Below are 72,089 nucleotides of genomic sequence, written 5' to 3' on the forward strand. Positions count from 1 at the left end.
AGGGGTATCAAATTAAAAGTCTAAAAATATAATCTAATTAACAACTAACAGCAGTATGATCAATTTTTCTTGAAATAAAATTGCAATTATTTAATTTTTTTTTAAATTTTAAGGAAGAGAGGTTAATTAATTTCTCCAATTAATCTGTATCTGGATAGATTAATTTCATTTCAGAAATCTACTCATAATTTCTACTATACTCATAATTCTAGTAGATAAAATCTACTCAATTTTATCATTCATACTTCTGTTTCGTTTGATGTAACAAATGTACCAGTTTGAGAAAAACTCACAATAAGCAAAAATAAATAAAATGTAAAATCATTAATTAAAAATTTAATTACGGGACGAAATATGAAAGAAATTAATAGTGCGGAAAGTTGATGCAATTGTTAAATAAATGATATATATTGTTTGATATACTGATTTCTCGTTAGATTCAAATTAATAAAAATATTCGTGCTATTACAAAGAAAATCTTTGTTTCGTAATATTATGTTATTGAATTGATGTATTTAAATCTTTATTAAAAAAACATTCATGACACACTCGATTTAAATTAGAAGCGTTTTTGTATCGATATTCGTACGTAGGTAGTGTTAAAGTACCTGCTCCTGATTTCCAATACTTTAATATAATATTCAAAAGAGAAAATTTCAATTAGCATTTGTAACAGGAATATTTTTTAATTGTGTTGTTTGAAGATAAATATGCTGAAGAGGTAGCGACGGTTTGTGGGGGGGGGGGGGGATCGACTACAGGAATAGATGGAAACAAGTGAAATAAACAAATTACAGATTCTGACAGGTAATTAGAGTTTTAATTATGAAAAGAGAGCTGACAAGCGAGAGGTTGAGTCACTTTAGTTTTGAGCCCTGCCGTACCGTGTTACAGATCTCCTCATACTTCCCCCTCACAGTGTTCTCTTCAACGATCAAAATTAAAGTCTAAACGTTGAAACACCTGTGGGCTTGCCGACAGAACCTTTTGTACAATGTATGTAATTACCAACTACCAATTAAGAAACTGAAACTTATAACAATCATTTAATTTCAAATAAATTTGAACAATTTTTAATCAGTTTCGAAGTATTTAGTATTTATTATTTGTAACTAACAGGATAAAATTAAAACTAGTTTAATTAGATTACAAAATCAATTACAGTAGATAAGGAGCGAATTTACATTGAAATATAAATTTATATTTTATAAAAATATTAATGTCCTCCCAGCTTAGCCTGGATCCATATCAAAATTACCCGAAGAGTTGAAAAAAAAAAATGACGGATTTCATTTGAGATGTTTTTAACAATAATAATAATAAGGTATAAAAAAAATCTAGTATTATTCGATTATATTTTCGTTTTATTTATTTTTTAATTGAGTCTGATTTAATGTGCGAATAATAAAAATTCGACTGGCTATTATTCATATATATAGCAAAGTATCGAAAATGAACAAAGTATAAAACAATTTGTATTAACATTTTTTTATAATGTAAAATTTTTACAGAAATTGTGTTTAGTTAATGTAATTGTTAAACATTCCGATGATTTATCAAAACATCCCTAGAAGTTTCTGACCTCGAGGTATTATGAGAACTAAAACACTATGTTATACGTACGAGATAAATCAAAGAAGAAATTTTTCGTAAATTCTTTTCCGAATGAGATATATGAAAAATTCAGTCTCAAGACAATTAAATTCATACGGTAATCGGATTTTCATTGGAAGTAAACGCCAAACATGGAGAATTTAATATTCCGGGTGACAAGGATGTAAAATCTACTACTATCTTTGTTGTAAATAATAAGTTAAAAATATCCGGAAAAGGGTATACAGAAAAATAAAATGACAATCAATAGGCCTACTTATTTAAAATACGAGTAAACTGATTTTTGTGTTGTTTATAATTAATAAGTAATATAAGTTTATCAAATACCTAACAGTTTACACTTACACTAAACACTTTAATAAATTACCATCTTTTGTAACTAATAAAAGGTACTGAATTAATATAGTAATATTTTTTTATGTTTTAAATTAAATGTTTGCTTCTGCCATAATTAAAAAATGAAATGAGAAAAACTTTTCTAAAAAATGGCGTCAGGAGGACGCCATTTCATATAATTTGTAATATATATAAAATGGCGTCCTCCTGACTACCGTCTCAGGCGTTGCACTTTTTGTACCGAATGACTTTTGTAACCAAACAATTTATTATTCACAACTAGTTTGTTTAGCATAGATCTTAAAATCAAAAACCTAACTATAAAATGAAATAGATCTACAATGATATTTTCATAGTTTAATAAATACAAAAAAAAAAGTCATGGACATCTTTGTTGAAATCTTACTGTGCAGCTAATGCGTTTCAATTGCAAAACCCACAAATAAAAATTGTGTCTGCATATTCTACAACGGAAAAAATAAAACTGTGTTAAATAAAGATATACACGCACTTCAATCACTTATTTAAATGTTTATTGCTGTTCAAATCGAATACGAAAAATTTAATTGTTGGAATCAACTGTATGTATTGCCAACTTTTGAAATAATATATTTCAAACAAATTTAGATAAAATTAATTTTTTATTAGTTTTAAAGATATTTAATAAATTTTTTTACTGAATATTGATTTTATGGATATGTTTTTTAATTGATTTTTCAAATCTTTTTAAAATTATTATTGTTTTTTTTGATATTAAGTTTTTTTGTTTTGTATTATTAAAATTCTTATTTCGTTTAATAGCTAATTAACAAACGCCACATTTTGATATGTTTGTTTTTAATAAACTTCAAGATTCTTATATTTGTATTTAGTCTATTTGGGCTTTATTCACATTCTTTTACTCGGTATCAAATTTTCTACAAGTTTTGTTTAAAACGTTTGTGTTATCACTTTTTAACAAAGTTAATTTACTTCAAAAATAAAATATTGCGTTTTTCGAACTCAATCTTTTGTCTTTTACCTGAGATTACTCAAAAGACTACCAAAAATACTGTTCTGGTACCTATTTTTCTCAATTTTTCAGTTCAGATTTCATATGAAATTAATGAATTTACCCAATAACTTGGGTCTCAAGAAGTCTGGTTTAATTTTTTCGAAGGCGCAGAAATCAGGGCAACATTTTTCGCCAGCCGACGATCGCTAACGAAGCGTTTCCGAATCTACGTTTATATGAACGTCTTTATTTTCACCACTAGCTCATGTCCTGAAATTATTTTACGTTCTTCGTGAATCATTCTGTAAAACTATTATTAGTTTTAATTTTCAATGTTTTATCTTACAATAAATTATGTATTTTAATCTCTCGAGTCTGAAACCTGTATAAGATGGCAATCCTAATTTAAAGCGGATAAAGTGTTTTAAAATCGAATGGTATTCTTCAAAGTTTGGTTTTATTATCTCAAAATGTAAATGAATGGATTGATACGTGAACATTAAAAATCATTTTATTATTGTCTAACTTCAATAGGAAAATATCAAAGATCATCCACTTTATTACAGTTTTGATCCCTAATACAGTGACTGATGTTACGGTGAGCGTTTGCACAAAGATGATTCATTTAACAATGGAATATAGTCCGATTGTAATATAGATAAAAGTGTTGTGGCCCCTTTGTAGATATAATAAATAGATTTTAAACGTCTTTTTATCGACAATGAACAAAATATATTTTTCCTACTCTATTTTCCTTTCTTTTATACTTGGCTCAGGAATAACAATTTGAGTTCCATGATTTTTTAGGCTTACCCTTAAGTAGTGTACAGATGAAATACTTTTATTATTTGTGGATTGTCAATGTCATGCAATTTTTCATATGATACAAAAAGCTCTATTTTTTCGCTTTTCGTTTCACCATTAATACTTTTATAATTTTAGAATTCAAATGTTCTAAAAACAATCATACTGAATGAGAAAATATAAAAAAATTACGTGATGAGCTTCTAGAGTTTAAATTTGAAATTATTTTAAACAGGTGACACAGGGACCTCTCTGAGGTAAATTTTCCAATCCGTTACTTCACTTGACATTAACCTACGCTCGCTAACCTTGACTAATATGTAAAATGACCGTATAAAACACCACCTTAGTGCGTTTTCTCTAATGTTTTATTCATAAATTATTATAAAAGAAGCTATATTAACTAATTTTTATGTGAAAAATTTGTAGGTAAAGATGGGGTACTTTTTCGTAAAATGAAAAAGTACCCCATCTTTACCTACAAAATCTAAATAATCTGCAGCCTCCATGTTTGTCATTCAAAAGTAAAAAATTACATGTGAATTTGTTAAAATATCTTTTTATTTACAGTCGCATCAACAATTAAAGTCATTAATGGCTGGAATGTAACTACAAATGTGCCGGTAAACCTGTAGTCTTGAACAGATTCAGGTCGACTATTCCTAAGAAGTGTAGTTACTTGAACATCAACCACCAAAGAACATCGGTATCCACGATAAATATTTAAATCCGAATAAAAGCGATTCGTCATCGTAAATCATCTGACTACAAAGTCGAAGATTCTTAGGTTGAAATCCTAATAAAGGCTTTCATTCGGATTTGAATACTAGATCGTAAATTTAATTTAATTAAAAATAAAAATAAAAATTATATACAGTTAAATTAAAATTTTCCATTTGAGTTAAATAAAAATAAGTAAATAAAATCAGTTATTGTTACGAGCTGAAATGAAAATTTAATTGGAACTATTTATTAATTCTATTTTATAAAAATCATATGAAAATAAATTAAAATAAGTTTTTAATAAAAAGTATTTCATTCTATTTAACTTAGTAATTAATTTTGTTCTTAACTTCGATATTTTAACAAGTAGGTTATTAACTTTATGATTTATATTATTAACTCGCTTGCTTTACAGAGTATTACCTTCTAGAAGGCAAGTTAACTTTATTTAATATAAAATAAAAATTTGTGTTATTTTAGGGTCATAAAAATATTATTTATATATTTGAAACTTATGAAACGAATTCATTATATGAAAAATATTTATTTTAGTCAATCGAGTGGAGTTAATTACGGAATTACAACCCGTCACATGATTTTATGTTGATTATTGTTCATGATTACAAAAACTTTGTTGGGGAGATTATTCTGTTGCCTATAAAATATTTAGGTGAGATTAAGGAATGACACGTAATATGTGGTATAATACGGTTAGGTCCGAAATAATAACTTTTGTTTCATTAAAATTTTTTTTTTACCTTGCTCCTCGAAAAACGTTTATTGTAAATAAACGATATTGTAAGTAATTTAATGTTAATTAACAGCAGGGATAAATTAATTTGTTGCTTTGTACTACTCGTCTTATCTTTCTTACGGTTGTGATGCATGTTTAGCATAAAAAAACATAAGCATTTGAGTACAAGAAGCACTCACTAGTACGGATTGCTTTCTATAGTATAATGATGTCTGCTAAAAAAACAGTTTCTACGATAAACAGAGTAAAGAAATCACTTTAAAACTCAATATCCTGCATCGGATTTTGATGTTCCGACGTATGATAGTATTTTTGTGACACTGAAGAAGGCAATAGGACTACTTGATTCCTTATTTTCTTTAGTTAATTTAGGATGGAATGATTGTTATCTTAAGTATAGTGACCTAATTTTCCGGAGTGGCTTGTGTCATGCCAGGTCGCGAATAACTTCTAAAGGTTTGCTACTTATCAAATATATGCAGATGTATTATTGGATAACCCAATCTTAAATCAATTTCTGATATATTAAGTATTATGTTTTTTCTTTTATTTATATTTTAATTAATTTCTTTTGCTTACAATTGCACATTTATTTAAATTTCTAAAGTTTAAGTAAATTTAAATAAATGTGCAATTGTAAGCAAAAGAAATTAATTAAAATATAAATAAAAGAAAAAACATAATACTTAATATATCAGAAATTGATTTAAGATTATATATTATTATATATATATATATGTTGTTTAAAAATCTAATGAGATATATAAATTTAATATAAGTATCTATTCAAACTGATACTTATATACTTATCTATTCAGTACTTATATAAGCATCTATTCAAAATGATTTTTAACTTAAAATGTCATGGGTATATGTAAATATAAGTTACGTGAATTAAAAAATTAACGTCTTTTGTTTGGTGATTCACGTTAAATTTGTTCAGATGTATATTTTACTGTTGTTAAATATTTTCCACGTTGTCATATCAGTTAATAAAGAGTGTAACTAATTAGATGTTTAATAAAGAGTGTGACTAATTAGATGTTTTGTCATTGGACGTTTTATTATAACATAGTAGGTTATATTAATTATGTATCTCCAACATAAATAAATTTGATTATTTAAATTCTTTATATCTAAAAAACATGGTAGAAGTAATTATTCTGAATTGTTTTGCAACTATGGGTTACATAGTTCTCTCAAAAGTATTAAAAACTTTCAAAATTAAATTTAAAAAAATTACATGGTCCTAAATATTGTATTCGATTTACATATATACGATTTTAAATATGATATTAAAATGTTAAATTCAATCATTTTCATAATTAAAAAAAAAATAGAATAGAATAATAGAAATTAACTAATTTAAAAAACATTTTAAATTGATTTAACGGGAAAGGTAAATATCATGTAATGAACTGAAAATCATCGAAATCCCAGAACGTGACCGGTAAATGCATTTCGAAATAAGTAGGTTTAGTAAGAGAGAATGGAAAGTAAAAGAGGAAAGTCTTTCTAGATAAAGAAGTTTCTTAAGTCATCAAAGGATTCTGGAGGCTAGGCTTTAAAGGAAGCGGAGAGAATGTGATGCAGAGTAGGAGGGTTTGATGCTTGTCAAGCCCTCGACTTGCGGATTTGTTATTGTTAGGTGGAAGTAAGGAAGGGTTTGTAATCTGAAATATATTACCAGTGATTTATATATATATATATTTATATACAGAAGAAACTTGATAATTCGTCACGTCCAGCACCAATTGGGTGATGAATTATGAAAATTGATGAATTATAGAAAATCCCTAGAAAAATAACTAAAAAAACATGTTGAAATTACTGTTTTCATAATTTTAATTGGGTAACTAATACAATTGAAAAATTGAAAAACTAAATTAAGGTAACTAAATTCAATTGAAAAACTAATACATTTGAGAAAAAAATACAATTGTAGATATAAAACTTTTGAAAGACATTAATGTTTACATACCTTTTACAAAATACTGTAACTGTAACTATAAATTATATAAACATGCAAGTTTTATGTTTGGCTAGATTCAAATCTAGCCAACTACTTTAACAGCAGGTGGTAGGGCATTTATCAAATACTTCTTGAAAGTCAAAATAGATGGCGTCCACCTGGCCTTGAGTTTCAACAGTAGGACCGATTTGATGTAGAAAAAAATTGAGGTTTGAGGCAGTCAAACGGTTCTGCATGAAGCCATGTTGAAAATTGAAGATCTTATACTGAATATTATGGAATATATGAAAGAATACGATTCTTTCGATAGTTCTAGAAAAAGAGAAAAAGGAAAGAAATAGTGCGGAAATTTGTAATACAAGGAACACCAGGCTTGGAAATAGGAGTAACGACCGCCTTCTTCCATAGGTAAGGAAGATACCTGATATCATGCTCTAGCCTTTCATTATGAGGCCAGAATAGGAGTGATTTCACAGCTGATGCCTTTAATGATGATAAGTGGATCAGGTCCAATGGTAGCCTTGTGGTTAAGTACGTTGACGGCAATCAACTCCATATCGACACTTACATGAGGAATATCAAGTTCAGCACAGCTTACAGATCAATTATTTTATAAATTGTCAATCATCATGTTCAAATTTATTACTTTTTTAAATTATATTTATCGTCCCTTCCATATTCCTATAATGACTCCGTACTCCCATAACTTGGCTTCAATATGAAGATGAAGTAAGAGATACTCCAAACGAAATTGCAGAGTTACTAGCCAGTCATTTCGAAGAGGCCAGCAAAGCGGCTAAGTACGATGAATATTTCAGAACACAAAAAAGAGAACTTGAGGGTCTGCTAAATTTCACAGCTGAAATAAATTACTCATATAATGTACCATTCAAAATAAAAGAACTTGTGAAAGAGTTGGAGAAAGCTGGCAATAGAGCTGCTGGTCCGGGTGAAATTCATTATATCATGAGGCAGCTGAATAACACTGCAAAACGAATTTTGTTAGAAATATATAATCAGATATAGCGGGATGGAACGTACCCGCAGCAGTGGAAAAAGCACATATTGTTCCAGTTCCAAAGAACGATAAAAATATGACAGATCCAAATACCTACCGTCCATTTATTTGACGTACGCTATGGGAAAAACTTTTGAAAAAAATGATAAATAATCGACTCGTTTGGATTTTAGAAAAAGAAAATTTTTTATCCTCACATCAAGCAGGTTTTCGACAATACCACTCAACTACTGATCAAATTATCAATTTAGAGAATATAATATACAAGAAAACATTCTTTATTACAAGAAAACATTGTATCGGAATCTTCTTTGACCTGCAGAAGGCATTCGATATGGCCTGGCGATATGGAATAATGATTCAAGTGAATGAATAGGGCATTCGCGGAAATCTGCTAGTACAACTCAGCAACTATTGCACGCGGCCGACTGTCGCCTTAATCCGTTCGGCTACAACAGCTACATTATACCTCAGCAACTACATGAACGACCGTACTTTTCAAGTACGTGTTAACAATTTGTACTCATCAGAAAAAAAAGTTCGGAAAATGCCATACCACAAGGCTCGTCGTACCTTATTCACGATCGGCATTAATAAACTGATGTTAGCCATTCCAGCAGAAATCAGTAAAAGTGTCTATGTTGATGATCTGGCAAAATTGCATATGCCAGCAACACTACAGCTATGGTAAAACATAAATTACAACGTGCGATAAACGTCCTGAATGAAGTTGCGAGGAATAATGGTTTCAAATTTTCACCAGAGAAAACGTGCTGTGTACACTTCTGCAGGAATAGAATTCCTTAACGAAGTCTTGTTTTGACCATCGACGACCATCCAATAGAATACAAGGATAATATACGTTTGTTAGGTCTATTACTAGATTTCTACCTAACATGGAGATTACATATACAGGACTTGAATGATAGATGCAAAAAAGTCCTAAAAATTATTAAATGTTTATCTAACATCAATTGGTGGGGGGTCAGAAAAAAATACAATTGAGGCTATATAAAGCATTGGTTCAATTGAAACTCGACTACGGATGTATTGTGTAATCCACTAGAAAGTACCATTTATTAAAGTCAGACGTAATACATAACAGCGGAATAAGACTTGTACGGAATGCAACTGTAGCATATTGGCGGCCTAGGCCAATGGATGGATCCATCATAAACAGCCAGTCAGCTGATCTTAGCGTGCCTGGAGCCGTCATGACCCCTTCTTCCGGGGGGGACGTCTGTGGAACGCAGACGGAGGCCCGGTAAGAAATGGTGGTCCTCTGATCTTAGCGTGCTGCGCGCAAGAGTGAGGTCCGCGAGGATAAGGTACCAGCGCGGCCCCCTAACGGGGAGCATCGTTAACCACGTGCGCGCTGAGCGTCTTCAGATCTACCGGCGTGCCCGTAATGAATACGTTCACGCCATCAAGGAAGCCAAACTCAATTTTTGGAAGGACTCCATGCGCGAGTTGCAACGCGATCCCTGGCAACTCGCCAAGACTTGATACAAGCCGAAGCCATTGCACGTGTTATTCAGTGTTCGGTGCGGGTTTGGTGGTCGTGACCACACATTAACATCTGTGGCGACCTACCAGGCGTTCCTGGATACTTTGTTTCCAGATGCTCCGGAGGGTGAAGCGGAAATCGGCGTTAGGGCGGGTGAAACACCATTCCCTGGCGTTCGGACCGTGGAACCCGAAGATATAGACCGAGTGGTTTCTCGAATGGCATTGAAGAAAGCACCGGGGATTGACCCGGATATTTTTTACCATCTGCTGCCTGTCATAAGAGAGCCGCTTGGCAGACTGTTCTCGGAGTGCCTAAGCTTGGGCTGCTTTCCGGCTGGCTGGAAGGTGGCTTTGGTGAGGGTGCTCTTAAAACCTGGAAAGGATCCTGGTGAGGTCAGCAGTTATCGGCCCATCAGCCTCTTGCCGGTCCTCGGCAAGTTGCTGATAAGGTTGGTTGTGGAACGGCTCTGGGAAAACATCGATAATAACTGTTTTCTAAATCGAGGCCAATATGGCTTCATGAAAGGGGTTGGCACCGAGGATTGCATCTTAAATGCTCTTGCGGAGATGGAAAGCGCCGACTGCAAATACGTCTTGGCAATTTTTATTGACATAGAGGCAGCATTTCCTTCCTTGTGTTGGAGTTCTGTCTTCTATGAATTGGAACGACGCAATGTTCTCGAAGCTCTGCAGGCCGTGGTAAGAGACTATTTGTCTAACCGCACGGCTCTGTTTAAGGATGCGCACCTAGTTGTGGAAACATTCATCACCAGGGGAAGCCCGCAGGGTTCCGTTCTCGGTCTATTTATTCATTCATAAAGTGTAGGGTAGTTTTTTTTTGAAAACATTAAAAGTAATAAAACTTGCAGAAAGTGATTTGTATGAATTTAAAATTTTTCTATTTTTGTTTTATTGTTAATGCAATATTAGTTACTATTAGTCAGTATATATTTATTCATTATTATTATAAATTTAGTCATTATTTTCGTATTTATAATTTAATTGTCATTAAATCAATTTTGTTTTTTAATTTGCATTACTATTTTTTATGTTATATATATTTATCGTTAAGATTATTATTGTTAATATTCTTCTTCTTTTTATTATTATTACTATTATTTCATTTTTTGTATTTTTAGAGTAAAAATTGTATTTATAAGAAATTTCTACTTTTTTTAATCTCTCAATATTCTTCTCGAAGCGTGAACATACGACAAGATTATTATTAATGATTATTAATATTAATGCATTATTACTATTATTATTATTATTATTATTATTATTGTTGTTGATGTCGGCCTTATTAATTCTGACAACATCATCCCAAGGAACCTGGGAATGAATTTGATTAGACCGAAAAGATGGACAAAGTTGATCGGTAGAACAGTAAAGCACTTTATGGAATATATTTGTCGTCTCTAAAAAGAGGGTATTGATTTTGACGCTTCGTGTAAGTGGCTGCAAGTAGAAAACATATTTGCTAAGGCAGAAGGATGCATGATAGCTATTGAAGACCAGGTGGTCGCTACCAAACATTATATGAAGTATATTTTCAAAGACCCAGATGCGAATTCAGATCTCTGGAGATTACGCAAGGAAGACCACGAAAGCATTGAACACATCATCAGTGTCTCCTCAATGTTAGACCCTACCGAATCCATTCAACAACACAACAATGTTGCCAAGGTGATTTATCAGGGAATATACAAACAAAAGGGTTTAATTAAGAACACTGAACCTTATTACACGTACCAACTACAAGCTGTACATGACGACGAACAATGGAAGGTTTACTGGAACCGCAAACTGAGAACTGACTGGACCATTGCTCACAATCAATCGAATGTTGTTCTAAAGTAGCAAAGAACAGACATTTAATTAGTATCGCCATGCCAGTAGCCGCTAACGTAAAAATAGAACTCAGAGAAAAATAAACAAGAACCTACCTCTGTCTAATGGAATTAAATTTATTCTAGCATCAGAATAAATTAGCTGTCGTGTCCATAGTGATTGTTGCACTAGGAACAATACTTCAATAACTGTATCGAGCTATACCAACTAAGACTCAGTAAGAACATCTACATACAACTAGAAAAAATTGTTATTCTAGAAACGTATAATGTGATGAGGAAAGTTCTTGGCAGCAAAGTCAGTCTTGCAATAGATCGGGCATTGGCTTGGGATCTCTTCCACCTATGGACAATAAAACCAGGCTCCGCCTGAAAAAAATTCGATAATAATAATAAACCAAAAATTATTTTCATTTTTTAGAATTAAAAGAAATGAAACGTGTTAATTTGGATAAGACATAATTTCTTAAATTCATATTTTAACAAGTTACGTAAGAATAATGCGTGTTATCTGTCCAAATTAAACTTAATTCATTTATACATTACAATAATTATTTATTGCTTATTCATTCGAAGTAACTTTACCATTAAAAAATTCCTTACTATTTTATTTTTTGTGTCTTTATTTACTTATTACATATTTTCTATTGATTTATTTGCATAATGTTTTAATATTGTTCTGTTCTGAATTAACATTTAATTTTTTTCTTCAAAAAAACATGCTTTATTAAAATAAATTACAAGATCAAGGAATTTACTTGGACGAAGCCGGGTAAAAAGAGGAAATAATGTGATATAACATTAAAACACGCACAAGCATCTTGTGAGTAGAGAGAGTGAGAGAGAGAGAGAGAGAGAGAGAGAGAGAGAGAGAGATGGAGAGACAGAGAGAGAATCTTAAAATATTGAACATGAACAATATAAAAATAGGAAAACCTAAAAACTTTTTTCATATAAAAATTTAAAGATAATAAAATAGATGACGAAATAAGTTAGATGAGATGTTTGAAGGAGGTAGTCATTGAAGAACCGGCCACTCACTTAGTGAATAAGTACAACATTCTGCGTAATACTGATTTCCCACGGGTTTAAACCGCATCACTCATTTACATATTGAGCCATTTTCACTTTTCTTTCATTGTACATCTGCCCACATTCCAATTCACTTCTTTTCTTTCCACTATAAAATACAGTGTTTCTTATACGCTAGCTCACAAATACTCTGTACATATCCTAAGCACACATATTTACACTTATCATACATACATTGATACACAAATAAATAACACAAATGGATTTGAAGAATAAATTTCCAAAACAACTCATAACAAATAAGAAAAAGATTTTTCTAGTTTTACTTGACAGATTTTATTTTTAGCTGTATTGATTTTATTAGGTTGTCTAATTTCTTGAGAATGACTGCACAGTTTCGGATTGAATTAAATTGAATCATTTCCGTTTACTACTATTCTTTTTTCTTGTGCCACCTATAAATATACGAAGAGAAAATATCTAACAGACAATTTTTAATTCAGAAACGGGTAATGAAAGGCTATGTAAATTTTTTACAAGAACGATGAAAAATAAATCACCGAATATATTTTAAATGAGCACTGTAGTGGCATATAAAATTAAGAATAGATTGTCAAATTTCGATTTGATAGGATTTAGAAAAAATTTAATTTAATTTTAGATATTGTCCACTTTAAAAATAAGGAAGATTCAAATTATACGATTTTTATAATTTGCATACAAGAATATATTTTTAAGGTAAGATTTATTATAGAATGTACTAGAAGAAATAATAAAATAATAGAGGAATACAAGTTTTTCTCATATATATTATAGCTATAACTAGTTATTTGACTGAATCTTATAAAATTATAAAAATGTGGCATGTTGTTCCAGTCCCCAAGTGTCATATAATATATACGTTTTCCTATTTACATAATTTCATTATTAATGAAAACTAAACAAGCATTAATTTGTTTTTAACGTTATGGTCGTTTTTATTTAAGGTTGAATTTAAACACTAGTTGATCAGCTAATACTGATCAATAATGTGCGCCTAGGAAAATAAATATAGATTTGTTTACTGATAATTTAATGAATGTCATAAATGCAGATAGATCTAGGTGATCACACCAGCGAAAGAATGAATAAAATAAAAGGTAATAAAAGAAATAAAATAAATTTAAGTTTTGGAGTTATTAATATAAGATTTATTTTTTTGTAAAAAAAGATGGAAATCCGATACGAATGGAAAAATATATTTACTTTCTAGTTTCTTATTCCATTATATGATTTCTTTTTAATATTGAGCTTGGTCATTACCTTTTTTTCCATGTGAATCATTTTGTGAGTTGTTTGAATATTTATTAGGGATAAAAATAATACTACAAATTATTTTGTAAGGATCAATGGTGTAACAGAATATGACGTTGAAAACAAAGTGAGATGAAGGAAATGAAGACTTGTCCTACGGTTAAGAAATCATCGTCATATAAAAATTAGAAAAAAAAGTTTAATAAAAATTAATATAACAATAAAAATTAATAACTTTTTTAGAAAAAAAAACTGATTACATGACAATCAATGTTTAATTTTTACGCGGAAATTGTTTTTACATTTTTTAATCCTTATATAAAAATCTTATTATTTTTTTATTAGGATGTTCTTATGTATTAGATAGTAGTCAAAAAATAATTTTATGACCGACTATACGAATAAAGACTTATTCTTGCGTGTCGTCAAGAGATAAAACATTGGTAGCCGTTCGGTCAGAGTTAAAAAAAAACGATTTTTTTTTTGTTGAGGGTTCTTTAAGTTAAAGGGGAGATCTGTGAGTAAAGGGGTGGATATGCTTGAAGGGAAGAGTATTTCCTTTTACTTCTTGGTCGGCCAAGATCACTAATGGCCTCCCCAAGCCCCTTCGAAAACAATTTCTGTGAAACTAGTAAAATATTGCTCGAGTTGTCGCGATGCTGATGCTTTATGTCTCTAATTTGTTTTTAGTCCGCAGCAGGTGTGCCAACTTACTAGCATTTTACAACCTTAGCAGCTGTCTGAAAAGATGTCGTGTTCAGACCGCATCACTACCACCTTACTTGCCTTCTTTCACTGCTACTCAGTAATTTAATAGAAAACCGAGTCTTTTATTTTTACTGATCGATTATTTTATTCTCCAATTTTTTAAACTGGAAAATACGTCAAGGATCCAATTATATTAGTACAATAAAGTACGTCTCAAATTTAATAAAATATAAAAAAAATGTTTTACCGAATTGAAATTAAGTAAAAAGAAATTATAGTAACAAAAAATAATGAAAATTATGATTAATTAAGTTAAATTAATTCTAAAAAACCGCTTTTGTATAAAACATATGTAAATAATAATATTCTATTTACACATAAAATATTATGCAATATGAAATTTTTCTTACTATACACTGGAGATCCAACGAATACAATTATCACTCGCAAGCCTTAAATTTTGAAAAATAATAAAAAACCTTTCAATTCTAAGAATTAGTTTTAAGTATTCCGTTAGGAAGTAAGCCAATCGGAATTATTTTGAAATAAAAGAAGCAAAGAAAAAAATAAAAATATAGCAATTAATATTAACAGAAATGATTTCGAATGAGTCTTTGTTTTACTTTTACTTACTAATTTAGTATTTTTGATTTAAAAATCCGTTGTACATTAATTCGCGAAAAGTTTACAATTTGTAATTCTCTTTACAAACATTAGCTTTGTTTAAATTTTACGAATACAACCACGTACTTATTTTTAACCACGTACTTAGTTTTAATCAATGTCTATTGTAGATATCACTATTGGGTTATCTAGTTCTTACGTGAACCTGCTGACCAGTAACTTTTTTAATGTAAATAACTAAACTTATTATTAAAAAAATTGGAAAACATGTTTACGCTCAAAAACTGTTCATAGAAGTTCTGTTTAACGTCTAAATATAGACGGCCATTTCGAATGTTTCCTTAATCAACACACTACTAAGAAAAGGTACACATAAAAAATAAATAAATTTAAAACTATGTACAAAAATTAATTCACAAAAACTATACTTATAAAACACTAAAAAACCGAGTATATTTAGTAGAGTTTTTAGAATGAATAAAAGATTAGTGTAAAAGATACAAATAAATGTCGTTTTTACGCACTCCCAACAGAAAGTGTAAATTTTTTACTTACTCGTGTAACAATTAAACAACTTAAATCTTAATTCAAATTGTTGCAGACTCTGATTTAATAAACGCCTAAAAGAAACACCTCTTTTTCGGTTTAGCCTCCGGAACTACCGTAAGGTATTATTTCAGTGGATGAATGAAGATGATATATATGAATGTAAATGTAGCCTTGTACTGTCTCAGGTGGACCATTCCTGAAATATATGGGTTAATTGAAATCCAACCACCAAAGAACACCAAAGAGTCGGGCTTGGATACCTCGCCCTAGGGGTTAGAGGCAGGCAATGAAAAGATCTAACCGGCGGGCTGACCTGTTGGATTAGATTTATGGTCGGTGGTCGGGAGGGGGGGGGGTCGTTTGAGTAGACAACCCCCTGGGGCTGTGCTTTGCTTTGTTGTGGATCCGGCGGTAGGATGAAAAAAAAAACCATCAAAGAACACCAGTAATAACGACCTAGCATTCAAATATGTATAAAATTAACTGCATTTACTACGATTTGAACCTTATAACTCTCGACTTCGAAATTAGCCTATTTTCGATGACGAGTTCACCAATAGACCAACCCGGTGGGCTTGTAATCTGGGCAGATAAAACTTATCTCACCAAAGATAAAACTTATCTCACCAAAGATAAATGAAATATCCTTGACTATAAACAAAATTTCAGAGGATATAACTGTTTATTGTTTTTATAATTAAGACTTACATAAAAATATGTTTTATAATAATAATAATAATAAATGCAGTTAGAAATTAATACCTTATCGGTTAATAAACAATGAAGTTTCTGCATCACAACTGAATTTATTAAAAGTAAATGTTCCAACTATCTAATTTCTGTTCATTACGAACACTTTTTAAGTTATCGTTTTAACTAATTTTGTAACAAGTTTCCAATCAATACTGGGTTATAGCAAATTTCTCTGATCTTCTACATTTATAATGTGAGCCAAACGGTTCTTTACCTTATTTTCAATTTTTCTTTTACTTATCCTATCCTTTTTTTCTGTTTAGCCTTCGGGATACACCTTCAGGTATTACTTCAGAGGATGAATGAGGATGATATGTATGAGTGTAAATGAAGTGTCTTGTACAGTCTCAGGTCGACCATTCCTGAGCTGTGTGATTAATTGAAACCCAACCACCAAAGAACACCGGTATCCACTATCTAGTATTCAAATCCGTATAAAAGTAACTGCGTTTCCTAGGACTTGAACGTTGGAACTATCGATTTCGAAATTAGCTGATTTACGAACACTTATTCTATCCTAAATTGGTGTAACTGCTTTTATAAATTTCCACTCTTTCGACCGATATATTTTATCTTTGTACTTCCGAGGACAGAGATCTAATTATTTCATGAACAAAGGATGACCTTAGCTATGGTGACCCATAGTTAAAGTTGTGGTTAAAAAAAAAATTAGCTTGTTGCTATCCGGAGAGCAATATGCAATTTTGTCATTCTTTCTACGTTTCTTTTCTTTCTCTAGTGTTTTGAAGTTACGGTTTTTTGTTCTATGTGTTAAATATTTTGTTGACTCTTTCCTGTTTGTTATAAATAGTTTTTCTATAAAACATATTGAATTTAGCTGTATCTTAAATAAAATTAGTTTCTAAAAGATAAGCCAGATGAAGTGGTGTTTGGTTTATTTTGTAAATCATCACATAAAAAAGCGCCATCTTAGGCTACATAGGATGAAACGAATGGTTGCTAATATACCTATCAGTCTTCTTACTTTTACGATACCGAAATATATAATATATACATATTAGTGATTTATTTTAAACCCCAAAAAATTTATTCTAAACCCAAAAATGGAAATATTTACTTTTACTTTCATATGTAAATTTAATGTTTTTGTAATCTCGTTTAACGTTTAACAAAATTTTTAATATAGTTAGAAGTGCCAAAAAATAAAAATAAATAAAAAAATAGTAAAAATATTATCTATACATCACAAATTGCTGGAAAATGTTGAAATTCACTTTTTGATTCTAGGTTATCGAAGAAAAGATTTGCTAGGAATCCAGACAGAGAGTAACTCATTGTTATTTGTTTACAAGATTTTTTGTGGTTGTCTAATTAATTTTAGGGTTTAGTTTAATTAAATTATTTTTTTTAGTATCTGTTCATTATAGTCGTTATTAAATTGAAAAGCGAGTTTTTCTTCATACATAAGTCTGTCAAATTTGTGTACTTCTCTCGATTTTATTCCTTTATTATGAAGCGAATAATCAAGTTACACCAACAAGAACGTAACATGAATACCATAAAATATAAGTATCATTAATAAATTTAAAAAAAATTTAAATATAAAATAAATTTGTCAAAAGATCTGTACTTTTAAACTTTTAGAGTAATTAAATGTTAAACTATTAACGAAGCAATCAGATCCTTTGCTCAAACTAGAAATCCTTTAATGTTTTACTGGAATAACCGGTTAAAGAATTTCTTCAGGGCAATGTTCCAGATTCGAGTTAGCCTAAACGTTACAGGATGACAAACAAAATTACAACTAACATTTTAAATCATCGATTAGGTCGGCGAACTGTCATATTGTCAGTTTTTAGAAGGTTTAAAGCTGATAAAAGAGGTTTTGTGTTATTGTGCTGCAGAACACTTAATGCCTGAGTGAAGAGTGTTGAAGAATTATCTACACGTGGTAAATGATAAACGGTAAACATCTACTCGCGATAGATGTTTACCGTTTCCTAAACCGAGTTACTGGTACTAATACAACGATAATAGAAAGCTGCAGCAGTAAACAAACATTAACATTTTAAATCATCGATCAGTTCGGCTCATCATATTATCAATTTGTGCAAGGTTTAAAACTGATAAAAGACTAGCCTGAAAAATACTAGCTGACAAATACTAACCTGATTATAAATGAGTTTTTTTTTAAAAAAAACCATTTATATTTAAATAAATCAAATTTCAGTTAATTGAAGACTGGGTAATCAGATCTGCTTAAAATAATCTATTCTGTTGAGTAATATTTAATATTATTTATGGATTTGTTATATTCTAGTAGCTGTAAAAAGACAAATTATTCAGCAGTCATATTTTTTGTTCATTTATATACGTATAGTTCCGTGTGATTTACAGTAGTTGCCTTTTTTTATTTTACATAAGTGTTCAGGCATAATATCTTCTTCGGAAATAAACTGAACTACCTTTTTTTATTAAATATCGAAAAAGAAAAGTAAATTTATACTTATAATTTTTTTTATTGACATTATAATATTAATTTAAAAAAAATGTACACCCAAACACATTATTCTATGAAAAAGATTTTTCACACTCCTCTCAATCTTCCCTCTCTCTCTCACACACAAACACACACACACACACACACACACTCTCTCTCTCTCTCCCACTCTCTCTCTCTCTCTTTATATATATATAAGTATAATAAAAATGAAGAGTAACATTTCGGAGGTCACGATTCGATTTCCGGGGCGATTGACTGCTCTGAGAAAGGTTCTTTGCAGGTTTTTCTATTTCCTTTAAAAAATGGTAAAAACTGTCATATCTCTAAAATACACCCTATCATCATCGGCTAAGACAATCCATTGGAATTTCCTCATCGTAAATATCAAATCACTGATAAAAGCTTACAAAGAGAGAAAATAAACACTGTTATTATGAAAAACAAAAGGGTAAGATAAATAAATTCTATAAAAAAATGTTCTTAAATCGAAATATTTTTTGTCCTGTAGCTGTCTACAGGATACCCTAACTATCTCTCCCATATTTTAGTGAAAATGATGATGATTCTATTGCATTTTAAATTTTTATTAATTTAAAAAAATATTAATTTAATAATAATTCATGATCATAAGGTAGAAGAACAGAAGTATGCAATGTTGGGATGGAATAGAATACTGATTAATATTTGCATCAATAGAATAAGTATTCATTGTTTCCTGAAATTACAGTTTTGTCAATCATTCATTTATTGTTAAATACCTCTTCTATCTATTGAGATGAAAAAATATTTCATTTTGTATCTGTAAATAAATGATCTTCAACACTTAATTTATGAAATCACGGCAAATTTTTAATATTTCTCTATTATTGGAGATTATTTTTACAGGACTGTCCAAAAAGAAATATAATGGTTATTTAGGGTGTATGTATGTATATTTTTTCCATCGTAGCAGTTCAACGGCCCAACCGATTTTGATGTATGACCCCGCATTGGAATTCTTATGTTACCGGGAGTGTAATAGGCTATATAAATATGTATATACCTATATATTTAATACATCTATATATATAAAAATGAATGTTTGTCTGTCTGCATGTCTCTTATGCCTTCCTAAACCGTTTATCTGATAGCGATGAAACTTTGGGGAATGGTTGGACGCATGCCAGGGAAGGTTTCTGAAATTAGTTTTGACCCACTAGGTGGCGTTGTCGTAGAGATATTTGGAAAAATTGTATTTATGGTCCGATTTGCCTTATATTCAGAACATGTTACTTACATGGAAAGAATTATCTCTGAAAAAAATGAATCCGCTAGATGGCGCTGGGGTTGAAATATTTAGATAAATTATATTTATGGACCGATTTGGTTCATATTCAGAATATGAATATTAGTTACGTGAAAAGAAATATTTTTGCAAAAACTATACCCGCTAAGTGGGGCCGGTGTCGAGATATTAACGAAACGAACAAATACACAAACAGACTTTTTTATTCTATGTGTGTGTGTGTGTGTGTGTGTGTATATATATATATATATATAAAAGGCATGTTCGTATGCGTGTCCGCTAAAGACCAAAAAAAATGGACCGATTTACGCGCGGGCAAAAGGGAAAAAGGGGGAAATGGAAAACGGAGAAAAGGTTGAAGAGAAAAGGGGAAAACGGTAAAGGGTAAAAAAGGAAACTGGAAGAGGGTTGAGGGAGAAGGGAGAAAGGGGGAAGTTGGAAAGGGAAAAGGGGAAGGAGAATAAGTGTAAGGTAAAATTTGTGAAGTTCAGTTTTTAATTTTTCTTATCAAATTTTAAATTGTGTTATACTCTCTCATTTATACTCTCTCTCTCTCTCTCTCTCTCTATATATATATATATATATATATAGCAATAGCGAAGCATTGCCGGGTGTGCTATAGTGGAGATTTGCCGGTTGAAGCACAAACTTTTATGAATTGAATTAATGAACTGTGAACTGTGAGCCTCTATCACTGTGATAGCTGGATTTGAACTGAGTGATTTAAATCCATCGAATGAATAATATTACAAAAATAATAGTATTAAATTTACGTTAAATAAAATAAAATAATATTAAATAATTTTAAAAAATTTTCCGTTTAATAATATTGGGCTTCACGTGGGGACTGCATATAAGGCTAGAAAGGTGAGATGATGCGACCACTTGGTGCGAGGCTAGACCAATCATCAACATCAGCTGGTAACAAACGGGGTGTCCTTGGGGCGCTGTTTTGAGAGTTAAAACGGGGTGCTCTTCTAATATATCTACAAACAATCGTCTGATTTTCAAAATTCATACCGGATATTTGTTAGTAGGTTGAAGGAACTTTTGCATGCATCAGGTACACTTTCGATCTAACAGATCACGGTTATTCAGAAATGTTGTTATATCTTCGGAACCAATCTTCAGATTTTCAAAATTCGGGTTATTTGCTAGTATAATACAAAATCACGACGGTACCAAACCACAACAAAAATTAACTGATATACTCAGAAACATCGAGTGACCTGCACTACGCCGAGACCAGCTTCAGCACGGCGAGCTCCCACAAACGGTTTTTGTCGAGTTTGGTGATAGTACGACTATATCTTTCAACAAAAATATTTAAATGCAGTAGGGGGCTCTTTAATATAGGAGAATTACTATTCAGATACACTTAATTCCAATTTTTCTGATTTATAAGTCTGGAAGTTGCTATATCGCTCCTTTTTCTTTTTAGTATTAGACTGTGATTAATTATTATCAATTACAAGTAAACATCTGTCTGTAAATAGGAACATTTAGCACACAGACCAAAACTGATGCAATAAACTTTTTACCGCTTGTTTGGTTTATTGATCTGGTTTATGGAATTGGGATAAGGTTATCCGAACCTTATAACCTTATAACCTTATCCCAACGAATTCAAGAATCAAGACTTCCTGTTTAAGAACTTTCTGAAGGTGTTTAAGAAAAGGAAATGGTTGAAAACTACTTGTATGTTCATAATTTAATTGCATATTATAAAATAGCGTACATATGCTACTTTTCTTTGCCTTACAATAAAAAGATCTGTCTTAATAAAGAAAGAATAAAAGTCGAGTTCTAGCGATTATGATTTCAAACGTCTACACGAGATAGAAGATTAACATTTTTAAGGTAAATCTTTCTTTTCGCAGAAAAACTTAACGCCTGTAAAATCTACAGTATTTATCTATTTCATATTTATTCAAATTTTACCCTCCTTTCGGTATGACAGAAGTTAATATTTTGTTACATTAAGTAATAGATAATATCCCAAATACCAGCGAAAATTATCATGTGGATTTGCATTTTAGAGATGCTTTTTTATATTTTCCAGTACCTCGTTTTCTCAGGTAGAATAAGAAATTAATATTTAAACAACTTTTGTGAAAAAAAATTGTTAATAATAGTGAATTATAATGAGGTTACTACATAGGTATTACATGTAAAATCAGTTATTTATTGCACTTATGTTACAAATCAAAGAAATAATCACTTAAAATTCATTACCTCACATTATTCAGTGTTAAATTGTTTAAATAAAATAGAACAAATATTTCATTTTATAAAAATTATTTATTTATTTTTCCATTTAAAATAAATTCAAAAATTATCTCAATAGTTATTTAAAAGCTAGTTCTGTAGAAAAAATGTTAGATGAAATGCGATATTATTTTCATTACATCATTGCTTATTCAGTAGAGGTCGCGTAGCAGAGTAACTGCAGAAGTTGATGGTGCGTGTCACTGAAGTGATCCAATAATCTAACAGAATAAAGTATTTTTAACAGTATGTATCCGATACATTCAGTTTGGTATGGTGGTAGGTTTAGGTACAGTGGTTTTCATCACTGTGCTGAATACAAAATAAACTTTACTAAACAAGAATCTAAATAAAAGGAAAATCTGTTTCGTTTTCTTGTCGTTACATTTAAAAGCGAAAACATTTTACATAATCTTAACTTTGATACAAATTTTGTGTAACTCAACTTATAAAATGGGTAGGTACAATTTGTAATAATTTATCATATATTTCTATTTCATTATTAAACTTATCAGGTAAGTACAATTAAGATTTGAGATTTCTTAGTGCATAAAGTAACAGAAAATATACATATTTTATGCTTTTTAAGTATATTGTTTCTTTATATGAATAAATTTTCATTAAAACTTATTATGGAATCTTCAAAAGCCTGAAAGAGGTTCATACTTTTGTTTTATAACTTTCCTCGTGTCCATATTTATCTTATTTATAGTACAAATATGGACTATTTTATTAATGGATTTCATTCCTATTGAATGAGATATAATCATCAACCGGACTTTATTATTCACCAGTACCGTCGTTTGAAATACAGGTATAAATCCATCACAGGTATAAAGGTGAATGCAACGAAAGAACTCTTACAGTTTCCGTTAAGATCCATTTTCAACATTATTCTGTCTTCCTAACAAGAAACATAACTTTTTTTTCTTTTCTTTTTTCTCAATACTCGTCTAGGGGTCGGTCCGGACTGTTGGGTGTAACTCCACCCAGAGGATTGTGTGGTTACTCTAACGAGCCTTCCCACCAACCGGCTGTATATCCGGCATGGTAGGTCAGCTCAACCTAATCACTTAATATTTCACCTAATTTTGTTATCACATCTGATTTTTCATTCACTGTATTGGAAGATCACTCAATATTTATAAACAATTTTAAATTTTATGAGTATCAAAATTGTAAAAAATACAATTAACAATCATGTTGATAACGATTAAATAAAGATCCTGAAGTAATTAAAAAAAAGTGAGCTGGGGTCTTTTTGTTTATCCACATAAATTAGACCTGAAATCGAATTATATTTCAAGGCAGAGTCAACCTGAACAAAATATATTTTCTTCTTCTTTCGTTATGGTTGCCTAAAGGGCCACGTAACAATTTCATTTCCTTCTCTTTTGTTTCTTTCTTATTTTCCAGTACTCTTTCATTTTTTTGCTACGCGTTTTTTGCCTTTCATCGGATCATTTTGTTCCAGTTCTCTTGTCCTTCCTACCTTGGAACCCTTCCATTATTCGCACTTTCCTATAAAAAATATTTTTGTCTGTTATTTCATCCTCTTTTATGTTGTTTTTTTCCTAGATCTTTTTTGATTTCTTGGATCCAGCCTGTTGTTAACTTCTTTTCCCGAAGGTACATGAAAATCTGTTTGTTGTCGTTCGTTGTATACATTTGCTCAAACAAAATCAGTCTTTTATTTCTCATTGTTTTAGACATCTTGTCTACGTTTTTGTATGCTTCACCGTTACTTCATTTTCCAGCCTTCTCTGGTGTTTAGCGGACCCAATATTGTCATAATAATTCTTCTCTCTAACAATTCTTATTTATCTAATTTATAATTGAGTGATAGGCATTCACAAGCATATAAACATTCTGCTTTAACTACAGTATTAAAATTAATTATTTTTGAATTTTTTTGATAAGCATTTTTTGTTATAGATATTCTTAGTCAGATCTTTGCATTCTCTGAATACTACCATCTATGACGGACGGATTTTTCTAACCAATTTTCTTGGATTGTCTCTTGTAAATATTAAATTTTTTTAACCTTTTCTATATGACCGATATTTGTTAACAAAAATCTTGGTGCTCTCTTAATGTTGGACATGAATCCAGTTTTTTCTACAGAAATTAATTCTGTTTTACTAGCTGTTTCATCTAAAAGAAATTGCAATTTCTGTTGCCGCGTCTGTTAGATTTTCGGAATGATGGTAAATTCGTCTGCAAATGTTAGGCAGTTTACTCCAATATATATTATATATATATAATATTATATTCTTAATATATTCAAATATATATTATATTCTTCCTTCACAAATTTATTGGTAAAATTTTGTATTCTTTTATTTTCTCATTCCAAATTCTTACTATTTTTCCAATACACAAAGAGAAATGGTGATAAACCATCACCTGCCTAATGCCGGTCTCTATTTCAAAGAGTTCAGAATTTTCTCCCATGAATTTAACTTTTGACATTATATTTGTAAGAGTTTCACTAACTTAATGTAGTAGCTAATTTTGCTTTAATATCCAAATTCTCGACTAATTTTGACTAAAGGTTCTCTCTATTAACAGTCAAATGCTTTGTTGAAAAAAAAATAGTTTTATTAATTAAAGAACTCGAGGGAGGATATGATCCAACTCGACGATCAAATTAATTTTTCATTCCGCAATCAAGTAGCTACAATTTTTATGTTGATCGATAACAACTGGTGAGTTGTAGGGGTATGAAGAACAAGACATGTTAAAATAAGTAATAAAATTTATAAAAGGAATAAGAATTTTTATTATCCATTTATTTTTTTATACGGTCTGAAAAATTATTTCGATAGATTACTTTTGTTAAAAAAATGTCAGTACACACACACACACGCGCGCACACACACACACACACACACATACACACACACACACACACACACACACACACACACACACACACACACACACACAGAGAGAATATATTATACAATTATTGTATATTATTATAATGTATACGTTAAAAATTACAATTTACAATCCTGTCAATAACGATTAAATAAATTCAAACGATTAAACTCTGTATGAATTATTTTAATAACAGATATTACTTCAGCCTATAGTGTTCTTAAAAAAATCTGATGTAGACACCACATCACTTCCTTATACACCTATTAAATTATATATATATACACTTTTTGCTGTACCTCATTTAAACTTATTTCATTTGAAAGTGAGATACGATCCTCCAATTCTTTAATAAAGTGGACAGTTACACAATTACTGAAGTATTAATTTATATTAACATAAAATATTTATAAAATTATTAATTCAACAATCTTACATGATATATTAGGATAGAGTAAAAGTCCCTTTATTACTCTTTTTACTAGATCAGTATTATTTGTATTTTTGTGACTTGCTATTTAACAAAAGTTTCAGATTTCTGGTGTGGCGTATAAATAAAAGTTAATAATAATTAAACTATTTTTAGTGAACTCCTGTTTACTGGTTACAAATGTTAATTTCGACCTTATGGTGTAAAATATTCAGTTTTTATTATTGGATTATTTAGTGAATAATCAAAAATGAAAAAGAAACAATCACAAAGGAAAAAGAGAGATAAAATGAAGAAATATAAAGAAGATGAATATGAAGGGGAAGAAAATGTTAAGAACAAGAGAAGAATAAAAAAATTAAGAGAAGATGATAAATATAAAGAGGAAGAAAATGTTAAAACCACAGAAAAAATAAAAACATTAAGAGGAGATGATAAATATAAAGAGGAAGAAACGTTAACACCAAGGAAAGTATAAAAAGATTAACAGAGGATGACGAATATAAAGAGAGAAAATTTGAAAACTACAGAACGTGTACACAAATTAAGATCAGAAGAATTATATCAAACCAAACAGCGATTAAATGATTGATAACAAAAACCAAATGAAATGATGATCAACTCCGACTTGTGGAGAATATTGTCCGACAATATTAGAGGAGAAATGAACGAAACGGTAGGAAGTTTTTGCAATTTTTTATTTTAATTTTATTTTTTATTAAAGATCCGGCATGTACGTCTCAGTGTATATATTATTCTTGTGAAGGTCTGTTGTTTAGTCGCTCTGTAGTTAACTTTAATGTAGGTAAAATTAAACAGAAATTCTAGAATAATTAAATAAAATTAAACTAGAAAATCAAAAAATAATACGATTATAAATTATATTTTCAATTAATATTAAATAATCAGATGTTTCTCCAAATCTATTATTTGTACACATATGTAATAATTACATATATATATTTTTGTAAGTACATAAAATTTTATTTCACTAATAACATCTGATTTTTTTCATATTTTTTTTATTGTTATAACTGAATAATTATTTATTGTAAAACTTTTTACAATTACGGGTTAATAATTATTAAGAAATCAATATATTTAACTTAAAAAAAAGTTAAAAATAATAAATTAAAATAAAAAATAAAAAAAGGAGACGAAGGTTGCTATTTTGAACCGATGTGTCTTTCCCTTATAGATCCAAATTAATTAAAATTTCATTTGGCTATAACTCTGGAACCTATGAAATTAAGTACCACTTATTATATATTGTTGAAAAGCTCTCAATGAAGTCTTATTACTGAAGTTAAAAAATTCCAAAATCCAATTTCTTTTTGGATTTTGGGCTTTTATGGACTCTTTTGGTTTCGTCGATTGCAATCAAAAGGGGAGGTGCACAACTAGATGTTACAACAGTTCTAAATCCAAAAGTTTAACATACTACGGCTAATCGTTTTTGAGTTATGAGAGATACGTACGAACATACATGCATGCATGCATACATATATACAAACATACATACGTACAGACGTCACGCCGAAACTTGTCAAAATGGATTCAGAGATGGACAAAATGGATATTTCCGTTGAAATCTGAAAACTGTAATTTTTCACGATCACAGTACTTCCTTTACTTCGTATAAGGAAGTAAAAATGTTTATAGTTCTATATAAAACTATTGTATGTTTATATGTTTACGCCGGCCTCCGTGGAGTGAGTGGTAGCGTTTCGGCCTTTCATCCGGAGGTCCCGGATTCGAATCCCGATCAGGCAGGGCATTTTCATACGCTACAAAAATTGTCATTCGTCTCATTCTTGGAAGTAATAACTAACGGTAGTCCCAGACGTTAAAAAAAAAGAAAAAAGATGTTTACTGCATTAAATCTCTATCTCTATCTACGTTAGAAAGTTATTTATTACAAAAGTAATAAATAACAGTAAATAAATAAAAGTAAAAAGTAATAAATAAAAGTAAAAAATAACTTTTGTCAGAGTTATATATATATATATATATATATAAAACGGTAATCATTTTCAGTAAGATGAAGGGCTCAATCGACCAATAATCAAAATTATTTATTGTTAACAAATACGTTAACATAAAAACGTATTTCTGATGAGATAATAAAAAGAAATAAACAGTCATGGAAAAACTAAAACTGAATTCGAACCGCTGTCTAGGGATATAAGACTTTCGGGTTTACTGATAACTATTAAATTTTATAAGATTAATTTCTGATTTGAAGTGCGATTTTTTTTATGGAAAGTAGTGTGTGTTTGTGTATGAATATATATACTAGTAACTAAATTCAGACAACTAACAAGAGGTGTGTGACAAAATTTTTTACATTAATATTACAACTTTTTTCATTAAAATATTGAAGAAAGTAATATTACAACCACTGTTATAGTAAGCTTTTTTTTTAATTTTTTTTTTATCAAAAACTGTTCTCTACAATTCAATCTAAAATTTTCTCCTTTTAACTTTATAACAAATCTAACTTGAAACTTGATTAACCGTTTTTGAAAAAAAAAACGAAAAACCAATTATTTTGATAATAGACATTTCTTTAGCCTTCAGTGATCTTAACAAAATGTTTAAAGTTCTATATAAAACTATTCTATGTTCAAATGTTTGCTGCTGTATTAAAGTAACCTCTACCTACGTACAAAAGTTATTACTCCTGAGAGAGTTTAAATTTCTTCACGTTTAAAAACTTTTCAGTGAATAAATCAGGTTCTCAATTTTTTGGATGTCATTTTACTTTTATCCCTGTAATTACATTGAAGTAATTAGTTTTACAAATTAAAGAAAGTTGAATACAAGTAATAAATTAACTGCATTCCTTTCTGACTAACTTAAGGCGTCAAAAATAAGATTGAAGGAAATTCACAAAAAAATTATAACTATTGTAAGATAATCTGCCTGTTTATAGACAAAAATTAACAAAAAAAAATACTGATTTCAATTTACAAATTCAAAAAATTCCACGTATTTGAAAAATTAGTGTAGTGTAGTAGAAAAATATTAGTTTAAATTCGATAAAAAAATTTATTGAATTCTGTGTTATTTTCATCGATAACATGCTTATTTAAGTATGGTTACGTGTGGACGCAAGTGTAAGCATACATATGAGTGTTTGTATAAAAATGCACGTTCGCATGTACACTGTAACAATAAGAAATTACCGGTGAATACAATAAAGTGATGGATGTAGAGCAGACACTGAGAAAATAGTATTGTTAAGAACGGAAGAAAGATTATGATGAGTGTTCGCTATGTTGGTAACAATGAATAGTGTCTTTTGTACAAATTTCTTGAGGGTAATGGGGCGAGGCGAGACCAGAAAGGTTTGACCTCTTAAAGGCGACAAATAAATTCCACTCGCACAGCGAGGGCTCCGTGCCAAAATTACTCTCTCCTCTATCCTCTCCCATCTCTAACGTTTAAGGTACCTCCAACCTCCAACTGCCGGCCCAATGTTGTGTTAGTCAATCCCGTTGTGTTTTTTCTTGTCTTTGCTTATTATCTTCTATGGCCATCAGCAAGACCGTTGCTAATGTTAATATTAAAACGTCCATCACTGTAATTCAATTTACCCCGGTAACTTACGTAGTTAATACGAAAAATCCAGCGATAACTTTTGTTTTATAAACGTCAGACATGAAAACTCATAAATCAAGTAACCCCGTTATCTATATACGTTAGCTGTGAAATATATTACTTGGGGCTTCGCTTACAAACTCCGACCGGGAGCTTCGCCACCCTCTACTTCCAATTAACCTCACTTCGCACTCTTCAGCTTTTTATGACTTTACCTTGATCTATGGTAAACTCATTGAACTAGTCCTGATGAAATTAAATTCTCTATTGCAATTTATAATTTATGATTAAATTATATCTGTATAGTACACTCATTTATAAAAAGGAACGCTGTAGTCTTAAGTAAATATTCAAATGCCTATATTTTTTATATTTATCCTTCCGTAACTATGTAACGAATTTTAATATACCGATCATATTTATTTCATTAATTTCTGATACAAAAATGATTGTATTTTTTCTAAGTTGGTCATTGTTTTGATGTGTTTTTACTTTATTGAAATAAAGTATTACTTATAAATATTACTTTATTTTTTCTTCTTTATATCACAATTACCGATATCGAATGATCACAAGCCATCAAGACATGAGGCCCATGATCTCTTTCAAACTTTTTTAATATTAAAATATCAAAGACTTTTGTAATAAAAATAACTCTTACCTCCCTAAAAGTATGAAAACAAAATAAAGAATAGTTTGCAACCCAAGATTCATTTTTGGGTAGGTAGATGGAAAAAATCGATTGGTTTTCAGATTTTGGAATCTAATTTGAAAGCACGAGAAAATATTTCTCCGGTGAAAGCAAGAATAACAATAAACGTCAGAAAGAAAAATAACTTTAACATATACATACCCGAAAGAAAGCTGCTAACCATCCTTTGATTACACAAAATTATTTTTTTGTTACTCAATGTTTCGGATATGGAAGAGGATAATACACCATGCAAGGCCAGATTTCCACCGGTTTTCATTATTGTGTGCACAATATAAAATTATTGTTGAATGTACTAGATTGTAGACGAGTAAATCGATTGAACTACATTTGCAAAGCCTCTTTAATAGAAATCATTTAAAAATGAACGCGACAGGAACTATTCTTCTTTACCATAACAAAGAATTTAATTAAGCCAATGTTGATTTTTATACATTCCAACTGAAAGAGAACAAAGCCTTTAGGATAGTTTATTATACGTCCATCAACTGATGAATGTTGATGAAATAAATCAGGAATCAGGAAGCTAAGGAAATAAGGAATATATGCAACAGCCTTTATCGTTTAATGAAGGAGTGTCTAAATTTGTTTTATTTTGAACTTTAAATTGCAAAATGATAATATTCAATTTGATCCTTCTGACTCAAAGCTTGTTAAACTCAATGAAAAAATTTTAAAGGTATGAGCATAAAACATGATTTACCACACTAAATACTGATACGAAATAGCTCATGGTGGGACTGTGTTAATCGTAAACATATTAAACATCATGAACTAACAAAATGTCCGATAATTTATTTACAATCAACAAACATTATAAAAACTGCAGAAGTTTTTTAACAGTTCTATAGTATTATGATCCTTAATATCACAACATATCAGAAAATTATTACGATATCTGTATTGTTTCATCAGGAAACTGATTCAAACAGTGAATCACTGATGAATTAGGTAATCCCAGATGTAAACCTTCTAAAGATTCTTTAAAACAGCGATAGTAGCTACTTAAAACGATAACTCCCATATTGGCTTTCAGCAGATTCAGATTATCATAATTTCTCACTTTTTATTCAAAAATATGTTCTGAAAAACGGGATATACATATCTTTATTTGACTCATTATCTGATCATTCGTTGGTAATATGGATTTTAAATTGATGTATACAATCTGCAGTGAAAATATAGTGTAATAAAAACAGTAACCAGGAAAAACTTTTGAGCCTAGTAAATAAAAACTGTCAGGTTAAAATTATCTTTAAAATGAAAATGAAGTCGAGGATGCTGCTTCTGAACATTGTTCAAGAAACAATGTGGATTTCAATATTAACATTTTCTTCATAAAACAATCAACTTCCTTTTCCTAAGTTAGAGAATAATTAGCAGAAAAAGATGAGGCTGCTATATTTGGTAATAAAACCGCCTTGTTGTCGACAAAACGCAAATTACCGAACTTTACGCAGATAATGCTATTCCGAAATAATGTCTTTCCTTCCGATTTATATATATAAATAATATATATAAATAATATATATATAATAACTGATAATAAATTTTTTTAACGATTATGTTAAAAGATAACGTATCTCTTCTTTTTAAATATAAAAAAACACACAAAAACTTAATATTCTTACAGACTTAATATTTCTTTAAACTTAATATTTATACAGTAATTTACGTTTATAATAAAATGAATAAATTTTTTACATACGAAAGGCGACCGTCCGACTACCTACTAATTAGACGTTGTACCTTACCCCGCTCGTATCTCATGAGTACATTAAATATGCAAATGTCTACCAACCAAGGTACAGTTAGTACCGGAACGTAAGTTTCAAAGTTTTAATTGTCACCACTCTTGTTTCATTAGAACGAGCAAAGTATCTAAAATACTCTACTATAATTTTTATACAAACAATGGAAAACCGAATAAAAGGTTTTACAGTTAAAACCACTAAGTCATAAATATTATTCGTAAAGATTTAGCTTAAAACCAACGATCACATTCTGTCAGAAAGGTTTGAATAATACAAATTACGTGTACTGAAATTCATACATGATAGTTGTTTCAATTTCTACGTTGTAGATTGAAAATTAGAAATAATTTTCTAAGTATTGTACAGCAAATAAGGTGAATAACAATAAGTTTCTTTCATACGAAATCGCGACCGACTTCTAACCTGTAAGTATGCGGATGTTAAACATTTTATTAACACTAACACAAATGTATATTTAATTTTCAAAGCTGACTAAAAATATTATATTTTTTTTAATACGGTGAGAAGCTTAATTCTTGCTTACGTTTATCATTTCATTTACAGAAGATTAAATGAAGAAACGTTTTTAGGTTTAACGTGTACAAAGTATCTAGAATTTATTTTAGGACTTTCTAGGTTATAGCTTTGTGATGTATATTTGCACGTGCAGAGCCGTTAATGAAAATTGAATCGTTGTTTTACGTTTATACCGAAACGGGGAAATAACATTAATGTTTAAAAATATTAATAACCAAATGTTTACAGAATATTAATAATTTCATATATCAACATATTTCTCAAAAGATTTGGAAACTTTTAAGCTCCAATAATAATAAAATCATAAATAAGCCGATCTACACAGTTAAATTTTGCAAATTTTAAATTCTCTTGTTCTTAAAGAAGTGGGTTGCGGGTAAATTACACTCATTTCCAGACCATATACCGGTAGGTTTTTTGTAATTCATGAAATAAAAAGAAAGACAATTCATTCCGAAGAGATAAACTATTATAGTGTGATCCATATTTCTAAAAACTTATTTATAGATACTTCCGAAGTTAAAATAGAAAAGAATTCTGAACAACACGATAACGCAAAAGGTCCAGCCAATGTAGGAGTTTGTGACGTCAAGAGCAGACTGCGTGTTACTACTCGGCCTGAAAATAATAACTCCGCAAATCGAAATACTACATATTTTCATATTGTACGTAGTAATAACTTTCATATTTAAATTTAATAATTATAAACAATACGTAATTAGTTCTTTTGTAACCTTTATTTGTACTAAATTATTAATTTTTAATAATAAACAAAAGCTTACTTGAATTTTTTTCATTAGTCTAATTCAAACTTCTAGCAAGCAAGTTCACCATCCTCGCTAAACGAATAACTGTCACTGTCACTTTTATTTTCACTTTCACTATCAGAGTCTACATGTATAATAAAACGTTCTGTCATTTCATCTATCAGTGATTCCAGTTTTTCATACTCTTTTTCAATATTTTTTACTTTTTCACAATAGGGTTTCCAGTCATCTTCATTCATTGAATTAGTTTTCTCCGTAGTTAATTTTTCAACATTTGTGAAAGAAAATATTGTGTTATGACTCGCCACATCTCTTTTTACGGCTGACCATGCCGTCTCGATCGGATTAAAATCAGGATGGTACGGTGGGAGTCTTAAGAACACGATCTCCATGTTTTTTCAAAAGTTCATCCAAGTGATATTTTTTAACTTTAGTTTTATGTAACTTTATTAATTCATATAATTGTGGTTTCAGCATTTTTGAACTATACGGAATATGGGGTTTCTCCAGGCAATTGGTCATATCTTTTCTTCAGGAGTTAGAATTTGGCGCTTTATCAATACCTGTATTGTGATAAGGGGCGTTATCAAAAACTACTACTGACATTAGTGGAAGATTTGGAATCAATTTTTCACGCACCCATTTCATGGAATTGTCTGTATTCATGTTGTCATGGTAGTCACCACTTTTCGAACTGGCTTTCCAAGTTAGTAATAAGTTCGGAATAAAACCGATTTCTCCTCCAGCATGAATTACTATTACACGGTCACCTTTATTAATCGGGACTCTCAACAATACCATCAGACCACGAATTTGTCGAACAATGCGAATTAAAACTTACTTTTCATCCAAATAAACGATTGTAGCATTTCTTTGTCTGAACTTAACCACTGCATGCAAATATTCAATTATCTTCCACCTGATACTGGATTTCTCAATTAAAAGTTTTCTGTTATTTTCAGTTTTACGCCATTTGAAACCTAACTCTTTCAAAGTAACAGCTAAAGTTGATTCACTGCCTTTAAAACCAATAGATGACCTAATTTCTTGCCTTATTTTTTAAAAGTATTCATTCTTCTCTGAATGAAATTCATTAACTGTTTTTTTAACTACACCTAAATCAAAACCGTCCAGTCTACTGACAGGTTTCGAATGTCATTTATACTTTTTCGGCGTGCTTAAAGAACACGAGTGGGGTGTTGACTGAAGAATCATGTCTTTTCTTTTCTCTTCTGAGTTTTTGAAACAACCTGTGTTCTTGATATCACACAAGCAGCAGCAATTCTTTCTTCAAGTTTTTGAATGCCTATTATGTTTTTCGTCAGTTAATTTACCTACTTTTACAGCCTCTTTTTTTATAAAATCATAAACCTTATTGAAAATTTCACGTGCTGTTTTTTTTTCTTAACTACGGATTTAAATTCTGCCATAACAAACCGAACTATGAACAAAAATAAAAAAAAATAATATTTTACAAAAAATTTGCGAAAAACAGTGAATAATTATAAAATAATATGACCGTACAAAAACACTATCCGAATACCTACACTGAACAAAACTGATATAAAACTGGGCTAAAGTTTATTTCTGTATAAACAGATTGTGTAATACGAATGACGGATCTAAATATAATCGTGACGAAAGACATAATTTCTAACTGCATGTATAAATTTGTATAGGCCTATACATAATACCAATCTGAGCATTCGTTAATTGTTAAGAAACTGTTATTGTTTACAAGATTGAGTCATTAAGCATGTATGTAATTAAGCATATACATATATGTTAGCAACTCAAGTGGAAAGAATTGAACACACAGCAACATAAATGTGTTGAGCGCTCGTATTGTTTGTAAGTCGAAATATGAAATAAAAATAATAATTACGCGCAAAAATTATGTTTTGGAAAACAATAATATAATGATATATCAGCACGTGACGTCACAAGCTCGTAGATTCACTGGGGCAAATATAATTATTACTTAATTTACAGCATTATTTATACTTCTAAACTAGAAAATGATAAAAACAAAAATTCGAATACTTTAAACTTATCATCTACAATAAAATATTCTTTTTGATCTCTTTCTTCTTACTAGATACATTATAAGTAATTATATCTAGTTGAGGGTTTTGAATTACTGAATTATGAGCGTAGAAAGTTTTTATTTACTTTGTGGGAAACCCTGATGTTTTAACTGTCAGATAATTCCATAATGTGTTTGTCAAAACTTGCAGTTCTCAGATCGGCTACAAATATATGTTCTTATGAATGATAAAATAAAAGTTTATGATCGGCTAGAATATGTGTTCAGATTCGTGAACGGTCGAAACAGTTACGCAATGTTATTGGCCAAAATTTAATGCATACTGATTGGTCAGTTCCTTTTTGTCTGTTATTGGTTACAAAATGGCGAATTGTGACTGATTTAGCTACTGGAAGTTAAATTACTTCATCTAAATCAGTTTAATAAATAGATCTTACTTGGGTGAAGTACTTACTTTCTTTTTTCCTGTTTACCCTCCGGTAATTACCTTTCAGATAATACTTCAGAGAATGAATGAGGATGATATGTATGAGTGTAAATGAAGTGTAGTCTAGTACAGTCTCAGTTGGACCATTCCTGAGATGTGTGGTTATGGAAACCCAACCATCTAAGAACACCAGCATCTACGATCTAGTATTCAAATCCGTGTAAAAATAGCTGACTTTACTAGACTTGAACGCTGGAACTCTCGACTTCCAAATCAGCCGATTTGGGAAGACGCATTCATCACTAGACCAACCCGGTCGATGGGTGAAGTACTTACTACTCGATGTCAAATGCACTGCACATTGTAAATCAAGAATATTGAAATTTACTAGTTACTCAGGGTTTTTAGTGACTCATTACAACTGTTTAAAAGCACGTTATCTGATTTATTGGTTTCAAATAAAACTAGTTCAAATTTCATTAAGATTAGAAGGTTTTATCTATTTAAATTTGCGACGATAAACTGAATTTTTCCATTAAAGTATTTGCACGGTATAACGAAAACGCGGCAAAAGAATTTGCAAATATTCATTAAGCATGAATTTATCTAAACTGAACATAGTGATTGACGCGAATAAAATCTTAAAAGAGTTTTAACATTTTTTGGCAAAAAAATTAAACCTTTTATTATATACTTATATAAAGAAGGTTATGATCTGGAAACGGTTTCAAGCAAAAAGTAATTTATACATATGATTTCAAAATTTCCGGTTTCAGTCTTTCGGATTTTATATTTTTAAATGGAAAACCACTTTTCAAGAAAACATTTTGATACTAAGTACATTTCAACACACATAAATCACCAGGCTCACTATAACAATAATACAAGCAGGATAATTTGTTTAACTTATCTTCAAAGAAGGCTGACTTGTTTTTTTTATTCTAAAAAGTAATTACAAGATATGTCGCAAGAAGTCTAAGAAAAAACAAATCTGGAGATTATTGAATATGAAGACTTTTTATATATTTATGTCAGTGTGTGAGCTCGCGCGTCTGTGTGAAATATATTGTTGCTCGATATAGATAAACGGTTGCTATTGTTGTAGTTCGAATGACTTAATACGTAATGAGTTATGCTGAAAGACGGGTATCCGGTCTGCTGTTTAAGGGGGAGGTTTTTTAGTCGGTGAAATCCCGACACTATCTTCTTACGCGGGCAAACGGTGGCTGGTAGAGCTTTTCCTTCTCATACAAAAAAAAAAAAAAAAACAAAAAAAAACGTATGGGTGCTATCTGTACGATATGATATAAATAATGTTATGATTTTAAGTGATTTCCAAGAGGGGTATTATTGTATCTTCAGATTCTACAGTAAATCAATGCAAAAATTTCCGGTTCAGCGGATTTGTTTATTTCAATATTAACTTTTGTGAGAATATTATGAATAAATTTATTTTAACTGAAAATTGTAATTTACAGTACTGAAAATGCAGAGTTATCAGCTGTCCTTCAATTCAATTTATTTCCAATCGAAATTCCATCTTGACGATAAAAGGATTTTGTCATTTATTCTCGCTTTAATAACAAGTCTTATAAATAAAATATTAGAATTTTACGAGTATTCATCATTCTTTTATTTAATACTCAGTTCTTATTAGATATGCGATGATAAATAAGTGTTTGCGTTGTTTTTTGTTCACATGATGCTACTTGTAGTAATGAAAATAAAGAAAACATGAAAAATATATGTTTTATATTGCTTCTTTTTTTAAAATAAAATGAACCTTTATACGGATATGAATTAACAAAAATAATTTTCTTTGGAAAACTAGATTTATACATATATGCTAAAAGTTGTGGGGTTCAAGTTAGAACGCAGAAAATCTGTCCGATTTTTCTGCGGAAAATCGGACAGAGAAAGCGTCATATACTATCTTTTAATTCGTAACTGGATGTATGCGACTTTCAGATTAATATAATGGTAAGAATATTAAATATTCCATGCCCTATGTTATTCTTTTTGTTGGTTACTATTAAAAGTTTATAAGTATCATTTTTCATGGATATTAGGATGCAAAATATACATTGTTGTTTGAAATAAAAATTTAACTTAATACAATGGGCTGGAAGTCAAATATGCAGATATTAATAACCAGCTAGCCTAAGTACCTAATTTCAAACATTTTTCTCCTTCCGATTAATATATAAATGATAAGAAATAATAATCTTATTTAACATACTTTTATTTATTTATATATATATATATATATATGTATATATAAAAATGGATGTTTGTTTGTTTGTCCCGTATGCGTTCCTATACCATTCATCCGATTATGATGAAACTTTGGTGAGTTCTGCGCACGCCCGCGATGGTTTCTGAATTAGTTTGGACCCGCTAGGTGATACTGGAGTCGAGATATTTCGAAAAGTTGTATTTATGGTTCGATTTGGCTCAGATATATTAGAATATACATTAGTTACGTGAAAATAAAAATTTTTGCGAAAACTATACCCGCTAGGTGGCGCCGGTGTCGAGGTATCTACGAAAGAAAGAAAGAAACAAATATAGATACAGACTTTCTTCTTCTATATATACAAAAGGCAATGTTCGTATGTGTGTCTGCTGTAGACTAAAGTACTACTGGAACGATTTACGCTCGGGAAAATGAGAAAAAGGGAAAGGAAGAGAAGGGGCAAAGGAGAAAGAGGAAAAAAGGAGGGGTTAAGGGTAAAGGGGACACGGAAGAGGGGAAAAACGAGAAATGGAAAATTGGAAAAGCAAAATGGTGAAAGGGAAAAGGGGAAAAGAAGATAGGGAAAAAGGAAAAGGGGGAGATGGGGAAAGAAATAGGATACAAGGAAACAGAGAAATAGGGAAAACGGGAAGTAGGAATATAGGGAAAAAGGAAAATAGCGTAAAAGTGAAAGGTTAAATTTTGTGAAGTCCGAAGTTCTGTAATCTTCAGTTTTTTAATGTTTTATCAAACTTTCAATTGTGATAATTTAATCTATATATATATATATATATATATATCAAATCTAGCAATAGCAAATCTTGCCGGGTCAGCTAATATTTGAATAAGTATAAAGTATTTAATAAATTATCTATTTTTCTATTTGAAATTAGATTTTTACTTAATAACTTAATATACTCGTATTAATCTAATATGCTAATTGATTAAAATAGGATCTTACGGAAATGGAAATATCATATTTAAAAATAAATTAAGCCGGATTTTCCTTTACTACATTCTGAAAAACGGCGAAATCCTTGAAACGCTCTAAATTTTCATTATTTTCTCTATGAAATTGGAGGAGAAGCAAGAAGTGCAAAAGGAAGTGTTTGTCCGCATTTTAAGAAAACATTCCAAACTTACGGCATCAAAAATGTAAATTATGATGACAATCGATGGGATCGGGTTAAGAGGCATCATTATAACTTACAATGCTAATTAAATACATCAATCTATCTGAGGTAAGTTATTATTCAAAAGACCTTAGCGTCAAAAAATCTCTATATTATGATTTAATTACGAGGTTTTGAAATATATCTTGGGTTTACAAAACAGGATTAAATAAAGTAAAAGAAAAAAAAAGAAATTACAGCTAATGGAGTAAATTACTGAAAGTTGTTATGTATAAATATAATAAGGCTATCTACTTCTCTTTATTTAAAATGACAGTTGTAAATTGCTATTTAAAAATACCATCGTTTTTGAAAAGCATTAAAAAGTATTTAAGTAATCTAAGCTTCGTTCGTCATATTTTATTCCCGAGAAATAAATGAGCAGCAGTTTGTGAATAATAATTTATTTTCACAAAGCTGAAAAGAAACTGATTACTTTGTTGTTTATTTAAATATATATATAAACAGAAACAGAGAGTAAGAAAACACAGACAAATATAAATATATTCGCACGAGTTTACGCTACTGTATAATAATGAGAAGAATTAAATAGCAGGATAAATGTAGCTCGTCAATTAATTCAGAATTAGATTTTGTTCTTTTGGTTTTTTTTTTTACTTTTAAAATGCATGAGAGCTAAATTCATTCTCATTAAAATTTTAGTTAAATGAAACTAATCTATTAAATTAAAAATAATTTATTCCAGTTAACTTCAAAACTAAGTTGTTGCAATTACATTCAAGTTTTCTATTAAAGAACACAATTATTTGTGATGAGTTGAAATATATATTTTATATTCTCTCGTTGCGCTTCTTTTTCATTTTGTGTTTATTTAATTTACAAATATATTATTTTTATTTTCACGTAAATTACATATTTTTAAAATTTGTTCTTATTGTCAGATATCGATAATACTGATGAAGATAAAGACTATCAACATTCAAACCATGATTCATCATCTACAGAACAGGTGATTTGAATAAAGAATAATTTGTGGCTAGTCATACTATTGCTGCAAAACTATTAATATTAAATCAATCTTTTTCAACAAAACACTGTCATTTCAGTAACTTTCTCATAACTGAGGTTAATTCAGTAATACAATTTAAAATTTCATTTAATGAACTGTAATTGTACATTTTATTATCTCATATGGATTAAGTGTGGCATGTCGTACTCATGCCACTTTATTGTACACATATTTGTATGGGTAAATGCTACTTCCAACTTAGTAAGGCAATTAATTTCCGGAATTGAATATTAATAATAATGAAGTTTATATTCGTCTTGTCGATGCGGCGATGAACTTTCGAGTTCAAAATGCCACAAAGAGAGTAAAGTTTATTTTTCCTACTCATTGTCTTATTGTTGCATCAACTAAGTTTTGAAAATTTATATAAGGGACTATCTCATTTTTACAGTATTTTTAATTGGAGATATCCTTGCTTTCAGGAAGACATAGACAATAATGGATAAATGAACTGCATATCAAGACTTTCAGAAATATCTCCTTAAGTTTTTGCATTAACTCACATTAGCGATGGAGATCCCTTCTTCGCATTTGAAGAATACTAGAAAGCGGCAAAGGAGTGAAGGAAGGTAGTACTTTAGTGCTTTTCACAGAGAAATGTGAGCGGGCGTATTCTTCGTCCTGCATGCACCTGCAGGGAAAAATGCAGATCTAAAATTGCTGGCAAAGAAGAAGAAATTTTTAATGGGTTGTGGGATCTTGGGTCTTTCAATTTGCAAAATGCATACTTATTTGGATTAAAATACAGTCTAAAAAAGATCATATCCTAAAAAAACTAAAAAAGAAGTTTCTTCAGGGAATTTTTCTGCATCATATATAGTTAAAATAAACGGGGGAAAGTTAAAATTTGCAAAACTGATTTTCTCAGTACACATGAACTTCAAAATTCAAGAGGCAGATTAAAGGCCATTTTTTCTGACATCGCAAAGGGAGTAACCACTCCTAAATCAGACAATAGAGGCAAGTACAACAATAAGTCTAATAAAATAAGTGATAGCAGAATACAGTTCGTTAAGGACCACATAAACAGCATATCTAAATACCATAGTCACTATATTCGGGATGTTAATGATGGAAAACATTATTTTGGTTGTGATTTATCAATATTGCGTTTGTATGAAACATATTCTTTACCGTGATGTACAGAAAATAATATTGATCACCCGGTTAGAAGAATTCCGTACAGAAGAATTTTCTGTACGGAATTTAACATAGGGTTTTCAATGCCTAAGTCTGATACCTGTGAAATATGTGATGTATGTACCGTTAAAATACAAACATTTCACTTGGAGGGTAAAGATGATGATGCCAAAGCGATAGAAAATAAGCTAAAATACCATCAGGCATGGACCAAAGCAGTGCGGATTTTATTAAAACTGAAAAGAAAGACCCAAAGACGCTGGTCATTAGATTTGACCTTCAGAAAGCTCTACCAGTTCCAAAATTAACGTGTGGACCAACTTTTTATTGTAGAAAAATATGGTTCAATAACTTTAGGGCGCTTGACTGTACAAACAGCTAAGTACACATGTTTTTTGGGGAGAAGAAACTGGACGTAGGGGTAATGATGAGATGTGCAGTGCTCTAACAAAGTTCATAGCTACTAAATCAGAAATAGAAAATCTTGTAGTTTTCTCTGATAACTACTCAGGACAGAATAAAAGCTGGGCTATGATGGTTTTGGATGCAGAATATTAGAGAGAAATCCCTTAACGAGATAACTCATTACTTTTTAATACCAGACCATACACACTTGGCATCTGATCGAGATTTCGCATTAATAGAAAAATGCCAGAAAAAAATTAAGCAGATATATTCCTAGCATGTGGATGGATGTGGTAAGAAAATCTAATAAGAAAAATTCATTTGCTATCAAATAATGATAACATGATAATTTAATAAATTCTTACAAAATTTGACTAAGGCCAAAAAAACAAAGTATGGGACACCGGTTGATTTTGCGTCAGCTGTAGCATTTCGTTTTACTACCAAGAACCCATCAAGTTTCTTTATTAAACATCAGTAATTGGAGACTTCAAAGAAGTGCAATTTATTGGCCGACCTGCAGATATAACACTTGACTCACTTAAATCGAAGTATCAGGCAGGCTCCACTACAAAAAAAAGTGAAAAAGATTTCAAGATGTAAAATCTTTCTACCACACATTCCACCGATTTACTACGATTATTTTAATACATTTGTACCGAACAAAGACGTGGATATTGATAATGAAACTGAATTAATTTAGTAAACATATCTTGTCAATTTTAATAATTTTATATTTTTTAATGTTCATGGTTTTAAATCATAGAAAATAAAGTGATGAAGTTAGTTTTTGAAAAATGACAGTTTCTATTTTTCTATCAGCTTGCATCCCCTGCAAATAAGTTAGGATTTCTTTTTTAGCTAAATTGTGACAAGCCACGAAATGTGTGATTTTTATATTAAAAAAATTTTCATTCAAATAACAAAGAAATTAAAATGTAAATAAAACTACTCACTTGAAACATAACATATTTACCTATAATATTATGAAATATGAACTGTATAAAACATCAAATAACAATTGTAGAATTTTTCAAAATTTGAAGCTGCCCTACTGAAAAATTCACATTATGCAGCTTATCATATTTTTGCCCTGAGCCCTTCGTATGGTTAAATATTTTTTTATCCCAATTTGATCATTAAAATTTAGTATTAGAGTAATAAATGTCCTATGCTATTCATGTTTAAATTAAGGAAAAATATTGCTGTGGATAAAAATTGAAAAACTCCGGATTTTAAAAATTATTGTGACGTTATAAAGTCCACCGAATTCAGGAATGTTAAAAATATGTATACAATTTCTATACATGTACATGCATATGAGTGTTACTCTTTGTTATTTTTCAGTTTTACTTTCCTAACATGATAGCTCTAGAGTTATGCTGCAAGCAGGAAAGTATTATAATCAGTCAAAAAATAGCATTTAACGTTTCATGCCTCAGGGATTCAAAAATAAAAAAAAAAAAATGTGGGGGTAATGTTCGTACGTACGTATTTATGTGTTTGAAGCTTAATCAATTTTGACTGGATGAACCGATTTCAATAAAATTTGGCGTAGAGACTCGGGTATACCAGGTAATTTGATGGTAAAGATTTGGTCCAGAGGGTGGGGTAGATAGTTTCTTCAGGGTCAATTTTCTGAAAATTTTACAAACATAACACCACTAAACTTAACATGCTTATCACTAAACATGCTTAACATGCTTAAACTTAAACATAACATGCTTATCTTACCATAAAAAAAAACTGCCCCTAAATTCTCCTCTTTCCCAGAAAGATAAAAAATAATTAATAATATGGAATAAACTCATTGCATATTTTTAACCGAATACTTTTTTACATCATCTTAAAAATAGTAGTAGTGCAATTGATACAATAAAAAGTAAGTTGGAGGCAATATTGGGGGTGGAGAGCAGAAAAAATAAAAAATATAGATATTTTTTTAATTTTAAAACTTTTTCACGTATTATTGTTTTCCACTGTATAAGAATAAGTAATCAATTCCAGGAAAGTGTAATAACTTTGTTGTCAGGGTTTTTAATTTAACATAAAACAATCTTTAAAAACATCTCAAACTCTTTAAATAGCGAAATATTGTTTTTTTTTCCAGTAATTTTTATTTTCACAGATGTTTTGGTAGATTACATGAAGGAGAAAGTTGATTGTTCCATGAATTACTAAGTTATTATCGGTTAAAAAAAAGATATTCCAAGATTTTAATATTTCCGTACGTTTTAAGACTTCTTCAGTAAAAACTAAAATTATGTTTAAAAATTACATATATGTATTCGCGTGTGTATGTGTATGTACACGCCCGCATGCAAATTCTACTCTGGTAGAATTTATACATTAGTTTTATACAAATAATATGTAACTTATACATCATATTTAAGACGTTTACTACTTCACCATAATTATGTAGCGGGGTAAGTTTGTGAGTTTGTCGCCATGGAGACAGAAATATAATGAAATAAAAATACATTTTTATTTCTTTAATGAATGTTTTTAACAACTTAACCTGCAAAGGGGCCAGGGCTTCGATCTGTAGCTTAAAACCTTCCCTTGGATAACTCGAATTTATCCTGAAAATCTTAAAGCAATTGGTCGATTGGATGCTGTTGCAAACAGTGAGATCCATAAACTTTCACATTTATATACAAGATAAATACGAATATATATATATATATATATATATATATATATATATATATATATATTACAAGTGTGTGTGTATATATATATTATTACTTATGTAAAAGAAAAACGTAAAGAATAAAAAAGAAATGCAAATACTAAATATTTTATATTTTTAGTTTTTCAACAATACAGATAAAAAAATGGAATACACTAATAAAAATGTAAATAAATCGTGGAGAGGCGATTTTTTTATATTTAGACTCTACTTTGTTTCCCTTTTTATTTTTAGTGAAAGATAAAATTAATTTATAACCTTCATTTACTTAGATATTAAGAAGCATTATTTATTTTTTAATTGCATATTCTTTTTAGAATTTTTTAAAATGTATAGTAAAATATTTACATTCTAGAATATTCTTATTGTAACAATAAACAAAGAACGAAAAAAAATAGGAAGGTTTTATTATCATTATAAGCGATATTAAACATTTATTGAATGCTTCATTTTAAAAATTACTCATTTTTCCAATTCAAATTAAGTTTTTATCAGAACTTGTATTTAAATGTAAAAAATATTGTATTTTATGATGGAAAACTATATACTACACTGAGTTTGAAACTTCAACTCAAACAGTTTGAAACTCTGATTACTACTTTCATATAATTAATTAATTGTAATTTAGTTACATTATAATATTGTTAATACTATTAGCATATTGAATTTTCAGAAGAAAACTAGAAAAGAGGAAATTAGAAAAACTTTCTATTCATTTTGTTATAGTAAATTATCATAGAATTTATTATTCAAAATTAGTAAGAGTAATATGAATATAACAAATATGGATCTATCCTTAAGGCCAACCCTGTTGGTCGTTATTATAATATAGTTCGCAACAAAATCAAATAATAAAAAACTTTATGAAATAAAGTATAGTCAAAGACTGAAAAAAATTATGAAGACGATTTATTATTTTTCACACATAAAAAAGTTCATTTCATAATTTTATTTATTAACAAAAGATTGATAATAATAATAATAATAATAATAATAATAATAATAATAATAATAATTATGATATTATATATACGTCTTTTAACATGGGCATATAAACGGATTAAACAAAATTTTACTTAAATCACAGGTGTATTATAAGATATAAAATTAGTAGGATATTTGTCTCTCAAAAAATTTGATTCCTAAACGTGAGTTAAGAGGGTATCCATTTACTACAGAATCGATGTAGGTAATTTGATTGGTCAATCGCAAGCCAGTATGGCTGTTCATTTTTTAATTTATAATTACTATTGAATAAAGAGAAATCTATTATAACAGATAGGACAGACTAAAACCTTTATTTAGTTGGCTCAATAAAATACATAATGATTAGATCTTAATATGAATAACAAAAAAAAAAAAAAGATTTGGTATAAGAAAAATTAAATTAGGTTTAATCTGTTGAGAAGAAAAATGGTTTAGGTTTATTTAATTTGATAACTGAACGGTGTGCAAAGAGTAAAAACTGTAGAGGGAAACAAAAATTAGAATTATAAAACAGATAGCTGAGAATAAAGATGACGTAGAATATAGATAAAATAGAACAGGAAGGAATGAAAAACGGCATCAAATTAATCAAATGTCTAGTGGATCAAACACACACACACAGACACACACACTTACACGAGTGTAGAATATATACACACTCGTTATGTAAATGTATTTGCTTACAGCTGAAAAAAAAAGTTACACTGATGTTAGAGAAAGTTTAAGGAGTAGAAGGAAAAAAACATAAAAGGTGAGCAAACAGAATGGGAGTATATATTTACGTGCTTTATCGTAAAAAACATTTACACTGCTAAATGTTCTACGTAATTAAATATGTAATTTATGTTCTATTCTTAATATAAACGTATCAGATCTTTGAGTAAAAAAAAATTTGTAAACTCATTAAATAATGGGTAATTTAGTGTATAAATTAGAAACCAAAATCCGAGTGAAATATGGCGCAAAGTACTAAAAGCTAAAAAAATTTAATAAATTAAATTCTATTTAAATACGCATGCAAATGCGTGTGCGCATTTGATACCATAAGTCTTTCTTGCAAATTTGAAGAATTCAGAATAAAATGAAACAAAGTTTCTATTTTAGAACAAAGTTGGCTAAATAGCGTAACTATTAAAATTAAAATATTTTTATTTTTTATTTTATGGAGCAAAAAACACGTAGATTTTTCGAAATATTTTTATTCTTTGATACACGCTGTAGGCATTTAGAAATTCATATTTACGAATACTACAATTTTTTTTTATATAGTGACAAATATTGTAAATCTAGAATATTATTCGTAGTTTTCATTCGATTGATAAAATCTACTGTAGATATATAAGGCTAACCTACCGGGTTGGTCTAGCAGTAAATGCATCTTAAAAAATCAGCTGATTTCAAAGTCGAGAGTTCTAAAGTTCAAATCCTGGTAAATGCAGTTACTTTTATACGGAATTGAATACTAAATCGTGGATACCGGTGTTCTTTGGTGGTTGGGTTTCAATTAACCACACATCTCAGAAATGATCGACCTGACACTGTACAAGACTACACTTCATTTACACTCATCTATATCATCCTCATGGAGTCCTCTGAAGTAATCCTGACGGTGGTTCTGGGGGCTAAATACAAAAAGAAAAAAGTAGATAAGACTGGAAATTAAATTCAGGACATGTTAGAATAGTTAGAAGTACTACCAAACAAGCGAACCTAGAAAGCTTATAATTGAAAAATAAATGTAAACATTAACAGTATAAATAAAATTAAGAAAACAAACAAATTTTTCTGTTTTTTATTAGTTGATTAAGTCATTACTTAAGTTCCAGGATTGTACGCAGAAATATGTTACAAAATAATTGTAGCGTATGAAGAATGCCATGACTGGTAAGGTTTTCTAATGATTTATAATAAACATGTCGAATTTATTTGCCTGTCAATAAAAAAGAATCTGACAAAACAGTTGTAGGACTTTCCCGTCACGCGGATTTTTTCTGATGCACGGCTTACACAACACAACTTATTTAAAAATATTTATCAGTTTATTTAAAAATAATATTTTTTGTTTGTTTAATTCAGTGATTCTAATTCAAGCGCGCGCATACTGTTTTTCATTCGCGCGGGTGTGGGGTATTAGCGATCGCTTTAAATACTTTTTTTTACCCTTTAAATGTTATTAATTTATTTAATTCTACCGCTCTTCTGTGATGTTACAACATAGCAGACGACTGCAGCTGGTTGGGTTTCAATTAATCACAGATCTCAGGAATGGTTGACTTGATATTGTACAAGACTACACTTCATTTACATTCATTCATCATGTAAATTCATTTTCTTATAATGAAGATCACTTCAGGTATCAACCAAACGGTGGTTGCGGAGACTAAACAGAAAAAAGAGGTAGACGACTACAGCAGCTGTACATCTACATCAGTACTACACTTTCGCTCCTTGTGGTACTTTTGACGCAGTTTGCGATTTTGAAAAAATGTATGCTTTTTCCTAATATTATTGCATTTTAATTGTTAAAATATGTGCCTAAGAAAAATAAGACCTTAATTAGGGGAAATCTCCAGATACTGAGGATGATCTTGCTTTTTTGCGGTCTCACCCCCTTGACCTATTAAGTTGAAAATTTAATGGCATCAATGCCCCATAAATAGAAGTAATCTGACCATGTTTGATCAAAATCGGTCCAGTATTTCTGGAGATATATAAGGTGATTTAGGGGGCGACATCAAACATAAACACGTACATACGAACATCCGGAAAATTTCCAACCGGTTTTTGGGTTTTTTGGTTTCTTAGGAGTCAAAACGTAAAGATCCGGTGAAAACTGTGTATGCCCAAATTGGACCGATTATCATACTTTCCCTTCTAAAGCTATAGTTCTGCTATAGCGTTAGACGAGAAAATATAAATAAATTCACATATTAAACTACTACAAGAAACATAATTTATAAATAAATAACAGAATCTGAATCTAATTTTAACAAAAGGTCAAATAAGCTCAATTATATAGTTTAAATATCAGTATAGAAAATGGTTTCTTTGTTAATCTTTTTTCCTGTACCTCCGGGACGACAGTTAGGTATTGCTTCAAATGATGAGATGAACGATTTGTAGCGTTTGTGAAAATGCGATGCCTGACCGGAATTCGAACCCGGGACCTCCGGATGAAAGGCCGAGACGCTACCACTCGCGCTACGAAGGCCGGCTTCTTTGTTAATTTAGAAGTAATTATATTTAAAATCTTTGATAAGATTCAATCAGTCGTTTACAATCAGTCGATAACATTAGAATGCTTGATAACTTTGATAAGAAACAGACAGCTAATTCCTTATACCACTTAATTCTTTAATAATAGATTTGAAAATAATAATAATAGTAGTAAAAATAAGATTAAAAAAATAGGTTACTTAGAAAATATATCCATTTTAATTGAAAAGGGTGATAAAAGGATATTAAAAAATAGAAAAATCTTTTAATTTTCCGGGTGAAAAAATCTAAAGTTTTTTCTCCTGAAATTAGTTTCAGAAATTTAATTTAGAAAATGGGAATTTTTCCAACATGTGAGGAAAATAGTGGAGAATAAATTTCTTTAATGTTGGACAATAAATTCTGTACAATAAACTTGTAAAGTACATAATGGTGATTTAAGAAGTAATAATAAATTTTTATTAAGAAGAAATTAAAAAAGGAAAAATTTAAGAGCATTTGTAGAACTATATGCTATTCAAATAAATTAAAATATCAACAGTTCTGATGGTTTAAATTGTACCTTTTTATACGCGCTCTATTAAAATTAACTAATTGTAATTGTCTTTCAAAGTTTAATAGTTTTCCTTTAAAAACTTAATTCTTAAAAGTCTTAACTCTTTTTTTTTAATTTTTAAAAACCAAAAATATTATAATTATGTAATTACTAAATGATATTTTTTAAAATTACAATGTTGATCATTTTAATAAGCGGTAATTTTTTTTATTATTTAAATTAGTTGTTATTCACTAAACTAAATTTTCAAGCTTCCATTTTAATTGAAAAAGAGTAGTATGTTACAGAATCATTTAAAAAATTTAATTAGGAATTACATCTCTCATGAGTTTTGTCCGTGATAATTTCTATAGTAAAAAAAATCTGATGTTATAGATTTTCATTAACTTGTTGATACATGTGGACTGACTGTTCTTCATGGAAGATAATCCTGTACGCTATAAAGGAATGAAATAATATTTATTAAATAAAAAACTTCCCAGGAGAAAGTTGGTATAATATTGGAATGTGTGCAGCACAATAAATAAACTCACAATAATAAACTGTTTTAAAAATTTTAAAGCAAATATAAAGAGAAATGCAAATTATCCCTTTTTTCTCTTTGATTAATAAAAAATTAATATTTTTTGTGGTTTTATCGAATGTTCCGTTTTTAATAGGCTGATTATTATGTTACCGTTTAGTATTATTACCAATCGTCAATTTGACAATTGGTAACACTGAACGGTAATCGATGACCCAATTAAAAAAAGATTGTAAACAAAACGTTTAATTAGAAGTTCTAAATACTAAAATGTATGGTTCATCTGTTCTCAAGAAAAGTGAAAAAGATAAAAAAAGAGGAAATACTAAAAAACATTTACCTTTTGTGAGTAATTTCCTAAATAAAAAAAAACCTTGGTCAAAGATTGTTCACTGTGATATTTTGAACGTGCATTCGTTTAAATTACCAGTCAATTCTGTGGTTTTCAAAATAAATGAAAAAATGAAAAAGAACGTAAAAAGAAAAAATCAAAATCAATATGTTTATTATTTTTTACAACATATGTAGCTTAAACCTAATATGTTACTTTTTATAATACGGGGTTTCATTTAAATCTGTGTTCATCATCACTTTTCATTTTTATTTTAATTATGAGGACATTATTTCTTTATAAGGACATAGAATAGTTGTTAAAAATCAGATTTATCCAGTTCATTGTTGTCATACATATTCTTATTTGATTATAATCATCTAAATAACTACAGTAGAGTCTCGCCTATCCGATATAAATGGGCTGGTAGAACGTCAGATAAGCAAAGATGTCGGATAATAGAGAGGTGATAAGAAAAATCTATTAAACGTCAAACTGTGTTATAATTTTAAACATTACGAACCAAATAATCATGTTTTACAAAAAAAGGGAAAATAAAGTGAAAAAAATGAACTTACAGTTAAAGAACTGTCTAAAGTTTAATACAGTACGTACAGTACTTCAAAAGTTCTGTCCTGTGAAGACTGAAAGAAATTTTTAACCGTAGTCTGCTTTCCTGAAGAATGGCGTTTTTCGCTGCCACGTCTCCCCATCTTTGCAGCATCATTATGTCGATTCCTGTAGCTTCTTCTTGTTGCTCAACGTATTTAATTGCAATTTCTAAAGCCTAAATTCCATGGTTGTTTTTACATAACGATGGAATGTGATGAGCCTCGCAGATCTGTGAGGCTCATCACTTTGTGCTTGATCTTGATCTTCAATTTCGTTGTCATCGCAATTTTTTCACAATTTACAACAGCAAAAATTTCTTTATCAGTTATTTCATACTGATCATTATCCTTCATCCAACATTTGATTTATTGCAAAGATGTATCCTCATATCCGGGGATACGTTACACTAAAGGTAGAATGCTTTCTCGATTTCATTTGTGCTTTCCGTTTTCAGACTTTCACCATCGCCTAGCAGCTTCTTCCTTGATTTGGCAATTGTTGTAGTCCTTAAGTCAGTCTAGCTCCGTGCAACCCATTAAGCAATATCTTTTACAATGAACCGTTCCAATTTTTCAATTATGTCTTGTTCTTCTTCAATTGAAATGTTTTCTTGAATATTTCTATTTTTTCAAAAATTTCGATGATAGTTTTTCACAAAAAACACATAATTTACGGACACCGTTGCATTTCTTCCATCGTTCGCCAACCGACTGATTTAAAATAATAATTTAATGAATAAATAGATTGCATACGTGTATATGCAGTACTTAAGAGCTGATATACAAATAAATATTTTTTTCCATTTAAAGAATCATTTAATGGTTTTAATTGACTAACAAACATTTTAATCATTGTGTTTTCCGTTTTATCGTTAATATACATAGGAAAAACATTTTCCCAACCGAATTCATACCACTTCTCTGCACATTCGTTTACGTTTATGATCTATTTTTAAATCAATAAGAGAACACTCGAATCCTAAATTTCTAAGTACAGTTAATTATTAGCTCGCCATTAATTAAAATTCTTTCGTTTCTATTTTTTTTTTTCTGATTAGCCTCCGTAACCACCGTAAGGTATTACTTCAGAGGATGAATGAAGATGATATGTATGACTGTAAATGAAGTGTAAATCATGTACAGTCTCAGGACGACCATTCCTGAGATGCCTGGTTAATTGAAATCCAACCACTAACGAACACCGGTAATCACGATCTAATATTCAAATCCGTATAAAAGTAATTGATTTTGCTAGGATTTGATGTTTAGAACTCTAGACTTAGAAATTAGCTAATTTGCGATTATTATTTATTATTTAGATCATCATACGGGCGATAAAAAACGATATAAATCGAAATTTATTCCTACTATCTTCGTAAACATCATACAGGTCAAAACCTAATCGATAACATACCTCCAATATTGTTTTTTTTAAAATTTATTTGAAACAGTCAGGAACTAGATATTGCTTTTTATATTGGTTATCATATTCAGGTATTACATGAACTTGTTGTTCCACAAAACATGTAGCAGATACAGGAATTTCGTAATCACAAATGGAATGTGTATAATTATTTCAAACAATATGACGCGAACTATTTTTATTACCTTGTTTTTTCTCTATTGAGTTATTTCTGCAGATTTGACTTAATATACTGTTTTAAACAATATACGAGAATGTATATAGTATTAGTATTGTTTTGTTTGTCTTTTTAATTGGCAACTCATATGTAAATATTTACAATAATTTCATTAATTTTAATTTTCTTATTTTTATTTATAATTTCTGTACATATTTAAAAAAAAAATTCTAGTGATTTTTAACTGCATGATCCTCTAGAGTTTCTAGTGATAACAATATACAAAAAAAAAAAAAAAATTGATATGGAACATTTTAACTAAAATTGAACTGTTAGTTATTATCTTGTATAGCAAAAAAAAAAAATTAAATGTAGTATTGTATTTATATTTGAATTTTTTAACAAGAGATTTTACAGTTAGAATTCATTTAACATAAGAACTGCATTTTCTAGGACATAAAGTAGGATAAAAAAAGGTATTTAACCGTTTAGGCTAATTATACCATGAGCTGTGGATTAAGGGATTCATTTTAAGTATTAAAAATAATTTCTACAATAATTTATTAATCTTTGAGTATTCTATTTTAATACTGTACAATAAATTTTAATTTTGAGTGATTTCAAAAACGTAACAGGTCCTCTGCACTTTTCAGTGGTAACAAAACACAAGAAAAGAACTTGTTATAGAACAATGCTTTAAATGAAATTAATTTTCTTAGTTATTATTTTTTATAACAATGTTTTATCGTTGCAACGGGGTTTTAAAGTTACTATTTTGTCAGAGAATAGACACTTTTGTGTATGCCAAAAATAGCTAAAAATATAACATTACTGTTTTTTTTTCTTTTATTTTTCTAGCTAAAACTACATTCGCATTTAAGAAATATTTACACTGAATTTTTCATTCTTTGTTAATGCATTATAGAAATTTATATAATAAACTATTCTTTTGATTGCGTTGGTAGTGTTTTATGTTGTTTTGGAAAGAAAATCTTTCATATCTTTTATCTTTATTACCAGGTAATTATATCTTGATTACAATAAAGATAAAACATAGTAGTAATCATGGTGACAAGTTATACGAAGGCCTTATACAAATTGTTGGAAAGAATAGATATTACAATGCACTTGAAGAATATAAAGTAAGAAATAGAATATTTACAGGTATAATAATATATTTACAGGTATTTATTTAAATGCATTAACTTACTTACGCAACAGTACAGAAATTAGTAAAGCAGTAAAAATTACTTATTGAGTAAATGTCCTACTTAATAAACAGGGTATGTATTTTACTTTTATGTTAAAATAGTGTTGATTATGGTAGAATAAATGATTTTATTTAATAAGGATTATCTAATCCAATAACAAGTAGATAAATGGAAAGGATGATGATAAAGATAGCTACTAAACAAATGCAAATTTATTGGTTCTCCATGAACTTTCTCATAAATAGTTTTATGTTCCTCTAAATTTATCTAGCTAACATATTCAAATTTTTTGTCATGTGATAATTCGGTACTTAGCGTAAAATTAGATTGTAAGTAAGGGAGAAGGAAGTTACAAATTTTAATTAATCATTATTTTTGTATATATTGATGACAGTAATTTGTTTGTTATAGGAAGAGAAACTACTTAAGGTTACAGAAACATTTATCACATATTTTAATAAATCATAATGCAGCAAAATATATATTTCAACTATAAATATTACTTTTTGAGCCTGAAGCATTAATATTTTTGTGTTTGTATTCATGTTAAAACTGACTATTAATTATCTAAAACATTTATCATGACAGCCTGCTGTATTTTAGTGCTATTTTATGAGATATTTCATATTTTAAGTTATTGGTTGTACTGTCTGTTATATAATAGGTTGTGCAACAGGTTTTGTGTTATTTACTGTAACTTTTTTTAAAAAATAATTTGATAATCATGCAGTTATCAGACCTTTTGCAATATTGGTCTCTTTTACACTAAAAATAAATCTATTTTTTTTTAATATCATTAAATGTGTTTTTCATTCACCAATCTTTACAAGAATATGAAAATTCTTCCACAACAGAATTTTTAAAATATTAATCTGTTGTTTCTGTTTTGAGAAGTTTTTAATAATTTAAAATCTCTGGAATCATTGGGAGTAATTTAATTAATCAGAATCTGTCAGTGGTTACAACTCTTATAATGGATTGACAATAAACATGAAGCTGTTTCCTTCAGTTCATTGAAGGAACATATATTGATAATTATGATCCAATATTTAATGGTAATGATTGCAGAGTGATAGAACTTAGGAATTGAAAATGTGAAAATTTAAGTAATGATTGCAGAGTGATAGAACTTAGGAAGTTAAAATGTGGAAATTTAACTAGCATTTTACGGCTGTGATGTTTTTACTTTTTGACTTTCCATATTTCTATATGGATAAGTAGCTATAAAGTCACTAAGCTCTGCTAGCTTGCTTTTATTAGCAAGAAATCCTTGTTCACTGGCACCCATGTATTGTTACTTCATTAAGCTAGTGAAATTACTGTTTTCATGTATAGAAGCAAGTTTTATTATTATAATATCCATTTAGATACAGAGAATCGTCAATTTCAAGACTGGATGTATGATTATTATTTTATTATGAATAAAGGTTTGCCTCTTTGTTTGCTGTGCAATGAATCAATCAACAAAGAATAGAACTTGAAGAGATACTTTACTTTGAGACAAGTGTCACCAAAAAATTGGTGAACTACAAAAAGATGAAATACAGAAGTTGAAGAAGAACTTAGTTATCCAACAGCATTTGTTCAACAAGCAAAGAACGCAGCATTGTTAAAGCCAGCCTTATGGTAAACAAAAAAATCGTAGTCATTTGCTGAAGGAGAATTTATCAAAGAATGTTTGCTGGACATTGCAAGTATAATATGTCCTGAAAAGAAAAAAGACTTTGAGAATATTAGTTTGTTGAGATGTTCTGTTGTCTGATGGGTAGAAATTATGGCTGATGATATCAAAATAAGTTTAAAAGAGAAGATTGCTAGATTGGAAGCATTTTTAATTGCTTTGATGTCAGCACCAATACCTCCAATACAGCACAACTAGCAATATTTATTCGAGAAAGTGATACAGATTTTAGATTTACAGAAGTATTTTTGGTTCTTTGGCTATTAAAAGGAAGACGTATTTGAAACAGTCAACACAGTCTTTGAGGTATTTGAGCTTAAATGGAGTTCACTATCAGGCATATGCACTTACCCTTGCAATGGTTGGTGCTCAGAAGGGATTTATTGTAATTGATTAAAGAGTAAACTACAATAGATTCATTCAGAAGAAGATTTAACTAATTTTTACTCATTATGCACCAACAACAAGAGTGTGCACAATTGAATAAATTACAAATATTATGGAAGTTGTAGTTAACCAGTATTAACTTTATTTAGTCATGTGCAATTAATCACAGTTAATTTAAACGATATTTGGCAGACCTACTTTCAGATTATGAAGATGTGTCTTATTATTGTGAAGTGAGGTAGTTGAATAAAGGTAAAATGTTAAAATGATTTTATGATCTGACACAAGGCATTATAGATTTTATGGATGTAACAGGAAAAACAAGTAAACGAAGTTAGGAAGTTAGGAAAAACAAGTAAAAGATTTAGACAAGTGGTATGTGATTTAGTAATCCTTGTAGATGCTATTAGGTAGCAGCTAAACAAACTGAATCTTAAACTGAAAAAACAAGGATGATTAGTTCTTGAGCTGCATGAACATGCCAAGGCCTTCAGTAATAAAATAAGATTGTTGAAAAGTCAAATAAGAGTCAAAAATTTTTATAATTTTCCTACTCAAGCAACTTATAAAAATATCCCTTTGTTATGGAAATGAACTGAAAAAGCACTAATACAACAATTTGATACAAGGTTTGCCAACTCAAAACTAAGATTCCACATTGCTATATTTGCTTGTTCTGTGGCTGCTGATGTAAATAATGTGCCAGAAAATTTACTGATGAAACTTATTGAGTTTTGAGCTTCAACCAAATTTAGGGCTAAAATCATAATTGAAAAATATTAGTTTGATAGATTTTTATAAATTTTATTTGGTGGAAGAAAAATATACAAATTTATGCGTCTTTTCAAGAAAAATAATTTGTCTTTTTAGTAGCACATACATGTGTAAACAGTTTTTGTGAGGTTGGAATATAATAAATCAAACAGGTCCACAAATATAACAGAAGAAAATCTCAAAAATTTTATGTGATTATCTTTAAGTACAGTAATACCAATACTGTTGATTCCTTATGTTATAAAATTTATGTAAAGGTTTATATTAAAACATTATATTATGAATATATTATAAATGAAATAGCAACTTGTTTTAATAAATTTAATATTAATTTGTTTTATTTAATAAACAGACTATGGTACAAAATGATAATTTGGTCCCCGAACTAGGAAAGTGTTGCCCATACCTGCCTTAGCCATTGCTATTCTTATTTTTATATAATTTTTATTTTTGGAAACTTGTGTTAATTTGACACCTGTTTTATTTTGTATACCTGTTAATGTCTTGCTGTTGTTAATTCTTCCATTTTTTTTCATACAGTCAGTTGCTCTCTATCTTACATTTCCTAAAATTCATTCTCATCTTATTTCTATCTAAGTATCTTCTAATTTTGAAATCATATGTTGAATATCATGTGCTTCAGGCTCCTAAAAAATATTTCATCATCTGTGAGCCTTGTTTAGTTTATTCTTCTTCATCTTGGACTGATTCCTTTATCTTCTAGAGAATTTTTATCATATCTACATATTAAATGTATATTGAATTATCTATATTTTTTTATAATTACCTCCTCTTTTTTTTCTTTACTTAGTTCACTGTTCAGAGCTTGCAGAAGAATCTTTTCTTACTTTGAAATTAAACTAATTGTCCTTTACTTTTGGCACTTTCATGCAATTGCCTTTTTGAGAATTGGAATCATGGTTGTTTTACTACCACATCTTGCTAATGTAGATTGCATTATATAGTTTTACAATCTCTTGTAATTCTTCTTCATTAAGACAATCACTTCTTTTGGCAGTTCAACTATTTCTAAACTTTTCTTCATATTTTTTGCCTAATATTTTTTTTGTGTAACTCCCAATTTTTAGAGTTCCTGCCTTTCTTCATCCATTTCCATTTCAAGTTGATCTGTGGATAGATCATATTATTACAGTATTTATTAGATTAATGTAGTTCCTCAATGAGTTAATATCAACTTTTAAGTATATATTCCTCTTTGTATAACATTTTGACATTTCTGCTGACAATTGTCTTCGTGCCTCTCTTCTTACACTTATCTCTTGTTACTGTTTATAATTTTTATAAATTAGAGATACCATCTACCTATTTCTAAATCTTCTGCATCTGATTATTCATCAACAAGATACTTCTTTGATTTTGTAGTTACTATTAATTCATTATTTAGTTTTCTAAGAGCTTCTTCCCTTCAACCCTCCTAGTCTTATATATTTTCAGTTTTTTTTAAAAATTATCTTTTTGGTAACTCATGGCATTGTTTCTTTCCTTGCAATTTTATTACACCTTTCATTACAAACAAATATATCTGAGCTTCTTACCTAGCCTTCGTTCCTACTGTTTGCTTTCCAACTTTTCTTTTATACAAATTCCATTTAGTTAATTTGTTTTTTCAACATTTCTTTTATTTCTGCTACTAGAAGTATAAAATTACTATTAATGTTGGGTCCTGGTAACCCATATATCTTTTTTATATTTGTTTTCATCTCCTGTTGATTCCTCGCATTCTTTTATAACTTTTAAACCAAGTATTGTTAGGGAATATTTTGTTTGTCTAGCTAAACTCAATAAAACTTTATCTTTTCATTTGATGTGCCCAGTCCATACCTTCCTACTACTTATTCATCCTGTCCTTCCCTACCACAGCATTCCTGTCCACCATTACTATCCTCCCACAATCTTCATCTTCCTTTACCATAATTTTCTTTATCCTTAAGGATTTTCCATAAGGATTATATTATAATCAAGGATTATAAGGATGATTTTTTTAGCAAACATTTCGGTAAATACTATGATGTTTATTTGGACTTTAGGTTGTTAAGAAGGAATGTTGGTGGTATTAGAAAAATTATAAGAAGTTTTAGATATGGTGGAAAAAACATATACTTCACATGAATACTTACTGAATACTAATTGTGTGAAGGAAAAGAAAAAAGTATACTTAACCGTTATTATTTTTCCGATCAAAGTGTTAGTCTAAATCATTCGTTTTCAAAGTGGGCGATAATATCCCCTTTTGATCGCTGGAGGCCTTCAGAGGGGGCGGTAGAAGGCCCACAGAAAATTGGGGGTGTTCAGGAAATCTAGAAAGGTGATGGCTGATTAAAAAAAAGGCAAAAATTATGTTTTCCTGATATTTCAAACTAAAATTAAATATCTACTACAGTAGTACAAAAATTTAAAGGGACGCCTATATTTTATGATAAAAAATGATTACACTGGATTATGGTCGATTGTTCAACGATTTCTGATAACATTCCCATCGCCGTATTTAACTGAACGTGGATATAGTGCTGTAGCAACGTTGCTAACCAAAAAGAGAAATCGTCTGCATGTTACCGAACTTACGGCTGTTTTTAAGTAAATTCCAACCTGATACTAAAAAACTCGTTAAAGCACATCAGATTCATCCTTCAAATTAATGTAAGTATAATTTTTCAGTTGAAAGCTTTGTTTTAATTATATTGTATTGTTATATTGAATATGCTACACTATTGTTGTTATATAACTAACTATATTGATACAATTGTAATTTTTTGAAAGAAATTTTAATAAAAATTACTTCCAAATATGATTAAATATACGTAATTTCTCTCAATTAAAAAGTAAGTTTCAACTCAGAAATAGGATATGTCACGTTTAATAACAATAATTACAATTGCTAAAAAAATAAAATAAAAAATTAATTACGTTTAAATTCTTCTCTTTAGTTAGTGTTCTGTACGTAAAAATTTCCATTTTAAATTTAAACATATATTTTTCTCTCAATTCTGCTTCGCTTCATTTTTTAATCTCTTGTTCAAACCACATGAGATACAAAAATATGTTGGATAAAATTTTATCGTTTAAAAACTGGGTGGTAAGTTTTTAATAGTTAAAAAAATAATTTATTATAATATAAACAATGGTATTAATTAAATCTACAAATCTAAACAAAAAAAATTTTATCTATCTCTTGAGCCCAATACCAAAGAAATTTCTTCTAGGGGAAAAATTTAGAGAGATTAAAAAATCCAGAAAAAGAGATTCGAGAGGGAATTTTAGAACAATAAAGATTTTCTATTGGAAAACTGCTTTTTGAACTTAACGGAAAAATTGGAAGAATTGGGAAAAATTAAAAAATTAAAGATTGATAAAAAACGAATTAAATATTTTGGTGGTAAAAGTATACAGGAAAGAGAAAAAAGAAAAGAAAAAGTTAAAATAAAAACAACCGTTAAAGAGTTTTTCAGTATGCAAAAAAAGAAAATAATTAAAGTAATTAATATACCGAAATATAATTACGGATATTAGTAGAATAAATTTAGAGAAATTACGATAAAAATAACACAGATTTATTTACACCTTTAACAGAAAAATTTACGATAACATAATGGTTATAAAAATTTTTGATATTCTTTTAAAATGAAGAAAATCTGGATTTTTAGCAGATGGAAACGAATGTGGATCGTGCAACAAACACTTTAGGTCTGTTTTTAGAGAATTTTCTCTTGGTGGTTCTGGTGGAAAAGCTAAAAAACAAGGAAATAAAAACAGAAGAAACAAAATTAAGGCTATGCCAGTCGGACCAGCTTCCGACTTGGAAAAATTTTCCAAGGATTATCCCAACGGCTATTTTGCTCTACCTTTTAAGGTAGAATAAGGTAGAAATGGAAAAATATTTAATGAATAATTCTAATTTTACTAAAAACAAGTCGTCTCGTGGTAATAATTGTATAGTCGATAATTAAAAAACTGTTGGTATAAAAATTAACATGGCTTCCAGGAAATAATACCTGAGTTAAAATTTACAATAAATTTATTTGCCAGTTATCTTCTTCTGGAGTTAACAAAGAGATCGGTAATCATATCGTAAATTTTGTGCAGTGTTCAGACAAGAGATTAGCAGAAACGTTTAGAAACGAAGACGCTAGAAAAAATGGAATAACAAGATTAGAAATTACAATTTATAATTATTCTAGAACAGAAGAAGAAGAAATTTTCTTAGAAAGAAATATGGATTGTTTAAAAGTTATGGAAGAAAATTTAGTATATTTAAAATCTGCACAATTTTATCCAGTTCCATTTTCTTCTACCTGGACAAAAATTTGGGACTCATTGCCAGCCCTGTGTAATTTTCGGAGATTATTGGTCTGCAGAATTTGGATAAACAAGGATACTGGTATAGTTACAGATTTTAAAATAAAACTACCAAAAAGAGAGGAACACAAGCCAAAAAAAATTAATTTTGTTTACAATTTTTTAACGAAACTTTCATAAATTATGTAGAATTTTTTAAAGAAAATAAAACTTAGAAATTTTACACAATGCGTACGTTAAAACTGGTAAAACATTTTTCTCTGCAGCTAATCGTTTAACATTTCGCGTAGAAAACGAGATAAATACAAAACTGTTTGGTCTAATGGCTACTAAACATTGTAAACCACATTTCAACACAAAAGTTTTAAATATTAAGTCGGATTTATTTTTTTTTCATTTACGAAAAAATTAAAGGATTTACAATGTTAAATTCAACTACTATAGAAGAAGCCAAAAAAGCCTTGAAATATCGAAATTTTATGATTTCAATATTCCAAGTCAAATATAGAGATATTTTTGAAATTTTAAATAAAATTAGATAAATTTAAAACTACACCTACACACAAGAAAGAAAGATTAGTTTTTATCGGGCAATAATGTTTTTTTTTTTAATTTTAACATGTTAAAACAGAAAAGATTAATAACCCACACAATTAAAATTTTCCATTAATTTTTAAAACACTTCCGGTTAATGCCATTCTACATACTTTACAATTTCTTTTTCTGTAGAATCCTAAAGTTCGTTTCCTAAACTACCAGCCAATTTCCATATCTCGGTTTCTAAGCAATTACAACCGTTCCTAGAAATTAAGATATATTTTTTATCTTAATTCCTCTTTTGATAAATCTTTGGTCTTAACTTTAATTATAGCTCTAGGATACCTTTTTCCTTCTTTAATTTCTTTTTCAGATTCTGGAATATACTTGAATTCTAGCAGTTTATGGCTTAAAACCTGATCTATATCTTATGGGTTATTCCTTCCCAACTATTTAAAATATAACATCCCATAAATATTTATTTTTTTTTTTTAACTGGACGTAAAATTAGATTTTTTTAGAGGAAAAATTAGACTTATAATTCTAGATCCAACATTTTTTCTTCTTAAATACTATCTAAGAAGATTTTTCAGTGGTTTGAGAAAATTAAACAAAATACTTACGCAATTGTTTTTTAAGAAATATTATATTATATAAATATATTCAGGGAAGATCAGTTGATATCAGTCTATGCGAGACGTTATGATGTGAGTCTGCGAGGAGAGTTCTGCGAGATGTCAGCCAGCGAGAGTATTCTGCGAGGAGATCAGTGAAGAAGCGAATTTCTAGGAGTACACGTTCGACGCGATTAAGATGACATCACAAGTAACTCAAGTGTGAACAGCATATGAAAACGAGAAATGATTCAGCGAGTTACTGTTAAACTAAGTGAAAAAGGTAATGTACAACATTTCATTCATAAATTGTTAGGGTAGTTTTATTTGTGAACAGTAAAGATATTTGCCGTGAAAGAACTTTATACTTGTCTTATCTATTGTACTATTGTTGTTAATACAAGACTAGTGGTTAAAAGTGTTAAGACTAGAGGTCATGCTAATGGGACTGAATTCTACTTTTCATTATTTATCTACCTGTGAAAAAAGCCTGACCTTACTTAAAATTCTGTTTTGTATGTAATCATTGTTTATTATTATTATTGTTGTGGTTGTGATTACTATTTTTATTATTTGTTTTATTATTGTCGTTTACTATCAATATTACTGTTTTAATTATTGTTATTATTATTATTATTATTATTATTATTATTATTATTATTATTATTATTATTATTGATTTGTCTTGTTTTACTTATGTTCTTAAATTAATAAATTGTAATTATAAAAACATTTTCAATTGCCAATTCTCAATATCGTGATCGAGCCGCGAACACGCGACGGTATTAAAAATTTGTAATATTTCGTCTAATCCTAAATGGTTGAAATACCCATTAAATAGCTCATTCATTCATTTATTCGGGAGGAGATAGGGCGATTCCATACAAGATATAAAACGAGACTAAACAGAAATGTGAACTGGCTCGCTGTTAACCTCTTGGATAACAGCCAGGATATAAGGCACCTAAAGCGACTGTGTTTATTATAAGTTCTCCGAGATTTGAGGTAAATCAGTTACCTTAGGGTTTGTGCATCGTCAAAATTGTTCATTTGGTTTTGTCAATTTCTCTTGTTGGTTCTTTGATTTTTTCACAATTTCACTGTTTCTAAGCTTGATTAATAGTTATTATTTGCGTGACTAAGGCAATTTTTTTATTGTTTTATTTGCTTTTTATGTTGTGAACTTTATCAATGTTTCTTTGACTCATGTTTATATGCATACATATGTGTTTATATACATATTTCTTTGAGGCGTTTCAATGAAAACCCCTCTGTGTATGTCATTTATTTGCTTATTTGCATTCAAATTTACTTATGGTTGCGATAAATTAAATATTTTGCAAAAAAAAATCATTCATTGTGTTCTGCATTAGGTTTTGTCATGGCCATTCTCCACTTTATTCTATCTTGAATCAATCTCTGTTTTTTTATATTTTCCGTTTTTCATAATCCCATCCAGAATTTGAAATATTTCTCTTCTTGTTCTTATATTAAATAGCTTAAAAACTTAAAAAATAATATTAAGAGCTTAAATATTAAAGTGCAGTTTAAATAAGGCCTTCTAAAAATGAGCAACCTATGGTTAAAAACAACTGGAAAATTTTTGTTAACTTATTGAAAAGTGACAGTATCTAGAATGTTAGACCCTATCGTGTTACGATGTAATAGATAGTGAATGAACGTTTTTAGATGAATTTACTTTTTCATTATGTTTTCTCTCTTTTTAATCACTCATAAAAATTAATAAATTTCTAACTTAAAACATATTTTTCTGTAAAACAGTTAATTAATATGGAAACAATCGACTTGCGGTTATAAAAGAGAAAGATATATGTATATATTTTTAAATTCCAACTGCTGTCAAAATAATTGAGGAAAATTGATGATCATAAATATATATGTGCATTCCAACAAAGCTTAACTAAATATATTTGAAAAAAAAAAATTTTCTATTGAATTTCTTCTAGAACTCCTCATAACAAAAGTAACATGAATCGATTGAGTTTTGCGTTTTTTTAATAAAAAAAAAACAAAAAAAAAAAAACAACGTACTTTATTCTTGTGGTTTAAAATATTATAATTTCTTATTTCTTCATGACACAATGACGAAATCATCACATTTGAATTTGATGTCATAGTTTGATTTTTTCTATGATTTGTTAAAAAATGATAACAATACAAAATCGGATATTTTTTCTTTGCATAAACTATATTAGTACATTAAAAACTACTATTTCATTAATGATTTTAATAGAATGATAAAGCGTAATCTCAAATCAGTTAAGTGTTACATCTTAATAATGTGATGTCAGATGAAGGAAGAACCTTAACTTACAGCAAGATGCTTGATTGAACATAAAATACAATGCAGGAAGATAGAATCGGATAAGTGATGTTTGGATGTATAGTAGTACTGTTGTATTAAAGTGAATGCGAAACTGTATGAAAGGAATGATGATAATGATATGATGAAGATGATGACGATGATGCAAAGGTGGTTAAGGAGATGAAACAGAAAGGATGACAAGTCATCCGACCAATCGGGAGGTATCAGCCAGTAAATGCCAAGAGTTCAGTGAATAAAAGGGTGGGGATTGGAAAGGGGATAAATGGTGGGGATGCCAACTGGTAGTAATGCCATGATTAATATCTGGCCATTATCCGTGAGATGTGATTACATCTATTGAACTCGCTCATTAACTCTCTCACCCTCATTGTCATCACTCAAGTCGACATATCTCTCTCTCTCTTTCGATTTCCCTCTCACTCCTAACTTTCATTCTATGATTGCTATCTGATCATCCTTTGTTATAAGCGTACTTAACTCATACCACTTTAATTTTTTTATTATTTTTAATATATATATGTATATATAAATCGATGAGAAGCTCCTTACGGAATTTGAGCTGCTATTCAACAAACTGTAAATATTTTCTTTATAAAAAGGTAAAACTAAAACATTTTTACATGTCATTAAAAGTTTCTTTAGTTAAGTGAGTGGGGTAACTTTAATTAGAGTATTTATTTGATAAAATATCACTCTCACCGGAGGCAATTTTATACTACATAAAATATTATCATTTTGAATAACAGACTACTTTATATATTTTTCAAATACTCAACGATTAAAAAAAAAAAATCGCGTTTTGAAATGTAAAATTTAGTCAAACTGATATATTTTTATTATAATAAAAAGTAGAACAAGAATATTTTTATATAAATAATTTCTTTCTTTATTACATATTTGTAATTTCCAGTTTATTGTTAATGAAATATTATAAATTTCATTATATACTTTCATCTCTACAATCAATTTTCACAAAATTAAAAAAGAATTTTCAAGAATTGTTAAAAAATACTATTCTAACTTGAGCATTTTAATTTTAATCAATCCATCATCAGTTGATAAATATGGATTGAAGTAAATAAAATGAAAATAAATAAGTGAATATAAAGAAATTAACCAAACTAAAAAAAAAAAAAAAAATAACATCAGAATACGGAAGGAATTTGGTTCATTAAATCCAAAAAGCAAAATAAATCTCCTGAGGCTAAGTATAGTTTCGAAACTTTTTATAAAATGCATGTATTTACTGGAGAAAATTACTTTATTAGTAATCATATGCAATGGCGGCTCGTAGCTAAAACTGCTCCAGAAAATATTTTTCTTGGGATTTTCAAGGCCATGGATAAAGTTTTCTGTAAAATAAAAGAACCGAAAAAATGAATCAAATAGAATATCTGGAAGCAGGATAATAATCTAATTCTACACTTTATCACATTCAGGAGTATTTAAAACCCGTATTCGGTTTAATCGAATAAATAATAAAATGTCAATAGAGATAATATTTTTTAGTATTACTAAATAATACCTTAATAAAATGCCCGCTTAAAAACACTATAGTCCATTAGTGCTTAATTTAAATTTCTACGTACACAGAAACAAATACATAATTAGTTTTTACTAATTACCTTCTCTTTCGTCCTTCCAGCATGTATTTGGACAGATTTGGCAATCAAAGAGCTCTAGATTTTTGCCATCTTCTAATCACTATTGAAAAAACAACTAAACACTTTCATATTCCTTCCACCGGCTAAACAAGAAAAACGAACAAGGAACATTCCATAAAATCGCGGAGTAAGAAAAAACTACCTTTCACTAGCACGCCAGGGTTAGCACTGAGGGAGCTACAGTGCTTTCTTCTCATCGCAGCATTGCGTGCAGCTTCCTATATGCGCATGCGCACAACAGCCAAAGACCACGCCACTGGAACTGTAAAGCGCACAGTTCCGTACAAAGATTTTTTAATCTTTTTCATAAACTGGAGGATGGTTACTGACATTAAGCTTAAGGATTGTATTGTACAAGTCCGTATAGTACATAGTCCGTATTGTACAAGTATAAAGAAAGAATTAGATAAAAAAGGACTTATTATATTAAATGTTATCGATAATATGAAGTGGAAATAAGGCGTAATGCAGTTCCACAGTGTCAATGCGCGTGCCGCCATTGCTCAGATGTAAAATCATTTTATATTTACAATACGGACCAATATTTACATTTTTTAGAATTTTAAGTTTATTACGTCTTTTTTCTGTACACGTTTTCTGTTTAAGAACATTAAAATTTTTTTTACCTGAATTTTGTTAAATATAGAAGATATGTTTATGATGTTTTACTTTCACGCTTTCTTTTTCGAGGTAAAATATTTTCCACAAAACTGTTTGTTTGTTGATACTTTTTTTTTTCAACATAAAAAAATATACTCTGAGTTACTGGTTACAATTTATAAATTATACCTAAACTATTTGCTCTAAATAAAATTTCCTATTTTCTCTTACACTCCTGTGTTTTTTTAAAATTTCTATTACGATTTAAAGTAAGAAAAAATTATATACGTATATATATATATATATATATGCAATGCCACGTTTTAGTACTGCAGCCTATGAATGTACAGTCACAACTTGATATGATTACGTAATAACGTTGCATTACCTCATAATGCAAATATAATTAGTTAAAACCTAAGTATTTCCACTTTTTTATACAATGTTTAAAAATATGCAATCAAAAACAGTTCTTATACAATGTTTAAAACTCGATCGAGTTCAAGAAAGTGAGGCACTAGGACTGAAATTAAAAATCGGATAAATAAAAGTTATGATCGTAATCAGAGCCAACGATCTTCCAGTCAGTGATGCACTCGCTGTGTGATTTCAAAAAGGTGGTCCGTTTTGTATATTAAGGATCCACAACAGGTAAACATGGGGCTCCTCGACCGAATTACGAAGAAAGTTTATGTTAGTAAAGGAAGCGCTAACGAAGTTGACAGCTATTTGGAAGGATAGGGCAATCACGAGGAATAGAAAGCTGAGACAGCTTCAAGTACTAGTCTTCCCAGTGGTCATGTACGGCGTTGAGACCTGGACCATCAAAGTGGAAGACCAGAGAAGAATTGAGGATATTAAGAGGATAATTTAAAAATATGGGCCTATAGAAGAATCCTCCGCATGGCATGGACCGAAAACAGGACGAACAACTTGATTATTAACTAACTATACCTAGTTAGTTTATATACCTATATACAGTCTATATACCTATAGAGCAGGTTGCCCGCAATATGCTTCCAGCGCATTCACCAGCTTTTTTCACCGTATAGTCCGTAAGCCCGGAGAAAATCTTGAGAAGCTAGTCTGAAGGGAAAAATTGAGGCCAGTAGGTCATGCGGAAGACCGCGTAAAAGATGCTGTATCAGATTAAAGAGCCAACTGGAGAAATGTTAGGTTTATTGATTCGAATTGCAGAGGATCGTAAGCTACAGCACGAAATTGTAAGAGGTATATGAATCTGGTCACTAGCTCCCAGACATGAGAGAAGGATCGTTTATGATGACGATGAAACACTATTACTGTAGAATAATTAAATTTTTTTTTCCAAAATCCATTAGCGAATTTAGATTGATTTAAGTAAGTCTAATGATATATTAAATTTTATTTATGATTAATAATATCTGAAATTTAAATAAGGTCTAATTAAGTGATAAAAAGGCATGAAATTACGAGTACATGAGAGATATAAGTTGGTTATTGTGCTTGCTCTCTTAATCATATACATTAAAATATCGGTTCCAAAAGGGAGGAGGAGAAGTAGGCTGTATATAATTTCAAGGAACTGATCGTAATTGTTACTTATGATCAGATGATGGCCTACCAAAAATCGGGAACCATTATTAAAAAAAACAAAAAAACAATAACAAATAATGTTAATAAAATATAAACAAAATAAATTTATTAAACTTACATAAACTAAATGGAATATTTTATTTTGTAATAAGCTGAAGAAAACAGTAGTGTTGTCAATTCGAAAAAGATATTTTTACGCTCGCTTGCATTTCTATGATTATTTGTTTTAATTTTAACTAAGTGGATCTAGATATTTAAAATAACATTTTAAAAGCACATAAAATTTTATTTCACTAATAACTTCTGGTTTTTTCATATTTTTTTTTTATTGCTGTTAGTGATTATTTTTTGTAATTTTTTTACAAACAGAGGTTAATAATTATTAATAAATCAATATATTTAAATTAAAATAAAAAAAGAAAAAAAAGGAAATGTAGGTGGATTCGAACCTATGTGCCTTTCCCTGGTAAGATCCAAATATTTCATTAATTAAAATTTTATTTGGCTATAACTTTGGAACCAACGAAAATACTTATTTTCATAAGTGATACTTACCACTTATAATATATCGTTAAAACGCTCTCAATGAGGGCTTATTACTCCAGTTAAGAAGAAGTTCAAAATCTAAATAGTGTTAGTTTTTGGGCTTTTTTGGACACTTTTCGTGCAGTCGATTGCAACTCAAAAGGGGAGGTGCACAACTAGATGTTACAATAGTCCTAAATCCAAAATTTCAACATCCTACGGCAAATCTTTGAGTTATGCGAGAGGATAATTCTTTTTTTTTCGAGTTATGCAAGATACAGACGTACGTACAGACGTCACACCGAAACTAGTCAAAATGGATTCAGGGATGGTAAAAATGGATATTTGTGTTGAAATCTAAAAACCGACATTTTTTGCGATCACCATACTTCGTACAATGAAGTAAATACAGAAAACGGTAAAAGGAAATGGTGTTTCATCAGATAGTTTGTCATAATAAAATTGATGTGAAACTGTTATTTAAATAACTAGAACGTTTTGTATAAAAAATACATTTTTAATTAAGTATTAATGTAGCCATATTTAATTTGTAAAATGAATTTTCCTCTGTACATGTATTTTACCTCTGTAGCTTCCATTCTTTTTATTAATATTAATCTTTTATTTATGCGACTATTTTTTCACCCGATAATTTATTAATCAGTTAAACTAGATCATGTTATTGTTATTTTGAGAACGTTATATTTTATTATAAACTGAGTTACGTACAAAATAAATTAACTTCGTATTTATCAGTGTTGTACATACTTGTGCATGAGTACAAGCAATTACAACGACACTTATTCCCGGGAGCATTTTCCAACCGACAATCGCTATAAATCATCGTTCATCGGGCATTACTTCCAATGCTTCTCAAGGGATTTGACATCAGGTGTAAAATTTCAACATTACGGTGAATCACACATTTAGGTAAACGTTTAAGTAAAACACAAAGCTTCCTGAACTGTTAGAATAATGTTTGGTTATATTATCATGGCTTTCAACTCGATATTTTAAATGCGTTACATCGATCTTAAATCTATTGTTAAAATTGGAGTAGTAAAAAAAGTAGGAAAAATAGCTAAGAAATTCATATTTTTTTTAATCCTTTATGATATGATTGAGTTTATTGAGTTTAATTAGATACCTAATGGATTTGAAGCCGATAATAATGGAAAAATAATTAATTATAAAATATTACATTTTCAAGAGGAAAAAACCGTCAAGATTAACGACGGGTACTATCATACGTAGGTAGTGGCTTTATGGTCTTCTCATATTTCACTAGTTCAGATAATCTTCGTGATAGAATATAAAAAATAAAGAATATATGAAATTTTTTCTTATTAATTAACATGATATCCATTAAGAAAAATGCTTTCTTAACAAAGAGTTAAAACATTAATAAAGTGTTTTCTAATAGCTATTTTTTTTTGTGTTAGTAGTTAATCTGTAGCTTGCATTAGTTTATTAAAACAAACTAAGTCTAACTATCCGCTAATACAAATATACCGATATGAATACGTAGATGTAATCTGTAGCATAAATGATCGATCTATAATAATATTGCAGCAGCCTTTATCTGTACTTTCAGGTTTTCCAACTCTCACGCTTTATCGACTAATTTTAATTTAACAACTATTACTAGTTTACTGGTTGCTTTATTTTCTTCATTTTGCAAATTAGAACCCTTTCTTTGGATTTTTATCCAAAGAATAGATGAAAGTACAGTTTATAATGTAAGTGAAGTTAAACATATACAGCACAGTCAATTCTTCCTTATCAAGAATGAAAAAACCAAAAATACAAAAGAATTAGGATAACTGTCAGAAAATAAGAGAGTATTATTTGCAAATAATTCATAATAACTATCTAATTTTTATAGTAGAATTGAGAAGGGGTGCAATCTAAATACTTCAAGTAGACTTTCGTTAGCTAAAATTTAAATAAGTGTTAGAATAAATATAAAATTTTATCCTATAATTACATGGTTGTCAATCGAGCAATTTAAATTAAAACTGTACAATTAATTTTTAATTTTAATTATAATTTTACACATGTATTTTGTACTTTTCATATAAAAAAAATAAATTTAAAAAAATCTCCCAAAAAAAAAAAAAATAGATAAGGAAGTTTCTTTCCGCGTTTTGGGATGAACGTGCATTTTAATTATTGTTCCTTTTATCAAAACTATTTAATTAAATAATAAATTTATTCTTCAACGTATTACTGAAAGTGAAAAATGTAATTAAATAAAAAAGGTAGGCGTAAGTATTTATAATCTGTCATTTACATTAAATCATCTTCCAGTAAATTCTATTTTTTTTAATCGAGAACGAATCGACAGATGATCCAGCATCTGGAAACTATCATAATCTTAAAGCATCTGATCTTTTTTTGTGATAAATCCCATTTAAACATAATATTATCCTTCTTCTACTTTCCAGTATTAGATTAATTTCCTTATAATTCATTTATCCTTTCATCAGGAAGATCTTCCTTTTTTTTTAATAAAGAAACAGTATGGTAAAAACTACAATAAAATTAATTCAGATCTTACTGCTTACATCTGGGTCAGCGTTATTGCATTTTTAATTAATTTAAATCAACAGTAATTTAAAACCGGTAAATTGATGTTTATCAATAAATTAATAAGTAGCTACAAATTGTTTAACGAAAAATAAAAATTACGAGCATTAGTAGTTTCATTATTAATTAACGAATGAATCTGTATATCTTTTCTACTTTTCTAAATAAAATTCAATTAAACAAAAGTTCAAAAACGACAGAGAAAAAATACATTAATTTCTAAGTTTGGATACCTTTTAGAACACTTTTTTAACTATTAAATATTAATTTAGACTAATTAGATAAATAATGAGGTAATCAAAATGTAACAGTTTAAAAAAACAACATAAATTAAATTGGAAATGGCATTGATGGAAGCGGTAACAAACATCTGTGATTCGGAACAAACACGTTAGTGTATATAGGAAGGACGTAGTAGTCTGAGGGAGGGTGTCACATGTGGCACGAATTACACGTCGAATTGTGCCGCTTGCTGGTATCATTGTAACATGGGTAGGGAAGTAGTAGGGGCGTGTACGAGAACGTTGAATCGGACAGACGGTGAAGAGAGTCGGGTAGGGGCTTTTAAACACCTCAGCGTCAGCAGCAGCACCAGCAGGTCTACTGGCTGCGTTCATTTCGTTTATTGACACTGCCTCCAGTGTAGCTATGCCAGTTACAGTCGTACATTTACAAGTGAAACACTGAAATTCACTGTTCACTGACAATAACAAAGGATGAAATGGGGATTGAGTCGTATTACGTTTTAATATTGGTCGGCGATAAAATTCGATAGAGGGCAGGAGGGTAGTGTGATGGTGTATGTATAAAGTTAGATCCAGTAACTTTACAATTCGGTAAATGAACAGTAGTTATTTGTGTCCACACCCGTCTCCTCCACCCATCTCAACCACCCCTAATATTATTATCCCTGTATTAATTGTGAATTGCGTTAATCATACGAATGCTATATATATATATATACACACACACCACACACATACACTCATTTTTGCATTGTACAGAGAGACTCGGTTGGATAACCAATATTAAGCTAACGAACGAACAACTAGAATGTGATGGGTATAGAGGGATAGAAAGAG

This window comes from Lycorma delicatula, chromosome 5 (assembly GCF_047948215.1).
Source record: "Lycorma delicatula isolate Av1 chromosome 5, ASM4794821v1, whole genome shotgun sequence".
Taxonomy (NCBI): Eukaryota; Metazoa; Arthropoda; class Insecta; order Hemiptera; family Fulgoridae; genus Lycorma; species Lycorma delicatula.